The 60,948-nt window shown below is 46.1% G+C and overlaps 4 protein-coding genes across 16 annotated transcripts; 2 read left to right on the top strand and 2 right to left on the bottom strand.

Moving 5' to 3' along the window:
• Positions 1–9,550: 9,550 nt before the first annotated feature.
• Positions 9,551–28,731, bottom strand: LOC138225251 (maestro heat-like repeat-containing protein family member 1). Of its 3 annotated transcripts, XR_011183791.1 has the most exons (6): positions 26,352–26,384; positions 26,033–26,152; positions 25,445–25,567; positions 25,134–25,213; positions 23,418–23,519; positions 9,551–14,513 (listed from the first exon to the last, which is right to left on the bottom strand). XR_011183791.1 is itself a non-coding variant. In XM_069184786.1 (5 exons), exons 1-5 carry the CDS (start codon positions 26,370–26,372, stop codon positions 23,483–23,485), a joined length of 381 nt encoding a protein of 126 aa, XP_069040887.1. In that variant the 5' UTR covers positions 26,373–26,384; the 3' UTR covers positions 22,964–23,482. The 3 variants fall into 3 exon arrangements, 1 of the variants encoding a protein (XP_069040887.1); XM_069184786.1 differs by lacking the exon at positions 9,551–14,513 and having other exon boundaries at positions 22,964–23,519; XR_011183792.1 differs by lacking the exons at positions 9,551–14,513; positions 23,418–23,519; positions 25,134–25,213; positions 25,445–25,567; positions 26,352–26,384 and adding exons at positions 25,853–25,920; positions 27,802–27,909; positions 28,207–28,731.
• Positions 28,732–33,905: 5,174 nt separating this feature from the next.
• Positions 33,906–39,623, top strand: LOC138225235 (maestro heat-like repeat-containing protein family member 1). 6 transcript variants are annotated; one of them, XM_069184749.1, is made up of 11 exons: positions 33,906–34,462; positions 35,248–35,345; positions 36,264–36,406; positions 36,755–36,889; positions 37,103–37,265; positions 37,490–37,588; positions 37,752–37,879; positions 38,183–38,329; positions 38,739–38,831; positions 39,122–39,244; positions 39,356–39,623. In XM_069184749.1, exons 2-11 carry the CDS (start codon positions 35,255–35,257, stop codon positions 39,545–39,547), a joined length of 1,314 nt encoding a protein of 437 aa, XP_069040850.1. In that variant the 5' UTR covers positions 33,906–34,462; positions 35,248–35,254; the 3' UTR covers positions 39,548–39,623. The 6 variants fall into 6 exon arrangements, with proteins under 6 accessions (XP_069040850.1, XP_069040845.1, XP_069040849.1 ...); XM_069184744.1 differs by having other exon boundaries at positions 33,907–34,841; XM_069184748.1 differs by having other exon boundaries at positions 33,907–34,841; positions 35,112–35,345.
• A 169-nt stretch (positions 39,624–39,792) lies between these two features.
• LOC138225237 (maestro heat-like repeat-containing protein family member 1) lies at positions 39,793–44,660 on the top strand. Of its 6 annotated transcripts, none has more exons than XM_069184758.1 (9): positions 39,793–39,963; positions 40,319–40,467; positions 40,622–40,742; positions 41,414–41,602; positions 41,839–41,988; positions 42,294–42,365; positions 42,689–42,785; positions 43,290–43,355; positions 44,434–44,660. In XM_069184758.1, exons 1-9 carry the CDS (start codon positions 39,880–39,882, stop codon positions 44,514–44,516), a joined length of 1,011 nt encoding a protein of 336 aa, XP_069040859.1. In that variant the 5' UTR covers positions 39,793–39,879; the 3' UTR covers positions 44,517–44,660. The 6 variants fall into 6 exon arrangements, with proteins under 6 accessions (XP_069040859.1, XP_069040860.1, XP_069040861.1 ...); XM_069184759.1 differs by having other exon boundaries at positions 42,689–42,853; positions 44,434–44,523; XM_069184760.1 differs by lacking the exon at positions 44,434–44,660 and adding an exon at positions 44,231–44,423 and having other exon boundaries at positions 42,689–42,853.
• Positions 44,661–52,710: 8,050 nt separating this feature from the next.
• On the bottom strand, positions 52,711–53,842 carry LOC138225246 (fish-egg lectin-like). Its single transcript, XM_069184774.1, has 3 exons — positions 53,595–53,842; positions 53,076–53,418; positions 52,711–52,988 (listed from the first exon to the last, which is right to left on the bottom strand). Exons 1-3 carry the CDS (start codon positions 53,698–53,700, stop codon positions 52,847–52,849), a joined length of 591 nt encoding a protein of 196 aa, XP_069040875.1. The 5' UTR covers positions 53,701–53,842; the 3' UTR covers positions 52,711–52,846.
• Positions 53,843–60,948: the final 7,106 nt, after the last annotated feature.

The raw sequence follows: 60,948 nt of genomic DNA, 5'->3' as shown, positions 1-60,948 counted from the left end.
GAGAAAGTGTTCAAATGGCAGAGGAGTCTGGAAAAGGGTGGACTGAAAATGAATGCAGAAAAATCTGAAATAATGGTAATGGAGAGAAGAGGAGATACTATGACCAATGTTGAGGAGACAAATGGAGGAAAACTGAAACAAGTTGATGACTTTAAATACCTTGGATCAAAACTGGTAAAGGGAGGAGAAACACTGGAGGCAGTAAAACAAAGAGTGAAAGCTGGATGGAACAAGTGGAGAGAAATAACTGGAATAATCTGTGACAGGAAAATTCCCAGAAAGTTAAAGTGCAAAATGTACAAGACTGTGATTAGACCTGTACTACTATATGGAGCTGAATGCTTGGCAGTTGGAAAGAGGGAAGAGAACTTGATGAGAAGAACTGAAATGAGGATGTTGAGATGGATTCTGCAGATTTCAATGAAGGATAAGATCAGAAATGAAGAAATCCGTAGACGATGTAGGGTGGTGGATGTGGTTGAGAAGATGCGAGAGGCGAGGTTACGGTGGTATGGACATATCATGAGGAGGGACATTGAGGAAGTAACAAAGAGGGTAATGGAATTTGAGGTGGAAGGTAACAGAGGAAGAGGCAGGCCTAGAAAGAGATGGATAGATTGTGTGAGAAAAGATATGGAGGTATGTGAAGTGAGTGAGGAAGATGTGCTCGACAGAGACAAATGGAGAAGAGCAACCAAAGCAGCTGACCCCAGGACAGTCTGGGACTAAGGCTGTGAAAAAGAAGAAGAAGAAGAAGAAGGTGGAGGAAGGATGACGGGAGCGATTGCTTATTACCGACAGCTGAGTACGATTGAGCGTGGTTGTTGTCACCCCTCCCGAACTTTCGTTACAAACTCCATTCATGAAATTCAAGTATTTTAAAGGGTTAATTATAAAGTAAAAAACGTACAATGTACACAAACATTATAAGCTGATCACCCGTTTCTTAATGATCTAATCCCGTTTTTTATAGCGTTTAAAGTCATGCAATGTTCCAAGCTGGGACACTTCACTGTATCATATTGTAACGCCCTCGCCTGGTGATGAGGAGGAAGCGCCCCTAGGTGCTCTTAGTACCGCTGGGCATGCTGGGAGTGGCAGCCGGGGAGAGTCTGAGGGTCAGCACGATGATCAGCGGCTGACCCTACCTGTGTAAATAATGTCCTAGTAGTTCTAGTGCCCTGTGTAGTCTTATAAAAGTATAGCGTGTTGTTAAGTAATTACCACCCTAAAGATATGTACTGTACAGTACGTGTTCCGTCAGTCTCCTCATGTGCGTGTAGATCATGTGTTTGGTTTTGTGTGGTTGTTAATGAATAAAGCTAGCGCTTGGTTTGTTAATCGCGTCTCCACTGGTCCTTTGTTCTGAAAAGAACCTGTAAACGCTACATTGGTGTCAGAAGCGGGCAAGATGGACAAATCGTGGCAGACACTACCCGATTCTGTTAAGAAACAGAACCCATCGGCAGCGCACATAGGGAGCCTGAGCAACTCCTGGGTGCGACAGGTGGCCACAGCCCTTACCAGGGCTACCCAGTAGTGGTCCCGCCGGTAGAATTGGGGCGACTGGCCGCTACTCCTGGTCAGCGGGCACCCCAGAGAGAGGATACTCTCCCTGCCGGAGCCGATCAGTGATTCCCACACCCATCGGCGCGGGTGCGACCAGGTCGCTACGATGGTGAAGCACCTTGGGAAACCTACGAGGCGCAGTTCCGGCTCGCGGCCCGGACGAATGGCTGGAGCCGGGCGGAGATGGCCGGCCACCTGGCGGCGGCGCTGGAAGGAGCGGCCTGCCAGGTGCTCCTGGACGTCCCGGAGGAGGACAGAGGCGAATACACGGTGCTGGCAGCAGCTCTCCAGCTGCGCTTCGGTGTGGAGGAGGCGCCGGACTTGATGCTGGAGAGGCTGGCCCTGCGGCGGCGCCGACCAGGAGAGCGGCTGGGCCCGGTTGCTGCTGATGTCACGTTCCTCGCCCGCCGAGGATACTCAGCTTTTCCTCGGGAGGGGCAGCGGGAGATGGCTCTCCAGGCCTTTCTCAAGGCCCTCTCACCCGAGGAGCTGCGGCGCCACGTGCAGCTGGCCGCGCCAACATCACTGGAGCAGGCCTTGGCCCTTGCTACACGGGCTGAGGCCGTGTTCGGGGTGGCTGGAAGCGCCAGCAGACACAGTGCGCCCTGCTGGCTGACCGAGGCGGCGACGGAGGAATCCAGCGAGGGGGAAGAGGAGCCAGCCAGTGCAGCGACCCCCGCGGAACAGCCCCGCACGCTGATTTGCAACCGCTGCGGGAAGAGGGGACACCGAGCCCGGTTCTGCCGGGCACCCGAACCTCGCACTCCTCGATCGGTGTCGGGAAACGGGAAAGGGCCGCCCCTTGAACACCTCAACCCCCGCTCCGGGGAGCGCTGTTAAGACCGGCGCCCCTCACGCCACTGTGGGGCGAGTCGGCTCTAGCCGGGGCCTGTACCTCCACTGCCAAATCGAGGACCAACCCTGCCTGGCCCTACTCGACACCGGTTCATCGGTAACCCTACTCCGGCCGGACGTCCTCCCCGACGATGAGGGCACCAACCCAGCAGGATGGGAGGCCTCCAGCCTGCGGCTGAAGACCGTGACGGGACAGCTCGCTGCAGTCAGGGGGAAACAGGTGCTTGCCTTCCGTCTAGGTGCAGCGACGGTGCGCCACCCCTGGACCTACTGCAGCGAGTGGGGGCCAGTTTGGACTTGAGCCGGCAGGAGTTGGTGTGGCAGGGGGAGCGACTTCGCCTGGTGGAGGGCAGGCCCGGCGAAGGCCGAGGGACGCGGGCTTGCCGAAGCCGGGGGAAAAAGAGGCAGTGGCGGCGGCAGTCGCCGGGGCAGGCCAGACCTGCGAGCCGGGGAGCGAGCGTGCCAGATCCTGCCCCCGAGTCAGCCGGGGGGCCAGACAAGGCGGCGGCGGCGGGGGCTGAGTGTTGCGTGGAAGCGAGACGCACCGTTGAGGACCTCTACCAGCGGAGCTGCAAGGGCCTCGATCAGGACCAGCGGCAGCGGCTCCAGGAGCTACTCGCCCAGAACGAGGATCTCTTTGCGGCGAGAGATGAGGATTGCACCTGCACTGCCCTGGTCCAACACGAAATCAACACCGGCGACGCTCAACCCATCCGCATCCCACCGGGATGCATGGTTCACGCCAAGCGCAGCTTTCTGGGGTTGGCCTCGTACTACCGGAGGTTCATCCGGGACTTTGCCAGCATCGCTGCCCCGCTGCACCGCCTCTCCGACAAGGGCCGCCGTTTCGACTGGGACTCGGGCTGTGAGACGGCCTTTGGCCGGTTGCGTGAAGCTCTGGTGGGGGCGCCCGTGCTGGCCTACCCCGACCCGTGGTTACCATATGTTCTCGATACCGACGCAAGTAACTCGGGGGTGGGTGCGGTGTTGGCACCAGATGGGGAGCGCGTAGTGGCCTACTATAGTCGGGCTTTGACTAGGGCTGAACGGAACTACTGCGTGACCCGTCGCGAGCTGCTGGCGGTGATGGCGGCGGTCCACCACTTCAGGCCGTACCTGTTCGGGACCCGGTTCCGGCTGAGGACCGACCATGCGTCCCTCACCTGGCTGCTCCACTTTAAGGAGCCGGAGGGGCAGATGGCACGATGGATAGAGATCCTGCAGGAGTACGACTTCACTGTCGCGCACCGTGCGGGGTCTCGCCATCTCAATGCCGACGCTCTCTCGCGGCGCCCCTGCGAGGCCACGGACTGCCACCACTGTGCCTGGCGGGAGCAGTGTGAGGAGGCTGTCCGCACCATGGCAGAGGCGAGCACCGCGGCCACGGCCCGGGAGGGGCCGCTGGGGGTGGGCCTGTCAGAGTTGGCGCAGCGTCAGGCAGCTGATCCTGACGTGGGGCCGGTGCTCCGCTGGAGGGCAGCAGGAGTGCGGCCTACGCGAGAGGAGCTCGCCCCGCACCCGAAGTCCCTCAAGGCCCTCTGCGCCCTGTGGGAGGCCTTGGAGGTAAAGGACGGGGTGCTGCGCTGTGGGTGGCGGGTACCCTCCAGTGGCGAGGTACGGTGGCAGCTGGCGGTGCCACGGTCGCTCCGTGGGGCGGTGCTCCGAGCGGTGCACGGCCAGCCGGGCGTGGGGCACTTCGGCGGTAAAAAAACCCTGCAGCGTCTCCGAGGCCATTTTTATTGGGGTCTTTGCCACCGGGATGTGGAGTGGTATTGCCGAACGTGTGCGGTGTGTGTGGTGCAGAAGGGCCCCCCTGAGCGCTCTCGGGCCCCCCTCCAACAACACCAGGTGGGGGCTCCTATGGAGTGGGTGGGGGTGGACGCTTTAGGCCCGTTTCCACGCACCAAGTCCGGGAACCGCTACGTCGTGGTGGCCATGGACTATTTTACGAAGTGGCCGGAGGCCTACGCCCTCCCGGACCAGAGTGCCCCCACGGTGGCCGATGCACTGCTGGAGGGGATGTTTGCCAGGCTGGGGGTGCCGGAGGAGTTACACAGTGACCAGGGGCGTAACTTCGAATCCCAGGTCTTCGCCAGAGTGTGCCAGCGCCTGGGGATCACTAAGACGCGGACCACACCGCTGCATCCCCAGAGCGACGTGTTGGTGGAGCGGTTTAATCAGACGCTCGCCACCCAGCAGGCCACCCTGGTGTCCCAGCACCAACGGGACTTGGACCGCCACCTCCCCCTTGCGCTCTGGGTGTATAGGACCGCGGTCCAGGAATCCACCGGGTGCACCCCGGCCTCGCTCAATGCGAACCTCGGTGGACCTGGTCTTCAGCCCGCCGCCCGGAGACGGGTCGGAACCGCCGGCTGGACCGGACTACGAGTGGGACCTGCAGCAGCGGATGCGGCGGGTGCACAGCTTTGCACGGACCCACCTGACTCAGGCGGGAGTCCGGCAGAAGCGGCACTACGACCTGCGCTGCAGGGGGCCTGCCTTCCAGCCCGGGGACTAGGTTTGAGGGTACAGCCCGCGCCGCCGCAAAGGCCTCAGCCCTAAGCTGGCGCCGTCGTGGGAGGGGCCCGCTGAGGTACTCGGGGTGGTGGGCGAGGTCTGCTACCGTGTCCGGTTGCGAACACGGGGGAGAGTGGTGGTCCTGCACCGAGACCGCCTGGCCCCCTACCGGGCCCGGGAGGAGGAGCCGTGTGGGGAGCCTCTAGAGGAGCAGCCGGGGCTGGGCCGGCCGATAGTAGGGCGTCTGTGGGTCGCCAGCCGTCACTGCGGCGCAGCGGTCGCTCACGCAGAGTTCCACAGCAGTTAGCCGAGTACGAGTACAGCCTGAGGGGGGTGTTCGACGTCGGCGAGACGCCAGACGCTTCAGGTGGGGGCAGTGTAACGCCCTCGCCTGGTGGTGAGGAGGAAGCGCCCCTAGGCTCTCATAGTACCGCTGGGCAGGCTAGGAATTGTAGCCGGGGAGAGTCTGAGGGACCCTACCTGTACAAATAATGTCATAGTAGTTCTAGTGTCTTGTGTAGTCTTATAAGAGTATAGCGTGTTGTTAAGTAATTACCACCCCAAAGATGTGTTCCGTCAGTCTCCTCATGTGCGTGTATATTCTGTGTTTGTTTTTGTCCGGTTGTTAATGAATAAAGCAGCGCTTGCTTTGTTAATCACGTCTCCACTGGTCCTTTGTTCTGAAAAGAACCTGTAAACGCTACAATATTTTCAATTTCTTTTTTTAAAACTTAAAAAAATCGTTTGCCCAGCAAGATTTTAATTTTGCACAGTAACGATATATATCACGATATAGATTGTTTTCTCATAATTTCAATAGAACATGCTTTAAGTACAACTTTTTTATTGCCTGGAGTTAGCTATTACAGTAGGTTATTATTAACTGTTGGTTAGCTACCGTGTTGTTCCTTTAGTAGTTTTGAAATTTCACACTGAACTGAAGTGCATGTCGAACAGTTTAAGCACATTTTTATTTTGCAGAACTGAAACAATACAATAAACTTATGAACATGAATTAAATAAGTAAATATGTAATACTTCAAGTAAAATTCTTATCGACTTAAATTTGTAATACTTCTTAAAACAAAATAAAGTAAAAAAATAAGATAAAAACTCTTCAGGCATTAAAGTAATAACCCCTCCAGTATTCAAACGGCTGCTTCGCGTCCACATGGAAGCCCGCGTGGTGAATGACTCGGGCAGCAATGTCTTTTCACCCCGACACGAGAGCTGCTGGACTCGCACCCCTGTTCCGTCTTGAGCGGATGGAAGAGGGCGCTTGTACTACCGCCTCTGGCTAAAATCGCCGCCGACAGAATTGGCAGAAAACCGGTTTCTGCTCGCGGTCCGACTTTTTAAATCCGCGCCATTTCCAAACGACCGATGAAGCGCCCTCCTTCTCAACAATTCCGTATCTTGTGGCCGGCTCGCTAGCGCTGCCTTTCTGCATTTCTCCGCGTTTTCCGTTTGTTAGTGTTCGCAGACCGGCCCGGCGAACAGGTGTTTGTTTTCAGGGAAAGGGAAGAGGACGCCCGCGTGTTTATATTGGCCGCCATGACTTCAGACGCGTCATAAACCGGACGTCTGAACCACCGAAGATCAATCGTTCTAAACCTATCCGATTTCCAAATATCAGCAAGATGAACATTTTCAGAATTAGAGAATTGGAGCTAAAATATGGCAGAATTGTAAACTATGACGGTGCTGGTGGCCCAATCTGTGTAAACATCAAAATCCATTCTCTACCGGTATAAACGGTTTAGCCAAATCCATATCGGACACATGTTTCTACCGGTATACCGACTATACGGGTTATACTGCCCACCACTGTTTCAGTCCCCTCTCATCCAGCTCAAAATCTCTTTCAGCTTCTCCCCTCTGGAAAACATTTCAAATCCTTCCTCTCAAGGACTGCCCGTTTCAACCTCAGCTTCTATCCCACTGCCAGACGAACTGTGAATTCACGTTGAACTCTGACATTTAGTTGTATAATGATGCTGTTACATGGAAAGTTGTTTACATATGTGACAATGTTTGTCTTCTGTCCTATTTGAATTTGTACTGTATATGTTGTTTGTATGTCTCATCTGTGTTCTTTGCTGTACCGAAAGCCAATTCCACCAATTACTGTTGTGTGGCAATAAAGAATAATGAATGAATGAGTCCCTGAGGCGTACCGTCCAATATTTCGAAAGAGTGAAAAAACAAGCTTGCATGAGAGAAAAGGGCGCAGTGAACTGCGCAGAGTAGCTGACGTTGACCAACAGCTAAAGTTGCTTAAAGAATTTAAAATCCGTCTGACTACTGCAGATCTCAGGTAATTGAGCAGAAAGTCACCGTGCTCTTATAAGCGGTTCTGTTAGCAGAGTTTGAGTTAACACACTGCACCCCTTTGAATTGATTTTTATCACCTTTATTACCTTTGCCTGTCTGGGGTGTGGGGCTGTATCTCTTCCTCAGTTTAAAGTCTGATACGTCCGCAGTAAACCGAGAGACTAAAACCCACTATCGATAAAACATCTGCTTTGCGACACTTCTCAAACTGCTCCAAAGTCGGGCGCAGAGTATCATCCTCTAAACTGAAAACCACAATGGACTCCACAATCACCCGTAATATTCAATTCAATTCAATTTATTTTATATAGCGCCTTTCACAACAAGGTTGCCCCAAGGTGCTTAACAATGCAAGTAACCATGCATGTTGTAAATACAGAACAGAAGACCAGAAGACAACAGAGGAGAGGAACCCAAAACTCCTTAGTTAGGAAAAGAAAAACCTCTGGGGGTCCAAGGTCATCTGGCTGCCCAACCCCTCTGGGCATGCTAACATTTTACAATTCAAAAAGGAAATAAATAAATGAGGGTATTAATCCATCCATCATGTCTTCTGTATGTCAGTATTACAGACTGCAGTACCGTAATATCTGTAATACAAAGGACCACCACAAACTAAAACAAGCCCAAGAGCAGCACGTGAACCAAGGAAAAAATATCAGCTCCACAAAACAAGTCCCCAAACATGCTACATCCCCACTATATTAACGGCAAGGTGAAAATGGGGAGGTGATTTTTATATTTTTTTAAAGAAAATTAAAAATAAGAAACAATGACATGCCCCTGCCTAACTTTATTGCATGGCTTTAAAAGCTATAAAACATTTTTAGATAGTTAAACACCACTTATGCATGAAAAGCAGCTGATTTTTCTTCCTCGTGATCAGCTTAGAATCTTTGAGAGCTCTGTAAATTAAAATAAGACAGCCAATGCAACACGAAACGTATACACAAAAATCATTCTTCTCTAAAACCAGGAATGACTTGGCTAAAGCTGCGTCAGTGACAATCGGGAAGGTGTACTGATGGAGAGTGGAAGTACAGCCCGCTTCCCTCCCCCACTGCAAGGTGGTAATGCGCTGGCTGGCACGAAACAGCCCTGCTTTCCGGGTCTCCTGGTTCATTCATCAAGCTGTTACTTACAGACCTGCTGACCTGCTTCACACCACAAGAAGAGAGGACAATGTGATTCTTTCTGTAGAAAACACATTGTTATGTTTACAAAATTAAAGTGTTTTAAAAGTTTAATTAAAAAGTACAAAAACACTTAAGATCATAAGCTGATCATGAGAAAGAAAAATCACCTGTTTATCGCACATAAAAAGTTGTTTTAACTATCGTTTTTATAGCTTTTAAAGTCATGCAATGTCTGATTTAGGAAGGGACATGTTCTTGTTTCTTATTTTGGATTTTCTTTACAATGTTAAAAGAATCAGTTGCCCATTGTGCCATACATTGTGATGTTACATTTTTTATGTTTTTAAGACACTTAAGAACACTTAGACCGATGCATAAAAATGTAGCACAATGCATTCTCACGTTATGAACTCGTTTACACCTGGGGTCCACTTAATTCACACTAAGGTTTCTAAAAAAGCAACCTGGTACTAGATATTGTTTAAATAAAAGTTGTGAAAATCGCGATCTTTAAAATGCCTGTGCTTTGAAGGTTCTGTGTTACCGACATCAGAAACTTGTCTTATAAACAGGCATTTTAATTAGAAAGCAGAGGTAATGAAAAACGGAAAAAACTCTGAAAACTTAAAAAAATACAAGAAATTTGAAATGATCATTTATTATTAATAAATTAATATTGTTAATAATGATCAGATATATTATTATAGTTTCAGTGGCCTTTTTAATACCACTTTGTTAATCCCGATTATAATTACAAGGTATATGATTTCGTTTTAAGGCTTGTTGTAAAGGCTTGTGTTAAACTGCCCTACTGGGATGAATAAAGTATTTTGAATTGAACTTAATTAAACCGGTGGAACAGGTTTGTACTCCCACTGTTGACAGTATTCACATTTGCTCATTCATGTTTTTATTTTATTATTAATATCATTTAACACTGAATACACTGTGATATACAAAAAAATAATTTAAAATGTTAATATAGTCTCCATAATATTTATTGTTTTATTTTTTTTAAAGTGGACTACGGTAATACTACCTGATTTATATATCAGACTTAGATCTTTAAATTAATATCGTTATTAATTTCTTTAGTTACGCGATTCCATATTACATTCCCTATTAAACTGATTCTAAAAGGTAGACATTTTTTACTGTAATAATAACAGCAAGCATGCATAGAAAAGGTTAAAACATTATAGCTTTTACAAAGTATATAAACTTAATATAGCCAGAACGAGCACGTCAAAACTTTTCCAGAATATCCACCGTAAGTGACCGTATTAAAAACTTTAATGCATAAAATGTTTATGAAGAAAGTGGAATACTGTTGTGTACTTTTTATTTAAGCAACCATTACCAGCCATATACAGTATGTATAATATATTTATATTCTTAAATTAATATCGTTTATGATGATATGACGTTCAGAGACGTTATGTTCCTGTCATTTTTATACTCAGCTACCAAAATTTCCCTATAGATGTAAAATTCCATATTAATATTCCAGATTAAGAGGATTTAAACATGCACAGCAGAGAGATTGAATGAAGCAATCGTTTCACTAACATCTAATGCACCACAAGTGCCACCTGTCGATCATCTCTGCCCAGCGAATCACGTGCCGTGGCAACCTGCAGCCCCAATCCCACGTTACGGGGTTTTACTGCGCATTCTGAATGTCTACATCTGTAACAGGTCATTTAAATCTCACATAAAGGCACACTGACAACTAGATGAAACGTTGCATTTACATTTTTGAAACTATACATTTTTTATTCTACTCAGTGTTCCACAAATCAGCCCATCTGACAGATGATCCTTTCAGCTGATAATTCAATTACTAAAATAATAGTAAGAACATGACTGGAGTGTATCAAGTCAATTCCACACGGAGAGATTTAGCCCTCTGGCTTGAGTGCAATATAAATCCCGAAAGTGAATCCCAGCAGGACTGACCTCCCCATGGCCCCGCCCCCTCTTTAGATACTGTGCGCAGTCATGCCTCGACCAAGTCCCCACAGACACCAATGGAAACACAGAGCAAACCGCTCATCTCCACCTTCTTACAATATTTCACTGATCTGTCACAAATCCACGTTTGGATTAGGTGAGCTGTTGTTACTAGACTAATAGCTCATTGACACCCGTAGAAGGCTTCACAGCTTCAAAACGTTGTGTTTCTTTTCTTCTCTTTTCAGCCTGGAATAAACCTTTACTTGTTCCTAATATTTAAGCACCCGATTTTCAACAGGATTTTCTTACATTATTATGCCGAATGTTGCTTCTGATACAACAACTTCCAAAACAAGTTAATGTATCAAAGATGAGGGCACAGTCACTGCAGGAGTGTTAATGCAAAACTGTCCAGCGCAGCTCCCTAATTCAAAGTAAGTAAGGAAGAAGAGGCTAAAATTATTCCAAACTGGTGTAGAGAGTGATAATCAGCCATCTCCTCGATTGTCACTGTAGCTAATTGCATCAATGAATTAAAGACTTGGATATGTGAAAACCTTTTGTCACTCAACTCTGATAAAACTGAGCTTCTGCTGTTTGGAGGCAACAGTGCAGATACGACTGCTATAACCTCAGCACTCAACTCTGAGGGTTTAAAAGTTTGCCTAAAAGATTCGTCACATAACCTAGGCGTCATCTTAGACACGAGACTCTCATTTAACTCTCATGTCAATACAGTATCGAAGGCGTGCTTTCTACAGTTAAGAAACATTGCAAAACTAAGGCATTTTCTCTCCACTCAGAGAAACTAATACATGCTTTTGTATACAGAAGATCAGATTACTTTAATGCCCTGCTATCAGGGAGCACCTATCACACTTTCAACACCTTATAGCGAATTCAAAACGAGGCAGCTAGAATTGGTACTAGGAGCAGAAAGTACGACAACACCTATACTTAGCTCTCTCCATTGGCTTCCTGTCAGGTACAGGGCAGACTTCAAAATTCTTTTACTTTACTTATAAGGCTCTCAGAGGTCAGGTGCCTGTCTGATTAATGGAGCTGATTAATGTTAATGATTAATCCACATATTAATAAAATAACAGCTGGCGGTAAAGCCTTCAGCTACAGGGCCCCTAGTTTATGGAACAGTCTGCCAGCCTACGTACGGGATGCCAAGTCAATCTCAGGACTTAAATCCCGACTGAAAACCTATGACTTCAGCCCAGCCTACTCACACCTTACATCATAGCCCGCTGGAGCTATGGCTGCTGGTGCTGCTGTACATGCCATTGTGTGTCTCTGTGTTGGCCCACCAGGTAGATACATCTGTTCTGACCAAACTATCCTATTCTCCTCCCCACATGTCCGGACGGCGCCCAGGCTGGGGACCATCTGAGTCGGATGCTGCATCACTGCCATGGATCTAAGGGGGACATCGCGAGTATAGCTATCGTTTAAGGAGAATTTGCTGGACTACATGGATCAGCATGGAGTACAGTCACACAGAAGGACATGATGGAAGGTTTAATACTCCACACTTAGTACTTTTTTTTAATTGTATAATGTTAGCATGAACAGAGGGGTTGGGCAGCCAGTTGACCTTGGACCCCCAGAGGTTTTTCTTCTCCTTACTGAGGAGTTTTGGGTTCCTCTCCTCTGTTGTGTTTTGGCCTCTTCTCTTTCTGTACTGTAACACGAATTACGGGGGAGCTAGGGGGAGCTTAGCTTACCTGAATAAGGCACTAGCTTCCCTGAAGAGACCATTTGCGAAATTTTGGGGGTCTCTAAAATATGGAATCTATCAATTAAAAAAATGTCCTATTTATACAGTATGGGTCACTTTTTTCCGGCATAGACTACATTTGCATTTCTGTTCTGAGTGTGTTGCTGCCATAGAAATAGCTAAGTAATTTAATACAATACCGATCAAGTCATGGTGGTGCTGTTACAAAAGTAGGCAACGTTCCTTTACACGTGACAAATGGACAAGCTAAAACGATGAAAACTGAAAAACGTCGATAATGCCCAAGAGAAAACAGGGAACTTGACGGGCTAATTTTGGGTTCACAAAAAAACCCAAACTGCGCGATCTGACTGTTGCTGCTAGCGGTTGCTCGTCAGACAGTTTAGATGCTGACTTGCCTGCCTGGCCTGCCCCTCCGAATACGTCCACCAACAGCTCCAGCTCCCCAGAGGAAGAGGCTGATCCCTCTGTGACCCCAGTCGCCACCAATCTGCCAGCTAACTGGACCAGTCAGCAGTGGACAGAGTGGAAAAAACGCAACCCATGGCTTTTCGTTAAGAAAAGAAACTTGGGATGCACAGCATGCAGAGATGCAAAGAGTCTCCTGGTGTCAGAAAAAGCACTTGGCATGCATTTATCTGAGGAGTGGATTCATGGAGATGTAAGTAGGCCTTTGCAGAACCAGCTGCGGAAAAAAATATATAAACACGGTGATACTGTAGCTTATCACATAAAAGGGCCGTTGATATTGAAGAGACGAAGCAAAAAGAAATTCTCCCAAACAAGGTACTTGAAATTAAAGCAAATTTAATTCAAGAAACCGCAGTTTCATTCAGATCTGCCCATATGGTGTCCAAGGAAAGATTAACTTATAAAAAGTTCACTCCTTCAAAAATGTAACCCGAGCTTAATGGTGCCAAAATAGGCCCTGTACATAAGTCAGACCATTCCTGTGCTGAAATATGTCATATTGCAAAGCAAATGCAGAACAAGCTTGTGTCGAGTATAAAAGAACTTAAGTCACAAAATAGCCTCACTATTGATGAAAGCACAATGCACGGGCGTGCTCACCTCATCATATACATGAGATGCGATGAGAGTGGGAAAGGGGATGTGGACAATGTATTTTTAGACATCACAGAGTTGACGGATGGCACAGACACGGAATCAATCTACAGTTGCCTGAGAGGGAGCCTTAGTAACGTGGGTTTGGATGATGAGTTCTTGAAGAAATATCTCACCAGCATAGCCACTGACGGGGCTGCAGTGCTCACTGGCAAATCCTCTGGACTGACTGCTAGACTAAAGCTTGACTTTCCTAAAGTGCAGTCCATACACTGTCTGGCACATCGCCTTGAACTGGCAGTACAAGACGCTCTCAAAGAAGTGGCTGGGTGTAACCATTTCGAATTCTTTATTGCAAAACTATATTCACTTTATCACCAATCGACTAAGAACGCTCGGATACTCGATATAAATGTGCAGATTATGAAAACTGGCCAGATTTTGAATATTAGATGGGTGGCAAGCAGTTTTAATACTGTAAAAGCAGTATGGAAATATTTCCCTGCATTAGCACACCATTTTAAAACAGCAAGCAAGGGAGGATACATCACGCAGTGCCACTGAGAGACAGAAACACAAGGGACTACACAAACACCTCACTAACTCCTCATCTGTTGCTGATTTGGCATCTATGAAAGACGTTCTCCGTGAGCTGCTGGGCCTCTCCCTGAAACTCCAAAACACAGACACATCTCTGGTGGACTCCAGTTGCCACATTTAACAGACCTTCGATATCTTGACAGCCAGGAAAGACACCGGCGGTCAATCCGCAGTGAAGGCCGAGCAGCGCTCATCACTGGGCGTGTTTAAAGATGTTGACATCTCAGAGGGTACAGGAAAAATAAACTGGCTCCAGTTCTATCAGTCTGTGATCAGTAGCCTTACAAAGCGACTCTGATTCTGAATTAGTTCAGATGCTGAAACCGCTGGATAAGGGCTTCTGGCCACAGGATCGTGATGTCTTAATTCTTTACGGTGAAGTTGGCGCGCTTGCTAAAGCACTGGGCGCACCCATCAGAGAGGCAGTGGAGGAATTCCGAGACTGGAAATTACAAGGCAAAGCATCAGGACAGACGCTGGGAAAACTCCACAGCAGGCCGGACGTGCCTCACCACCTCAGCCGACTGCGAGCGGGGGTTCTCTGCCCTGAGTGACACTAAGAGAAAACAAAGCCTCTCCTCTCTTCTTTTTGTTGATCTGAATGGACCTCCTTTGGAGAGATTCGATCCCTGCCTCTTGTATCATCTTGGAGTAAAGCAGGCCACCGCTCGTCCACCTCATGGGCAACAGGACGGACACCACAGACAGCTGAGCCCAGACCTCTGTGGACACTTCTATTGTAAGGTAAGAGTAACTCCAGTTAAACTATAACTATATAATCCAGTGCTCACTTTGTATACGCTAGCTGACTGGCCTTTCACACGTGATGCGTCCCCCCCCAAACCAGGGGTGAGCTCCCCCTGATGCCAAGATATCATTCGCAACCCTGCTGCAACATCATGTGTTGTCACACAGCTTTGTTAAGTGCCTTGGGGCAACCTTGTTGTGAAAGGCACTATATAAAAATAAATTAAATTGAATTGAAATTGAATATAGGACAGCTTTTGTCTAAGTCATTTCTGTTTGAGGAGGTGCCAGTTACTGAAAGTAACGATTCACACACTTCAGACACCACTTTCCTTATTACAAGCACTCCGAGTAGCCTACACAGTACAAAACTGCTCCAGTCACAAGGAATCACAGCCCTACCTGTGAACAGACTGTAAGTTTCTTTTAACGCTGAGTTCCAGTATGATGAGCTGTATTAACAATGTGATTTGTGCCACAGAAAGTAGTGGTTGTGCTGCTTTTGTTCCTCAGATATATTGAACTGATGACTAAAGCTAGAATACAGCAATAGCTAGTCTGTATTTTTCTAATTTACTCATATTTTTAGCTGCGGCTAAATATATTTTCCCAGAAACTAGATTACTCAAATTATTACTAGCAAAAAAAAAATCTGGTTAATTATGACTGTTAGGTAGTATTATTTTTTCTAACATTTTTATAAACCTTATCTGGAGAATTCTGATCAGCTTGCCCAGCAGGATTGAGGTTTGACTGTAACTATAAATATCGTTTGCACCCTTTGTGTCATCAATGTGTCACTGTCAAGCTTAGTTTGGTTCTGTAATTCTGTTTTTATGCTTCCCTGCTTATCGCCATTGATGTTCTGCAATGAACTGTCGAATTTAAAAGACAAGACTGTTGTGAAGACTGTAGTGGAAATCTAATGAGTTAATTGATTCTTAAAAATGTAGAGAGCTTTACAAAAAATATATTGGTGCTTTTAGATAATATTTCAAGGATATAACTGCTATGCTACAGTACGTGCAGAATTTTAGAAAACAGTTCGTCAACAAAGTACACTGTTTAGGTTAGTTTAGAAGACAATGTACCAAAATAATATATGCTGTCTGGGTCATTAGAATTAGCTGAAAGTAACTGATAAGCTTTGAATAACAAATCTAGTTTTTCTTCTCTCGCTCTATGATGTAATCTGTTTTCTCTTAGAGAAAGGGGAAGTTTTAGAAGGGACCAAGTGCTGAACTTTTTTACAGCGCAACGTCTTATAAAAACTCTGTACTGCTTGTAACAAATTGAGTCTCTGGTTGCACTTGGCGAAGTGGCAGCAGGGCTCCCAATATTGCAATATTGAAATAAAGACCTTACTCAGGTGAGAACTCTCTCTTGTGGCTTCCTTGATAGTTATATTTCCATGACAGTTTGGGGGCTCGTCCGGGATCACAAACCTGAACGCGAACGGCTGCTGAAACTCCATCCGGACCCGGACAATTTTAGCAAATTGGACGAACCTCGGAGGATAAACTGTTTATCCTTCCAGAGACGCGTCTGGAGAATTGGCAGCTGTCTGACGTCAGTAAGTGATCCTTAAAAATTAATAGTTTGAGAAGCGAGCCACAGGGGTGTTCTCACGCGGGTTTGATGAGTCTGGGACTCATATAAAGAACTTATCTTAACACAGACGTGTGGTTTTTGCTCTGCGGAGTAGTTAATGTGATAAGGTTCTAAGTAAGGCACCGATCGGTAAAAATGGGAAATTAAAATTCAAAGACGAAAATGGGACCGAGCAGTCCAGCAAAAGTACATGTACGACAAATTCGGAGAAACAATTATAGCCTGGGTTAGGGAAAAAAATTATGTTCATGAACTGTAAAGCTAGGGTAATAGGTGTAAGGGAACTTGCACATAATTTATATATGATAATTAGGGGACCATAACTATGAAGGATCTTTGTAAGTGAATCAGAATGGACAGAGGAAAGTTGAATTAGGAAAAAGACGTTTCCTGAAGAAGGGGAAACTTAGAAGAGAAGGAGAAGAAATGAAAGAAAATGAATTGGAAAACTTATTAAATGGAAAGAGGAATCACAGAAATAATGGGAAGCTTAAAGAAAGACTAGTCTTGAAACTAAAGAACAGCAAACTGCAGCTAAAGTCATGGCCATGCGTACTAAAAAGAAAAAGTCTCCACCGAAATTAGAAAGCGGTCCGGAGCCACTTGTTTGTGAAATACCAATGTGCACTTTTTCAGGTCCAGAAGGAACTCCAGCATATGTACAGTACATTGACATTGGTCTCCTAGTGAATTATTTGCATTAGTTAAGTCTTTTCCTTAATTGCCTGATGATCGTAAAGAATTTAGAAGAAAGGCAAGCGCCTTGTTCTTGATTGTCTTAAGCCTAATTACAGTGACATAACCTTGTTGCTAGATCATATTGTTCCTAAAGGTTTATAACGTCCTCTAAAAAGGAGGAGGCAGATTGGCGGATACGTGACCCAAATGATGAAGAAGTATCCATCTAAATTAAACCACACGGACATGGAGAGGAAAAGTTAGGCGGCCGCTTCTAAAAAGAGGTAAGGACTCCTCTTTTCTAAAAAGTCCCTTGTCCTCTCCATGTTGCTGTGGTGGGTTCAGGGTTTTCCTGAAGCTGAAGCGAGTACAACAGAAAAATGAGTTAATGGTGTATGTGTTTTAGATGTCTGTTTTGTGAAGGTGGGGTAGAAAAGGAGGGATTGCTGAAGGAATAGCATCTCGCCCTGCCCGTGCGAAAAAATCCAGGTGTTGCATCCTGGTACACGACTGCAGTACGGCTGAAGGTAGTAACTAGAACTGTACTCGCAGAAGAGCCGAAAATGGTAACTCGATTCAACTGTGTGTTTAAAGCCAGGATTTGGAACCTGGTCCGTGTTCCCGAATTGTGATAGTTCGTCAGTTTGTCTCGACTGGGGGATTCCGCGGGGCGCGTGGGAGACGTGAAAATGGTTTGGTGTGAAGGGGAAAAAAAAAAGTTTGATTAATCCAAAGTGAAACTTAAAAGAAATATTGACTGTCAGACAGAATTTAGGCTGAACAGGAATGTAGAAAAGTGTATGAACCTTTGGATAAAAATATTTAGAGGAATATTTGAGAATTCAACAGAATATCATAGATAAAACGGAAAAATCCCTGATGGAAAAGCTAAAAGCAATGGCTGAACGAAACGAAGTTGTATATGTAGAAAAAGAGAAAGCAAAAGAAGAAATAGAACGCCTTGAGAGAGAATCTGGGAGAAGGGTGGGAACTAGTGTGGAGATTTTGGAAAGAGCATTTCCCACCGAAAACTGATTAGAGAAAAGTAACAGCATGTCAGCAGAAGGAAGTGAGGATGTTTTCAGATTTTACAGAAAGGTTTATAGCTTTATGGATAGTATACTCGGGGTTAGCTGATGAGAAGGAAGTGAATGAAGATACTTCCACAGTAATAAAACAAATTTACTTGAGTGGGTTAAAACCTGATGTTGCCAACTATAGTGCAACTATGCTTTCCTGATATTACGAACAGTGACAGATGTGATTTAATAACTCGCGAAGTATGCATGCAGAAGTGCGAGCGCTGCAAATGGGTGGTAAAAAGACTCCCAAGGAGGAGAAAAGGGAGCCGCCAGTTTGTCGAAATTATTGTGCGACTTTAATGTTATACCGAGATATAAAACCTCAAAGACAAAACTACTAATAAGCTGGTGTGCAGTTACTAAAAAAAATGTGTTTTTTGGAGAAATTGTAAGAAAGACGCTTGATTTCACAATTAAAGAACTTGTCAGAAGCTGAAACGAGAGCCGTGTGTGAACTAACAGTTTTAATCTAGTAAACTTCTCTGTAGCCTTCCTAAATTTATCTCAGGATTTAAATAAAAGTGAAATAATCTTACAGTGTGCAGTAACTGTGGGGCACAGGAGCACAGCTGTCCTGTTTTTAGACTAAAACAGCATAAAGATGTGATATAACGTTTTCTAACGGGTAACAGGAGGCTACAGGAGAAGGAGTGCAAGGGTTGTGTTTAAAGCAAATATAAGCTGTCACAGTCTGCTTGGGTAAAGATGTACAGTTTCAACTACTGATGTGGGTGGGGGACACCCCAGACCTATTTTAGGCCCAGACTGCAGCATTTTATAAGGAATTACTGCATGAAATAGGATTTATGTAAACTAACTCAATAGAGTTATGTGATATTGTGATTGTTTTACCTAATGAGGGAATCCATAAGGCCGGGCTACTCCAAGTATTGGATCTTGAGAGGAAAAAAAAGGAGTATAAAACCAATTACATGATAAAGCCAGGGTGAATGCCTTCTCAGAACGAGCTTGTCTAGTGACGTATTGGTTTAAGGGGGGTAGTGCAGTCTAAAGACAAAATTGCCTTGACCCCTGCAGCAGAAACCGTTTTTGATGTTTTGAAACAAGCTTTCTTGCAGGCACTGGCCCTGGACAGGATTCCCTCAGACGGATCATCTGTATGTAATCTGTGTGTAAGTGAAAGAAATGGATCGTGAGCTGTTGTGCTGGTGCAGGAGGCATGGAGATAGGCATCGTCTGGTGGGTTATTATTATTCAGGACCCCTTGATGCGGTGGCCAAGGGGCCGTGTTTATGTGTTGTGCAGGCTACCTGCCTGGCTGTATAAACTGTGAATAATCTGGTGTAGAACTAGCAGACCGAATGAAAAGATTTAATTGAAACTTGTAAATATGCTAAATGGAAAATTGTAGCAATTTATATAGACTGTATATATACATTTGGTGTATGCCACAATTTTGGATGGCAGTGAAGGAATAGGGATTTCCCCAACATGGCAGGGACTCCAGTTAAGAATGCTGGGTTTGTCTCTGAACTGTTAGAAGCTTTGCAGCTGCTGACTGAAGTAGCTGTGGTAAAGTGTAAATCACATAATAAAGAAATGTTTCCAGTAACTCGAGGGAACAACTTTGCAGATGTAGCTGTAAGGTGAGCAGTACTTGTAGAACAGGAGTCTGAGACCCCTGTGAGACCTCTATTGGTAAAAAGGGGACAGCTGCAGGATATTCAGGCTGAGGCCTCTAAGGCAGAGAAAAGGACATGGTTAGAAAAGAGTGTGGTGCTGCCAACATACTGGACGCTCTGCAGGCCCTTACAGCCTAATGCTCTTTATAGCTCGACAAATGCACTCTGTCGGACACCTGGGTGGGGACCGTGTTTGAAGCAGTAGCCACTTATGTGGTATCTCAATGTGATGCTTATCAAAGGAACTCAACTACAGTTCAGGTGCAGGTGCTACAGCTCAAAAGGCCTGGTCCTGAGAAACCTTTCATGCAGTAGCAAATGTTTACAATTTACATTTGTAAAGGGAAACCTTGGCTCTTATAATCTGTTTTCCCAGTGGGTTGCTGTCACTGCCTCTGTGTCTACCAAACACTTGATGATGGAGATAAGCCCTCGGTGGGCACTGACCTACCGCTTGTATTATGATCAAGGGACAGGCTGTGGCTGGATTATTCGGGGTGAGATGGACTGAGATCACCCTCAGTCTGCTGGAACAGTGGAATGAAGGAACAGAACTCTAAAAGATCGACTAGACATCAGACTGAAGGAACGCCATGGAATGCGGGCTGGATCAAACAGAACTGTGTAATAGAGCCTGTTTGATATTATCACAAGCCAATCAACAAACCTTCCTAGAGGGATGAATTTGGCTAATGGATTGTTGAATTTGCTAATTCGCTATTGTAGTATTGTAGGTTGTTAATTGAAGTGGTGCATGGGACTGGTGAATAGGTGCTGGACGCTTGGAGACCTCCAGTAGAGGGAAGACACGACCTGATACCTGGCGAGTGGGTGTGGTGAGGAAGATATACCCTGCCAGATGTTGCAACCCTGCTGGGAAGGACCATATCAAGTGCAACTGACTATCGACTCTGAGTGACAGGACGAGATCGCTGGATCTACGCATTGCGCCGACACCGAACCACTGCACCAGAGACTGAGTGAACATTAATTATTATATTGTCAGTGTTTCTGTGTTTGTTGAGCTTCCTGAGGGGGGGCGACAGTGTACCTGTTAAGTGTAATGAGTTTTACTTTGATAAAATGGGGATATGGAATCAATACTTTATCAGTCAGCCACAAATAATAATCAGAGCTCATGTTGGGATTGTATTGCTATAAAAGATGCTCATGGGAGTAATCCCCTTTGATAGAGGTGATTATTTAGGTTTATTGGCATGGGTAAATAGCCCTGCTTTTAGTCTGAGTGTAACTCAGATCTATTAAAATGGAAATAACTGTATGCTCCTCGCTATAATCACAGTTTTAGGCCATTCTCTATTAGGGTGATAGACAGCTGTTTAGGTGAGCAAAGACTAAACAGTACTTGTATTCTAGACAATTATTAGCAAATGAATGACTTAGCAAAGCACATCTATGATGAAGAAAAATATATATCACAATTATAATCCAGATGATTGGGGCATTGGTGCATGGCTACAGTCTGTGCTAGGAACCTGGAGAGGGTCTCTGGTTCAATACATATTTGTGTGTCTGGTATTATTCGTTATGATCATACTGTTAATATCCTGCTTGAAAAACATGTGGACTAAAGCTGCTGCTTCTGTGCTAATTGTACGCCCTGAAGGGATCATGAAGGTAAAAAAAAAATGTAGAGAAAGGTTCTCCTATCTAGTGGCAGAACCTGATGGGTAGAACAATATAGTTTTAAGGGGAGTTACCCTTGGGAGTGATTCCCATAGATGCACATTATTATTATGGTTTGTTTGTTTATAATAAGATGTTTTGCAGGAACGGACCAAAGAGAAATTTTACAACTTCAGCTAGAATTGTTCTGCAAAACGGCACAGCTGAGGCAGTGGAACAATGTGTAGATTTTTCTAAGAGTTATTACCCAGCTGTTGACCAATCTTGTAAAAAACCCCTAAGAAAAATGCTGGGCTCCAGCCCACAGGGATTTACCTGTGCTGTAAGAACTAATGCGTGAATAAGTAGACTGGATTCTGGTGAAAGACAGGAAAAAGAGGTGGTGTTCGCTCAGGTGGAGGGGGCCGTGCCAGGTGCCCTGAATTCATGCTTCCCACTGTAAAAAGGTCACAAACGAACTGAGCAAAGAGCAGGAGTGATGTCTCCACAGGGATAGATGGGGATCACATGCTTGGGACTGATGTGCCCAGCCTTTTTCCTTTTTATGTGGAAGCCTGTCACCCAGAAGCCCAGAAAGAGGAAGAATCTAAACGCGAAGCCTCTTTGTATACAAACTGGCTGAATGAAACTGATAATGAGGGGGATATGAGTAATTTGTGGTACAAATTTATAAATCATACTGTAAAGTTAAAGAAATTTAATGCATCTTGTTATGTATGTGCTTTAATGCCTCATTCTACAGCCTCACCCATTTCTCTCCTGGTTAGAATCACATCACTGTTTGGGCCAGGGGGAATGTTTTTCTTTAAGTAACTAACACCGATTATAGTAGCTGTGATACTTGTCTTCCTGTTTTTGTGTTGCTGTTCGACTTGTATTATTCCAATGCTTCAAAATATGGTAATGAATATGTTTGCGCATCAGTATGTTCTGGTAAGAACGCAAGAACCCGAAGTATGGGAGCCTCCTGGGAGTCCATATGAAGAATCAAACTTTTAATCATTTTCAAGAATAAAAAGGAGGGAATTGTAGTGGAAATCTAATGAGTTAATTGATTCTTAAAAATGTAGAGAGCTTTACAAAAAATATATTGGTGCTTTTAGATAATATTTCAAGGATATAACTGCTATGCTACAGTACGTGCAGAATTTTAGAAAACAGTTCGTCAACAAAGTACACTGTTTAGGTTAGTTTAGAAGACAATGTACCAAAATAATATATGCTGTCTGGGTCATTAGAATTAGCTGAAAGTAACTGATAAGCTTTGAATAACAAATCTAGTTTTTCTTCTCTCGCTCTATGATGTAATCTGTTTTCTCTTAGAGAAAGGGGAAGTTTTAGAAGGGACCAAGTGCTGAACTTTTTTACAGCGCAACGTCTTATAAAAACTCTGTACTGCTTGTAACAAATTGAGTCTCTGGTTGCACTTGGCGAAGTGGCAGCAGGGCTCCCAATATTGCAATATTGAAATAAAGACCTTACTCAGGTGAGAACTCTCTCTTGTGGCTTCCTTGATAGTTATATTTCCATGACAAGACTTATTGTTCATGAGTCCAAATCACGTCCATATTAGCTCAACCCAACAGACAACACTGAGGACTGGATGGAAATATTACACCATCATGAGAGCTCTCCCCTGCTGACAGTCTCATCACACTCTGTTTGTGAAGGTGAGCTGCAGGGACCAGTCGACTGTGTTCACGTGTGTGTGATCAGGCACAAATGGCAAATCTTTAATCAATCATTTAAATATTACATACACATGAACCGCAATGTAACTGAAATCACTGAAATCTGTTATCTTGACACAGGTAGATTTCAGCTTGACTGGCTGAGCCACTTTCTGACACCCAGCCAACTGCTGTCTCAGACCAACATGAGTAACAACCAGGCGTTTTTCAGGAGGATGATTTCGGAAACACAGAGGAGATCAGCACCAGTGTATTTCTGTTTAACACCAATACATTTGTGTGCAGTGAACTTCACTGGGTCAGTATTATTCTGATACTAAGATTTCCATATGTTGTCCAAATTAATGTCTCCTTTTCCAAACCTTGGAAATCAGTCATTTTTAAGAAAAGGATACAGCACACGTGTCAGGGATTGTGCTCTGCCAAAGGATGTACAGCCATTGTGAATTTTCACAGGTTCCACAATGCAAGAGCAGCTATTCTTAAGACACCGTCTGCCGCCTGTACCCAACACCAGCGGCTGAGTCTAGCAGTCCTACCTGGAGCTCAGGGCCTCTGGGATCCTGCAGAGGCAGTGGCAGCACATCTTTCACAAGCATACGAGTCAGGTGCTCTGCACTGCAGGGAGCTCTGGGCTGCAGCTACAGTAGGACAAGGAACAACAGGACACTGTTAGAAGCTCTTCCTCAAGACTCATCATGATGTAAACAGATGGAACTATACAACCTGTCACTATAACTCTTTTAGAAAAAGCATGACCACAGGCCTGTCCTATAGAAGCCATTATAAAGGTCTGAAAATACATCACATCATATATTTTGAATGTATTGTTTTAGACTTAGGAGTACTGCAGTTGATGCACCACATATTGATGTTAGGAAATGGCACTTATTGAAGTGGAGAAGACGGGGAGCTTTGTGAGAGTTATATTCTTTGACTTCTCCAGTGCCTTTAACACCATCCATCCACCTTTACTGAGAGACAAGCTAAGGGCGGCGCAGGTGGACACTCCCCTGGTGTCCTGGATTATAGACTATCTGACCTGCAGGCCACAGTATGTACGGCTACAGAGCTGTGTGTCCGAACAGATTGTTAGCAGTACTGGGGCTCCACAAGGGACTGTCCTAGCTCCATTCCTGTTCACCTTTTACACCTCTGACTTCAGGTACAACTCTGAGGCATGTCATCTGTAGACGTTTTCAGATGACTCTGCAATTGTGGGGTGTATTAGAGAGGGGAGGGAGGAGGAATATAGGAGCTTGATTACCAACATTTTGGAGTGGTGTCATCTTAACCATCTCCAGCTAAACACCAGCAAGACCAAAGAAATGGTCCTGGACTTTCGAGGAATAAGTCTCTGCTGAACCCTGTTTCCATCCAGGGTGAGGCCATAGAAGGGGTGCAGTCCTACAAGTACATAGGGGTACACCTGGATAATAACCTGGAGTAGTCTGGTAACACTGACGCCCTGTACAAGAAAGGCCATAGCCGACTCTCAGGTCCTTTGGTGTGTGTGGAACACTGTTACACGTTTTTTATGAATCAGTGGTGGCAGCGGCCATCTTCTACACTGTTGTATGGTGGGGTAGCAGCATCATGACAAGAGATGCAAATAGGCTCAATAAACTCATCAAGAAGGCTGTTGGGGCTCTGTGTTGGGGCTGAGCCTTGACCCCCTGGAGCTGGTGGCTGAGAGGAGAATGCTGACCAAGCTCACAGCCATCATGAACAACGCCTCTCATCCGCTTCATGGGACTGTTACTGGGCAGCGGAGCACTTTTAGCAACAGACTGCTCCAGCTACAGTGTTCAAGGGAACATTTCCGCAGGTCTTTCCTCTCGGCATCTGTCAGGGTGTATAACGCTGCCCTAGGCTGGGACTGTTAGCCCTTCATTTGCTCGTCTATGGACAGCATGTTGCTCCATTGTACTTTTTGGACACTCAATCTGTATATACCTATGCACATTTTGCACATATTTTATTGTTTTTACAGTGACTATAATCATATTTTGCACACACCTATGTATTTATTTTTATTTATTTTATATTTATTTATAACTAATTTCTCGTCCACCTAATGTCTGTTTTTGTTTTGCTTCTCTTGCTCTGCTGTAACACATCAATTTCCATTCAGGATCAATAAAGTCTTATCTATCTATCTTATCAAACATAATGCCCATCTGCCTCAAACACACTTAAAAATGTAATTGTGAAGAAATGGAAGCAGTGAAGGCAGTTTCATCAGGAAACAGTACCTCAGTGTGGAACAGGCGCGCAGGGCCTGCAGACAGACAGCTCGGCTCAGGGCATCACTGGGCTGCTCTTTAACAAACACCTGTGAAGAGATGGGAGAGAAATGTAAACCCCACGTCCCTCCATCAAAAGACACAAGGACAGGGCCTGTGCTCATCTACAGGCACAGCTGAGAGTCCCGAGACTGTGTGCAGCTGCAGCGAGGAAGAGAGCGAGGGCACCTCTCTCCCCTCTGATTTCTACTGACAGTAAGGACTGTCAGAGCATCCGTGTGGGAAAACAGCAGACAGGCGGCTGCGTCAGACACACTGACCATCATTGTCGCCAGGAGCTCGGCCTTGGCAGGGAAGCTGGGAGCTCCGGAGGGACTGGCGCTGCGCACTGCCTGTGCCATCATGCCCACACTGCGGCACAGGCTCAGTCTGACACTGGGCTCCTGCAGGGGGACACACAGCAGCTCACTCACTGACAGCCCAGGTAGGCCTTGCAAGGAGTGAAAAACTCACTGAAATAAATCCTGGCTGCACACACCTTACAGAATGTACCAGCAGGTTAGTCAAGTCTGCAGAAAGCAGTTGTGAGGCTCACACTATGAGCTCTTCTGTTCTTAATAACAAATTAAAACATAAAACCATAACTGAGATCTTTAAATTTCCTTCCTCTCTGGTGGTCAAATGACCAGTAAAACTAGTTTTAGCTCCAGTCCTGGGTTGATTGCTGTGTAGAGTTTGCGTGTTTTCCCTGGGTTTCCTCCAGGTGCTCCAGTTTACTGCTCCAGATGCTCCCCGTCTGTCCATTAAGTCATGTAGAAAGGATACGCTGATATTACAGTTTTCATGGCTGTCGTCAACAGCAGTAGAAGCCCTGAGTCTGTGTGAGGAGTGGGAACAGATCACCTCACCTCTCTCTGCACAGGATTCTCAAACCCTGCTTCTTTCACACTGTCCTGAAGCGCTTGTTTCACAGTCTCCTGCTGAGAGAGGTGCTGGGCAGCCGCACCGACACACTGGTACAGGAAGGCCTGTGACACCGGAGAAGAGGACAGTGAGCACTGAGCTCAGGAGGCTGCTCTGTACAGCTGCACTGAGAGGACATGTTAGCCGTGGATAGGGATGCTCCGATCGATCGGCCGCCGATCGATATCAGCCAATTTTCACACAAAATAACTCGATCAGTGGTATCAAAAACCAATTTTGCAATGACTACATTTCCGACATTACCTGAACATACAGTAGCAACATGTCCTCCCTGGTCTGGCAACTTTTGTAGAAGTTTTTCCACACTTCTACAAAAGACGAAAAATTTGCAGTTTGCAATACATGTGCAAAAGAAGTCACTCGTGGGGGATCCTGGCTAGAACGTTCAACACCATGAACCTCATCAGAGATTTGAGAACTCAACACCAAAAAGAATACGCAGAGTGTGAACAATTAGCAAGTCCAAGAGCTGCAGCGACTCGCAAACCGACTCTCGCTCAGCCATCAATAACGGCAACACTTAACACACTGGAGCCTTACAGTAGGCATAGCAAGACAGCCGAAAGAACTACGGGCAGGATCTCTGCAGGCGACGTATGAGGAGATTCTGAATGAAGATAAAACCGATGGTCGGGACAGGAATGACTCAACAGCATCAGAGATTAATCTCCACCTCAGTCAGCAACTCATCCCAAGAAGCGCAGAGCCAATGGCTTTCTGGAAGAGCAATCCAAGCCGTTTCCCTGCCTTGGCAGAAGCAGCTCAGGTCTGCCTTGGTGCTCCTTGTACAAGTGTGGACAGCGAGCGTCTATTCAGTACAGCAGCTCACATTTTGCATGAGAAGAGGAACATATTGTCTTCAACACACGCACAGCTGCTCCTATTCATAAACAAGAATCTGCCCTCGATGATTAGTAAACAAGTAGCTAAAGAGACAAATTATTCTGACTTGTTTTCTTTTGGTCATAGTCGGCTTGTTAAACATCCTATTGAACATTTTATTTATTTTATTTTATTAAAATTGTGGATTGTGATTAAGACAAGCCTTTAATTTTATTTTAGCTGTTTTTTTTGCTATATATGTGCCAAATGTATATGTAATATTTTTAAAGGTTTTGTGTGCATGTTTGATGAGTAAAAAGTTTTTATTTTATTTTAAGTGATTATTTTATTTCTTTTAGTCAGGAGTTTTATTTTATTTAACAATAAGCCCACTACATATCACTGTGTTAATAAAAATAAACAAATTATACCGGTGGTCTAGTTTATTTTAATTGGAAAAAATAACCAGGGTAACACTTAGCCATGGGACATGAGGCGTGTACAGGGCTTATTGTAATGATTTTAACAGAAAAAAGCGTCCGATTCTAATGACAGGAAATCAGCCCTCAACAGCCTGATGGGAGCATCCCTAGCTGTGGAGACGACACACTGAAGCAGAGCACAGAGCACAGAACCCTGAAGGGGCTCTCCCCTCTACTGCACAATCAAACACTGCTCACAGCTCACATCAACACAACAGCACACACGTATGAACCTAGCCTGAACAGACACACACCTTACAACATCTAATACACAGCCCATTACAGACACACCTGCTATGTCACTACGTCACAACACTAGGTGAGGAATAAGACTTTTAGTGAGTAAAAGTCCCAGATTCTCACGTAGCTCAGCCTTCTGTGAGACTCACCTTCTCCTCAGAGGTGGAGCTGAGAGGGCAGAGCACTCTGACTGTGTCCTGAGTGAGCCTACAGGCCCACACCTCATCCGCCACTGCGCTCAGTGTGTTGGAGAGCAGCTGCAGACACACAGGGAAGGCAATCAGGTCCACAGCAGAATGAGCAAACACACCCACACACCACTCTTGGCAGCTGAAATTACTGCACAGCTATGAGGACTGACAACGATTCTCTCTCGCTGCAGCACATTTCTGTGCTTTGTAAAGACAAAATATAAATCCTAAATGGGAAACACTGAACTAGAAAAGGCTACCGATGAAAAAGACTTGTGTGTTAAAGTTCCCACTTTGTGTGTGGAAAGTTCAGGAGAGGAAGCACAAGACAGCTGTTACTGCATCTGAATGATATGACATTACCTAGGAGAGGAAGAAGATCACTTTCCCTGTCTATACCCCCTCCTGCTCCCTGTGTGTGTTATCAATCCCCACTCCACAAGCTTCAGGAGAGCCAGCACACCCTCTCAGGAGCAGACACGCCGGAACGCTCCTTCCTCCGTGACGTCACTGCTGCGGGCCGGAGCAAACTCTCCCAGAGTGCTTTGCGGGAACTGAAGCCCATCGCCGCTGCAACCCGGACTCGCTGAGTCTGAAGGCAAAACCTCTCTTGAGAGCTTCGCTGTCAGTGTGTGAGACTGACACACTGCTGCTGGAAATACCTGCGGCCGGGAGCAGCAGAGACCCGTCGCGGAGCGGGGCTGCAGGTCTGCCCTCGGCTCTTCTCCGCAGTGACAGGAGGCAGAGAGAGCCGCGCCTCAGGAGCCCCACACGCCTCCACAGGGATCAGCCGCAGGGAGACGATCGCTCCTCCGACACACAGCCGCTCACAAATAACGGCTGCGCTCCTCTCGCGCCCTCAGCGGAGCGGGCAGCCGCGAGCCGGAGGAGGCGGAGACGCCGAGCGCGCGGAGCTGCGACTCAGCCAATCAGAAGCCGCGATCAGCAGGGGGCGGGGCCTGAATGATACACAGTAGTACAGTAGGAATATTTTAGATTAATTATTCACACAGTAATAACACAGGCGCCAGTGAAAATGCTTGTCAGATACACCTCAGTCCAGTATCCTTCCTTTCCTTAAAAGAGGTTTCAGTAACATGGCTGGGTAGCTTGTCCCACACTCCTACAATACTTGTGTAAAGAACTCACTCCTGTCCTGACTGGTGAGTCATGTCCAGCTGTTTCCTGAAAGACGCCACTGTTGGGCAGCTTGTTCCACACTCCAACAATAACATTTCCATGTACTGGGACAGTTTCTTGAGAGACTCCTGTATCTTCCTTTCCAGTTTTAACACGCCGGCAATTCATGTTTGTAGTGAAAGGCTCGTCCCATTCAGGGAGATTTGAGTTGTATTTGTTTCTCCTGGGAGCACTGTTCAGGATCCTATTTGAAATCTTCTTGCCTCATCTCTATTGATTTTAACACTTCATAAACTTTGTTAAATCGGACATGATTATGCTGAATCAGATGTTTTGTTCATTGATTGTTTTTTTGGTTTTATTGGAAAACGAGCACCATAATTAAAATAAATGGTAGGCAGTTTATTACCCCGTGTGCAATCAATACCTGTGATTTGAAATCAGGTATAGAATCAGGTCATTATGAGAAGGCTGTGGAGAAGGCTAACTCTGCATTGAGGAAGAATTTTAGCATTTACCTTTTCTAAAGTTTAAAAGATAGTGACTAGTTGGCTTTGAAAAATGCCATATTTTTTTACTTTTTGATATTGATGCTACAATAGCAGAATGTCTAGCTCATTTCACACCTTTTATTTATATACTTCCTTTTGTCTGTATATAAGGTAAAAGTGCTCCTTAAGAAGAATGTGAATGTTTGTAGAGATAAAACAACTCCTAATATGGAAACTTAGAATGCGCTTTCCTGTGTGAATCTGCTGGATAAAACTCATTGCATTTATCATCTTGGTGGAGAGGTTACTCACAGATCTGTATGAGAGGCTGCTCTCAGATCTGCATGGTTATATTCTCCCCATGCACATGAATAAAGGACTCTGCTTGACCACACCTAACCTGTGTGAAGACATTTCTTCTACAATTTCTAAACTTTTCTTCAACAGTGTTCAACACAAAATGAAGCCCCTGAGCTGTCAACCTCTGAGAGAATCCAGAAGGATCCAGAGTGCTTTCTGATATGTACAGCAGCTCAGAAAGGTTCCATTCACTGCAAGGTGGCTCAGTTGTTTTTCACTTCATCTAGAAAGCTGATTTGAAGTCTTATGTCTCCAGTCATATCAAAGCAGGTCTTTCATGGTCAGCCCACACTGGAACAGACGTTCCACCACCACAAGCTTGAAGGTCTTTGCCTGAACCCCTACAGCACTGAGCCGAAACTCACAAGTGAGGCCAGATCAGTAAATCGAGATCTGTGAGATCTACTCAGATCAGTAAATCCTGGCACAGTCCTGTATCAGCTCCAGATTGAACCTCAGGCACTCGTCTCTTAAATCTGGACTGGCACGCTAACGTTGAGAGAATCACTGGGATGTCTTGCTTAAGATGGACCTGATGCATGAGGTGATGGAGGGGTTCTCACCTGCAAGAACATGCCTGTAAACTACATTGACATTGTTAGGACCCCCAGCCCCAGTGGAACAGTGTCAGGCAGCGTGTGGGTGAGCAGTCCCCAGGAGTAGATCCTGGTGAGAATGACGGAACTAGCAGGGCGAGCAGTTCAGTCCCTCTGACCTGTACAATACCTTGGCTGAGTGTTTTCCTCCTGGAAGAATCTGGTGCAGCACAGCTCCTGTCCCTCTGTGTGTTATTGGTGCACAAATGATAAGAATCGTGTGAATGGGAAGAGCTCTTTTCAGCTGCCTCACATTTTCAGCAAGCGCTTCACAGGAAGGGTGAGGCCCAGTGCTGCCACCAGGGACTGGAGACCAGCCTGAGAGACACACAGCAGCCAAACGGGCACCAAGGGGAACGCGCCCACTCTTGCGATCAGTACCAGTGAGAGTTTCCACACCCACACAGCCAGTGTCTCAGCTTGATGTCTCAGCTGAGGATGTTCATTATATCTGGAGGTGAGGACAGCTTCTCCACCAGAGTGTTTCCTCTCTCGGACCCGTGTCAAACAGCCCTGGAATTTGAGCTGTTAATTCATTGATTAGGTCAGTTTGGTTGTATAAAACACATTGGATTGCTCAGATAGCTCAGATTGATGTTTCAAGAGCTCATTTTTGACATGAATCTGTTTCTTGCATGTGCACTAAACATTAATGTGTCTCATGTCTCGTTAGCTGTGAGGAAAGACTGTAAATACTGTCTGCAGCACAGCTCCCTGGATACAGATACAAGTGAGTACTGTGTGCGTGGGTGTGGATGTATATTCACCTTTACTGTTCAAAATGCTGAAATGATTTTAAATTAAATACAGCTTTGTTGCCTCACAGTGCTGGGGCCCTGGGTTCTGTGTGGAGTTTGCATGTTCTCCCGGTGTTTGTGTGGGTTTCCTCAAGGTGCTCCATTCCCACCCCCCACCCCCCCACAGTCCTAAAATGTACAGGTAGGGTAACTGGCTTCTGGGAATATTCTCTGTGACATGTTTGAGTGTGTGCGTGTCTCTGTGTGTCTGTGAGTGTGTGTGTGAGAGTGTGTGTGTCTGTGATTGTGTGTTTGAGCGTGTGCGTGTCTGTGAGTGTGTGTTTGAGTGTGTGTGTGTCCGTGTCTGTGTTTGTGTGTGTCTGTGAGTGTGTTTGAGTGTGTGTGTCTGTGAGTGTGTTTTAGCGTGTGATTGATAGATACTTTATTGATCCCATGAGGGAAATTGCAGTGCAACAGCAGCTTTACACAGCCACAGTGTAACGAATGATACAATAATAATAATACAATACGTACAATACAATCAGTACAGGGAAGGTGCACTAAAAGAGTTACTCACAGTGCAGACACACAAAGAACAAACTAGAACAGAACAGGACCCAGACAAATCATATAAAACATATATGAACACATATATGAATATAATTATAGATGTAAATATAGATATTAACATAAATGTATTGCACGGGTACCTGGCATATATTGCACAAAAAATGGTACATTGAAGGACCTGAGCCTCCTCAAGAAGTAAAGTCGGCTCTGGCCCTTCTTATAGAGGGCCTGGATGTTTTTAGACCATTCCAGTCTATCGTCCCAGGTACTTGTACGAGTCCACCATCTCCACGCCACTCCCATGGATGTAGACAGGAGTAGGTTTGACCTTGTTCCTCCTGAAATCTACCACAAGTGTGCGTGTCTGTGTTTGTGTTTGTGTGAGTCTGCCCTGCAGTGGACTAGTGTCCTGTCCAGGGTGTATCCTGACAAGCGTCTTGCTTGCTGGGACAGGTTCAAGCTCCCTGTGACCCTAATTTGGATGAAGTGAAAATGGACAGATGTTTCCATAATCAGAGTTTCCTAAAATAACGGAACTGCAAGCTCTCTTACAACATTGATATAACAAACGATCAAGTTTCTCAGCCAGAATCTGGTCCCCAAAACTGATCAGGACAAAATCCACCTCCCTTTCGCTGCTTCTCTCTGTCTGTCTTTGTTCTTCCGTTTGGTGTTTTACTCCCCTTTTCAGGTGCTTAAAGGGCTGTAGATGTTCGATCGAAGAGCTAACTTGGAGTCTCAGCTGATCAGCTCAGCAAACGGCTCCATCGATACACTAAGAGCTCAGCAGGAATGAAAACCTGTGACCAGGGTCCCCAGTCCTGTGTGTCTGCAGGATTTCAGTCCAGCTGGACTTTCAGTGACCTCAATTAGCTCATTATTGGCTTAATTGGACCAGTTTTACAGCTTCTTCCAGCTCTTCAGGAGCTGCTGCTTCGAAGACCCCTGGAAACCTCACCGACGCCCTGGGTATCCAGGAGCAGGACTGGGGCTGAGCTACAGTAGGGCTCACCAGAAGCAGGCCTGGAGAGCCTCACCTGCAGCTCACAGTGTGAGGCTGGCCTCAGCTTCACTCACGGTCTCCTTCGCTTTGTCTCCAGATGCTTTTGCAGGGAGTGGATATCGGTCTGATAGTGTTTGCGGATCTCCAGCTGCGTGTGACCATCAGTGTGTCTGTTCTGGGCTTGAGGGCTCTGAGCCAGACCGAGGCCAAGGTAAGGAATCAGCCCAGCACACGGCTGCTCTGCTGCCAAACTCGAGTCACCACCTGTCCCACAGGAGACTCAGATCAGGACAGTCTGGGGGTGTCTCACAGAAACTGGGACCTAAACTGGCCACAATCTGGTTTCACCCCTGGGTTCTGGTAGGAGGTATTGCAGTGTCAGAACACTGACCAATAGATTCAAAAACAATTTCTTCCCCAGGGCAGTCCGCATCATAAACAGCTCAAATTAGCACCTGCACTTTAAGGTACTGCACTGTTTGCACTATGTCCTGTCTTGGGTGTGTTATAATGTCTATTGTCTAAATGTATTGTCCATGTCTGTTTGTTATTTCTTTTTCCTCCACTGTTACTGGGTACAGCTGAACGAGTAGGCATTCCAACACACTTGTTGTATATGGCCAATAAAACATCTTGAATCTTGAAAGTGACTGCCTGCAGGAAAGCTTACTTTGCCTGTTCAGCAGTAGATGAAACTGACGAGTTCTGACAGAAGTGCTTATTTTATGTGCAGCTGCTTTTTGATACTACTCTTCTGGTGAAATGAATGTACTTAAAATAAAAATTATCAGAGTTCAGTTGGTTTTAGAAGCAGAAGGAAAATGACCACTTGGAAGAAACACATGTTGCATATCCTGCTGTTAAACCTCCAGCCATTTGGGTTTCAGTCAAATGAGGAAAAAAACGATTCAACTTCAGTTCTTTTTCATTTCATCCAGAATGTCGTGGACAAGTTGTCATGAAGACAGGAAACAAGCTGTTTCACACAGAAATGGCTCCAGCTCATGGTGTATCTGACACGTATTTTCATATCCATCTGTTTTATTATTATATTAATAATATAAAATATTTCTACTGTATTCTTGTTCTTCATTCAAGCCCCGCCCCCTGCTGATAGCGGCTTCTGATTGGCTGAGTCGCAGGTCCGCGCGCTCGGCGTCTCCGCCTCCTCCGGCTCCGGCTCGCGGCTGCCCGCTCCGCTGAGGGCGCGAGAGGAGCGCAGCCGTTATTTGTGAGCGGCTGTGTGTCGGAGGAGCGATCGTCTCCCTGCGGCTGATCCCTGTGGAGGCGTGTGGGGCTCCTGAGGCGCGGCTCTCTCTGCCTCCTGTCACTGCGGAGAAGAGCCGAGGGCAGACCTGCAGCCCCGCTCCGCCGCTATGAGAACCAGCGGGTCTGCAGGACCGTCAGTCTCGGACCTCCTGCGGCCCAGCGACGGGTCTCTGCTGCTCCCGGCCGCAGGGCTTCACACACCGTGGCGCTGCTGCAGGGCGCTGCAAGACGAGCTGCTTCAAGACCAGATGTGTCGCTGCGGACTGGTTAGAGCACAAGGTCTGTGCGTGAGCGAGCGGAGTGACCATGAGGAGGAGCCGGAGAGCAGATCTGCAGGGCGAGTCTGGGTCACAGGAGGACTAATGAGCAGGCTGTGTCTGGGAGAGGTCTGGCAGGAGACTGGAGTGACAGTAGAAGCCCTGATGAGCGAGTCGTGTGAGAGAGGAGGGAGAGGCGAGTCTGGATGGAGGGAGGAAGGGGTGTCTGACGTCATATCGTGAGCAAGACGCTCCGCTCCGTGTTTTCTGAAACTTTCCGGCTGACACTTTGGAAATCAGACAATTAGTGCTTCTGTTGGTAGAGTTGGGAAAAATCAGAAAGCATATAAAATTGTAATTTTATAATTAAATATAGTGATTATAATGACTTATTAAACGTGAGCATGACGTCGACACATCGGGATTGTGACGCAACAGTTGCGGTCCGGGAAAGCGCTCCGGTGCTGCTGAGTCGCTCAGCGCTGATGCTCGTAGCGAAGAAAACACTTCAGCTCGACACGGCTTGTCAATATTCTCTGTCTTTTCACTGAAGATCCTGGTGGTTTACGGACGAGGTAGGGACCTGCCGAGGCTCCGTATCGCGGATCCGATTGTTCTTGTTTCTCCTGGGCAGATCGAGCGGTTATTGTGTTAACACGGTGTTCAGTGAGAGGGGGTTAAAAGCTCTTAACCTGCTGGAGTTTTATTAAATCCCAGAGTGCAGATCTGAACAGGAATTCATTGCTGCTTCTGTTCCTGTCTCTGCTTTCACTGATGTGAAGAATTTGCTTGTGTTCTCAATATCCCGTGTCTGCCCTTCAGCCTGTTGGGTTGTATTCCAGTAGGACCAGCTGGTTAGAGAGAGTTCTGTGGTGTCTAGTGGGTCTGCACTGGCCTGTCAGCAGTACCTTGACTCCCAGTGTGTGAGAAGCGCCGCCCAGCTCCCTGCTTCACTGTGCTGTTCTACTGGCTGACTGACAGGTCCAAGATGAGCCCGAAGGAGTGCAGCTGTGAGCCCAGCAGGGTGAAGTGGCTCTCCTCCTGTGTGCAGCGCACAGGCTGCCAGTGCCCCGGGCCAGGTATGACACAGCTGGATCTAGACCAGTGCCCCCTGAAGCCAGTCCCCCCACACACTGACTCCTGGCTTCCCTTTCCACTGGGACTCCATCCCTGGGCTGACTGACCTGAGGGGCTCTTCGATGTCACCCTGCAGGTCTCCTCAGCTCGAGGCAGGGAAAGCAACAGCAGTCTCCTCATCTTTTCAACTAATAATGATTTGAGCAAAAATAAACAAGATATAAGCTAAAATAATAAGATATAAAATAATTTAGTATGAGAGTATTTTTAAGAAGACTAACATCCATGTAAGGTATGAAACCATTGAAAGTGTTGAAAATGAGTAACTCACAGTGGTTATGAAATGAGCTGTGTCTGAGTGATGTACTGCAATTATTCTTTCATTTACATTTAATTGTAACTTTGGGAAAAGCAAATGTATATTGATGAAGATCTGTCCAAGTCCTTTTGACTGGGTGTGAGAGACGCTGAATTAGAGGCTCTAATCCCCTTAGAGCAGCAGAAGGAGGTTCTCCACCTGGGAGCAGAGCTGCTGCCTGATTCTTCTTCAACACTGAGATCCTCTGTTTGCGGAGGAGCAGCTGCTAACAGGACTGATGTGACCCACAGAGCAGCTCTGTTTGTGGGCTCTTCAGGGTTCAGAAGTGTCAGTGGCTGCAGCTGTTATTCAGGACCACGAAAACAAAACCCTGCACTCTGAAGCCTCCTGCCCTTAGAGCAGATCTGTATTCCTCTCTGGGGTGAAAGAGTCCCAGCTTTTACGGGCTGTGCATCAAAAATCATTTTGATCTCTATAATTCTCAGACATGTGTCAGCAGGGTTTTAGGTCCCTCAGACAACAGGTCAGTTTAAGAGTTTTCTCCCTAGAAGTCTGTGCTGCGGCGACACCAGTGTTTCCCCTGTCTGTGTGTTTGCTGTAGATGAGGTCCTGGCTGTTCTGGAGGGAATGAGCAGCTCTGATGAGGAATCTGGGAAGCTCCTGATAGAAGAGCTGCTCTCCCTCCTGCAGAGGAACACCAAGGGGACACTGCCAGTTATCCTGGGATTCCTCGAGAGCCCCCAGGTAACATGAAGGAGCTCCCTACACACCTCCTGACATAGTCGTTGCAAACGCACTAATCAGGAGCCCAGTGTGCTCCAAGATACTGTCTCTGCTTTTTCTTACAACTATAAGTCAGAATGTAAGCCCTAACGTGTTGTCATCTTGACAGATGTGCTTGAGTGGAAGGCTGGGGTTTCTCTGTGTGTTTCCACTCCCTCGTGTGGTGAGCTGGGGTGGTTCTGCTGTTTCACCCTCAGTGCCCGTTGGCCAGGCTGACTGGCCCTGAAGGAGAAGCCTTTGAACAGACACTCTTGGTGCTGTGATGAGAGCAGCAGTCTCACCCCTGGCTTTGGTTCTTCCCTGCTCTAGGTGACAACTGCCCATCGCTCTGCTGTCCTCCAGGCAGTGGAGAAGCTGCTGCGCAAAACATCTGCGCAGCATCTGGATGAGTCCTTGGCCAAGAGCACCGTCTCGATGGCCTTGAATGAGATGACGATGTCACCGGTATGTAAATCCCTTTAATTTCAATCTATCGAACTGTTGTCTTGCTGCAGTGCTGTGGTCTGTTTCCTTGCCTGTAGCACACATTGTTACATCTAATGGTAACAAATCGTTGTATGTTAACTTGTGTGCTCATTGGCTTGATCCAAGCTGCAGCTTCAACTCCAATACTATCGACTCCCAAGTCACTCTGATCTCTTTTTACTGTTGTTTCAGAAATGGCTGCCTGACTGGCAACAGCCAGCCAGCAACATAGTCATTTGTGTGGTGAGAGACCACTACGACAGTACCATGGATATGGTACTGTCCTTCTTCCAGCCCGGAGTGCTCCCTCACCACACGCTGCTGAATGCTGTAGGAGATATCTCCCGCAACTGCAGTAAGTTCTGTGCTGCTAATGGGGTGTGATCTGCACAGATATATTCCAGATTTTTTACTGTGTTGTATTTCAAACTTCATGATACTGCTCGTATCTGTCCATTCAAGCCCTGATACATGAGCTTATTATGAAGGCTCAGTGTTTGTTACTCATGCCGCTTCTGACTCTCTAGTGTTATCATGAGCCTTGGTCCCTACCCAGTGTGAAATGTGTTTTCTTTGAAGGTCGTGACATAGCAAGGGATATAGTGAGACTGCTGGACCTGCTGGTGCCTGTTCTTCCCCTTGCTGTGACTAATAAAATGAAGGCAATGATGGCTTTTGGTAAGTGTGCAAGCTGTCTCATTTAGGGGGACAGTTGTTATCAATGCTTGGTTCCACTGGCAATCCACTGATAAGGCCTGTTCAGACCGCTTCCCACTGAGCTACAGGACTGCTTTGATGTAGCTGAGGAGTGTAGCAGGCTGTTCCTCTCTTGTGTTGTCAGCATTGGAAGGCCTGTATGAGAGCTGGGCAAAATTCCAGGGTCCCGGGCAGTGTGTTCAGGGCTGTTCAAGCCAGGTCATCATAAGTTTTGATGTAGTGCACAGATGGCTGCCATCTTCTGAGCCAAAGGTATGGGATCTTTAATCCAGTGTAGGTTATTTGACATCTTATTAATCATCCTGAATTCTCAGATGTTCTGGAGGAAAGAATGGACTTGAATGCCAAGAAAAGATGTGTCCATGCAGGTATTAGGGAAGGGTATCAGGGTCTAGGGTTCAGATCACAGTAAGCAAAGTTGAATAGGGTGTACTTATGAAGCAGGTTTTATTCATTGCTTAAAGCTGTTCTAACTGTCTGCGGTTTTAGACAAGTTTGCTTTCCTGTGACTGTATCCTTTCCTTGAGGATGATGGTGTTTGTGTTTTGTCTGAAGGTGACGGAGGCCATTGTCTTGGCCCTGGCAGCTATGTGCTGCCTGCTCCCTGAGGAGAAGTTTCAGAGTGAGCTGCCAGCAGTTTTACAGGCCTTCCAGCCACTGTATGCAGCTGAGCTGGACATCAGCTACTCCAGAATCAACAAGGTAGGCCTGTGACCGACAATGGGCCTTTAGGTGTACAGGTTGTGGATTGCGAGGTCCGTTTCTTTTAGAAAATGGATTTTGATTCCTTAAATTGTAGATCGAAACAATCACTAGTAGCACTTTCCCAGTGTCCCTTTGTCCACAAGCTCCAGTGATGTGCTGGTGAGGCCCAGTGCAGAAGAGGATTATGGTCTGTGGTGCCCCATGTGATTGTGGAAGGGTGTGAACAAGATGGATCTGCCAGGGGTAGAGTCCAGGGGAGGCGTTATCCTGCTCTGTCAGATTTTTGTGTGTGATCAAACTACCAAAATCCTAATGCTAATGTGTTATTGCATACACTGAGAGAGTGAGGCCTCTTGATGAAGCAGCAGTGCCTCTCCAGATTGACTCCAACGTGCTCTTCTTTCAGAGTCTGAGTGTGCTTGTGGGGGCAGCAGTGCCGAAGGCCAGACCAGTGCTGGAATCCCAGCTGGAGCAGCTGCTGACCATGGTCCACGCCCAGGTAATGGGGACAGCAGCCCGCTCACCTGCACAGAGAGACGTTACAGTAGTGAAGCCCTCAGGAGCCTCATCAATGACAGCAGCTCAGTGCTGTGATCTACCCCTCTCCACAGCTCATGGCAACACAGAAGTGCCGTGTATCTGACTGCTGAAGCCATTATTCATTCAGTTGAAAGATATTGATGACTCGGCTCATTTTATCATGGCATTAGAACAGCAGTCCATGAGAGAGTGTGCATGATGCCCTTGTGGGTGTTGTAAGAGTGCTCTGATGCCTGTCTGGTGTCCCAGGATCTGGCAGTGCTGATGGGGCTGTGTGCCAGTGTGCACCTGGATGTGGTGCTGTCTGTGCTGAAGAGACTGGAGACCCAGCTGACTGACCCAGCCTTCCCCTGCAATGAGCAGGGCTCTAGGGTAGGTGTACTGCATCAGAGTCCTGACAGACAAACAGAAGCTGCTCTTAATGTCAGGTTCTACCTACAAGTTTCAGCACCTTGATCTGGATTGTCATGCTTGTTACTGCAGAGTGATTTCACCTGTGCCCTGATTCTGTGCTATGGGCACGTTGCACTTAAAGCACCTGCAGAGGATCTACTGCAGAGAATGGACACTGACTTTATGGAGAGACTGAGACACCATGTCATCACGAAGGTAGGCAACATGTCCTCCTTTAAGAACAAGAGACCTGACAGAGTGAACCTCACAGCTCCTGTCTGAAGAGTGTATTCAACCACTGATACATTCTTTAATGTGCTTCTCTAACGCAGGGAGGTATTCGTATCAACTCTCAGGCAAAAGTTCTTCCTTATTTGTTCTGCTACTTTCCTGCAGTGTCTGGGTAGACATTGTTAATTATACTTCAACCTGATTGGATTGTTCTGGGGAGGAGGACACAGGGATACAGTGTCCAAGGCTGTCCAGGCTGTGAGTGTCCATCAGAGTCCAGGGCTGGTGGAGGTGAGGTGGCGTCTGGGCTGTCAGTGAGTGAGCTGCTGTGTGTCCCCCTGCAGGAGCCCAATGTCAGACTGAGCCTGTGCCGCAGTGTGGGCATGATGGCACAGGCAGTGCGCAGCGCCAGTCCTTCCGGAGCTCCCAGCTTCCCTGCCAAGGCCGAGCTCCTGGCGACAATGATGGTCAGTGTGTCTGACGCAGTCGCCTGTCTGCTGTTTTCCCACACGGATGCTCTGGACAAGCTGTATCCTGTCACTGTGAATCGGAGAACAGATAGTTTTTGAGAAGTGATTGGACGGGAAACTGTTTTGCTATTGATCAATACAGTTGTGTTTTTAGCTTTTTGGAAACACTGCTCCAGAAGTATTCAGAAAAATGACTCCTTTGTTCACACCTAGTGACATGATCCTGTGTCCTGTCTCTGAAGACAGCACTGAGAACTGCAACAAAGGGGCAGTAGTGGACAACTTCAACAGTCAGTGTAACAGAGCTCATGTGATCTGTCTGAGATTGACCTGCTGTTCTTGTTCCCTGTAGGCTCTTGACCTGCTGCAATTCTTCGGCAGTAGTTATACTCTGGATGACAGCTTGGAAGAGAGTTTGAGGGAGGGGATATTATATCTGGCTGCACAGGACCTCAGACAGACCATCCAGTCCCTAGTGACCCTCATTTCTCCCTCTGAGAGGTAGAGCACAATTCTAACAGTGAGAAGCTCTTTGCAATGATAAAAGCATCACAACAACAGCACTGTGTTGTGGCGTCAGTGTTTGTGTATTTTAGCTCTGAGAATGAGTTTGAATGCAGAGCCCTGCACTGACAGCTGGGGATGTATTTTACAGCTCACTCTCGGAGGTGTGGCAGGTCCTCAGTACCAGCCAGGTGGTCTCGGAGACCGTGAAGGACCTGGCTGATCATCTCGGCCTGATGAGGGACATGAAGGTGGATGATCCAGAACTGGATGTAAGTGACTATAGAGCCAATCTGCTGGTGTTTCTAACTGAGCAGAGGACAGATAGTCAGACAGCTGACAGCTACAGCACGGAGGTACTGTCTCCCTGTAATATGTCGCTGCCCAAGAGCAGGCAGAGAGACACCAGCAAACAGGCAAGCGGCTGTGTGAACAAACAGCTCCCTGTTTGCAGCACAGGGACAGGCTGGCGAGCACAGAAAAGCGTGGTGCAGACCAGCAGCCCAAAGCCACGTCCAGAACAGGCCAGATCAAAGCTGGGTGAACACAGAGGCTCAGCACACAGCAAACTCCAAACTCAGAGCTGATGGTAATAAGCACAGTCTGTAAACAGACAGACACAGCACACAAGCACAAGAGGGTAATCTAGACAACAAAGGCAGGGTGAAGCTAGGGGCCAGTATCCGAGGAGCAAAGTCGGAAGACAGGGAGAAGCTTGAGACTTTTGGCCGAGTTCCTGAGCGCTGCCAGACCAAGGGCTTGTGTAGCTTGAACCACCTGAGTCAGGCGTGGTGGACAATTATCTTCAGATGTGGCTGGCTAGCACGTCAATTTTAGCTGTCCCTTCTGCTGACCAGCAGCGACCAGCATGACCCTCCCTCAGTGTAACCCTTGTCCCAGCAGTACTGGGAATGAAGGCCGACTGGTGTCCTCCTGTCTTCAGATCCACAGACACACAGAGGAGCAGCTGGCAGCTCAGAGCTCAGCCCTGACAGAGCAGGAGACCCCAGCTGAGCCAGTTGTTCTGCGGGCTCTACTGGGCTTGATCACTGTCCTGTCCATCGCGGACGAGAGTCAAGCCAAAGCACTGGTGCCCTTTGTGTACTGTAGAGCCAGGCCCTGCTTGGAAAGTGTAAGTTTTTTAAGATGTTCTTTATTCAAATATTGTGTCATTTGTTTTTGTCTATTAAATTTAAATATAACGTTTGTAATTGTAATCAATTGGATATCCATGATTACAGTGTTTGTTCTTTGAGCTACTGAGCTACAGTGGGGTCAGACTCCAGCCCTGAGAGGAGAAAATAAGTGGTGACAGTTTGTGCGTGTCTGTGTGTAAAGTTTCCCTCTTGTCCTGTGTCTGTGTTACAGGAGAGCCCGGAGGTCCGCAGAGTCACAGTGGTTCTGCTGGGGCAGCTGGTCAGGCTGGGCTCTGAGAAAGCCCGGCTCAACAAAGAGGTCCACAGCTCCCTGGTCAGCGTGCTGCTGAACCTGACTGACCCCAGCCCAGAGATCATCCAGGTAAAGACACAGAGCTGCCGCTGGCTGGGCTGAGCCTGTGGGACTATGGGTCTTCTCACGTCCTTCTTTGATATTGATACTTGTCACCTATCCAGTGTTTGACCAGCTTTGCAATTGGTGAAGAAAAAAAACCCTACAGTCAGTACGAACTTGTAGACTGGAAATCTAAACATTCAGAGGGTTACTATCAAGGATGTGTCAAAGGGTTTCAGGGCTGGCTTCTATTTTGTGACATTTGTGTAGTTTCTGTTTAATTTGGGCTCTGTTTCAAGATAAACTGGTTTTGACAATGTGGATTTCCCCAGGCCTGCTGGACAGTCCTACAGCACTTCACCCTGGAATGTGTGCTGTCCATGAAGGAGATGTGCAGGATCCTGGTGAGTGAGGTTCTCCTGGGGCTGGCTTCTGGGCTGCTGGTGAGAGAGGGGAGCACACCCTGCTTTTGGGACACAAACACACGAAGACTTGTGTCAGATTTAGGAAATATATTTGTGCTAAACCAGGCTTACACTGAGCATTAATTACAGTGAGTAGCAGTTTATATCCAGATTATAATCACAGTAGTGCTGATGAGTTCATACACTCTCATTAGATGGATTAGAGGTGTTTATGTGTAATGGAGGGCTGTCTCTCACATGGGGGCTCCTGTACAGTAGTAGCGTGCTGTCTCACACTGCCCTGCAATATTCCCTGTGTCCAGATAACGAGTGGGCAGTTCAGCCTGGCCCAGAGGCTTGCACTCCAGGGTGCACAGAGCAGAAGGGCCTGGGTTCGGGAAAGTGCTGCCATCTTCATTGGTAAGAGCTCAGTGACAATGAGAAGAGTGATTGAGGCTCAGTGTAGAGATGATGCTCCACTGGTAAAAGTGAGTTGTGCTGTGGTTAGTGATGAGGGTATTGCCGGGATGGGAATTCAAGCATTAAAACGCTACTCTGTAGGTTTCCCTTGAAACAGGTTTGAGTCTGAAGGTGTTTGATCACTGGGGTTTTCTCAAAGGACTCAGGCTCTGATATGTCACACTAGTAAAAGGCCTCTAGTAAGAAGGCTCTAGTATGTCTAGCTACAGTAGTCTCATTTCGGCAGCAGGACACTGGGCACCACTTTCAGCCTCGTCTGTCTAGTGTTTGAAATGCATTTTTCTGTCAGTAATGAGGCAGGTTAATCAGACTTACCAATGTCACCAGGAAACACATTTCCATGAGCTGCTCTCCATTCAGAGTGTTGGCAGTGTGCGCTGGTGCAGTATCCTGTGTGGTGCTGTGTGTGCAGGAGCTCTGTTGTTCAACCCCTCTGTGTTTCAGGCCTCCAAGTGCAGCAGCTGCAGAGGAGACTCTGCTCTTGTTTCGCTCTGAGAAGAGCTCAGCGAGGTAACGATGCTTGTGTTTTGTGTCCAGTATGTTGACCAGTTGTTCTTGTACAGTATATAATAATTAATAATAATACTTGCTTACACTTATATAGCACTTTTCTGGACACTCCACTGAAAGCGCTTTACAGGTAATGGGGATCCCCTCCACCACCACCAATGTGCAGCCCCACCTGGATGATGCGACGGCAGCCATAGTGCGCCAGAACGCTCACCACACATCAGCTATCAGTGGGGAGGAGAGCAGGGTGATAAAGCCAATTCATAGATGGGGATTATTAGGAGGCCACGATTGGTAAGGGCCAATGGGAAATTTGGCCAGGGCGCTGGGGTTACACCCCTACTCTTTTCGAGAAACACCCTGGTTTTTTTATGACCACAGAGAGTCAGGAGCTCGGTTTGACGTCTCATCTTAAGGACGGCACCTGTTTACAGTATAGTGTCCCCGTCACTATACTGGGGCATTAGGACCTACATGGACCTCAGGGTGAGCGCCCCCTGCTGGCCCCACTAACACCTCTTCCAGCAGCAACCTTAGTTTTTCCCAGGAGGTCTCCCATCCAGTTACTGGCCAGGCTCACACCTGCTTAGCTTCAGTGGGTTAGTATTTAGTATTTTAGAGTCTGTTTAACCAGAAATTCTGGCTGTAGCCTCTCACACCATAGATACCCAGTGTACAAAGTTTTGAGAAGTTCAGAGCATGGAGATGAAAAATGTATAGTTGGCCTGTTTAGCAGGTTTTTGTGGAATTGCACATCTGTAGTAGCTCTGCTTTATTTTATTCTTTTTAGAGACTTGTGCGGTCTGTGAATTACAGTGTGGCCGTTTCTTCCAGCTTCATAGTTTGACATTTTTGACTACTGTTCCTTCTGACAGTGAAGAGAACACAGATGTCACACAGAAAGGATCTCACACTCCTTCTTTAACCCCACTGCATGAGGTCCAGACCTGCTGCTCTGCACAGTGTCTCCTAACTCACACCTGCTGGGCAAGAGCTGGATCAGCACTGCAGCTGTGTGTCAGGAGCTGAGCAGGGCTGCAGGACCCCGAGTAACAGCCTCGTCTCTTTCCTCCCGCAGATCTGAGGGTCCTGCTGAAGGACCCAGAGCCGCAGGTGCGGGAGAGGGCTGCTGAAGCCATGGGGCTCTTCACCCGGCCCTGAGCAGCACTCTGGAGTCGGGGCGCCCCTCCCCAGCCACTGCAGAGACACCTGGGTGCCCCAGCTCATTCTGGACCAGACAGCACACCTCTCTCTCTCCTCCACACACAACTTTGTGTTTAAATAAATTACACAACGTGTACAGAAGCTGGTTTTCATTCCAGAATGTATGAATGGTGCTGAACCAACACTGAAGTGTATGAAGCGCTTTTCTGTCTTCAGTCTGCAAGTGTTCAGACAGGAGAAGCTGGAAACAAGCTGTTTCACACAGAAGTACAGAATACAGAGCAGTGAAGTGCAGGAGAGAGACAGAGGGGCGCAGGAGAGCTCAGGTGATTCAGCTTCAGCCCAAACTGGCGAGTCTGTCCACCTATCAGTCCGCTGACCTCCTGTGGCACAGCGGCAGGTCTCTGGCTCTCCTGGCCCACAGGGATTTCTCACACCGCCGCCCTGCTGCAGTGTGCTGGGAGTCGAGCTGCTCTGAAAGTGTGATGTGCTTTTACAGATTGTTGAGAGCACGAGGTCTGTGTGTGAGGGAATCAAGTAGGAACATTATAATGCACTGTATAGCAGACAGATCTGTCTGTTGCAAATCTAGATCATTCTTTCATACAATCGGTGCAGCAAATGAACATGAATTGTCTTGGTTTGGTTTGGTTGGAGATTTTTATGATCAGGAAAAGCCACGGTGATGGTGTAGCGTGAAAGACAAAGCAGCAGGTCTGTGGAAAGTGGGAGGAAGCCGCACTCTGAAGTGATCGTGGGGAGACGCATGTCTGAGGTCATGTCATAAAGAAGAAGCGCTGCTCTGTGTCTTCACACACTTTCCAACTGACACTGGAAATAAGAGAACCATTTGCTTGTGGGGAGAGCAGGAAGAATACTAAGTTGTATAATAACTTTCAATCAATTAATAATATTAATGATTGTAATCACTGATTATGCGCATGTGTCACGTAGTGGCACCAGGATTGTGACGTAACATTCGGCAGTCAGGAGCGCGTTCCAATTTTACTGACTTAAAGAGCTCAAGTACGAAGCGAAGAAAAAATCTCACCTTCTGAGCTTCTTTTTCCACTGCGGATTCAAGAGTCATAGCTGTTTACTGGACTAGGCAGGGACGTGCTGAGGCTCGGTCACACAGATCGGATTGTTCTAGTGTTGTTTCTCCTGGGCAGATCGAGTTATTACTGTGTGAACATGACTCTGAGCAGGAAGGAGTTCAAGCCTCTTAACTTATGGGTGTTTTGTATTCACTAGAAGACTATGTACAGAGTGCAGATCTCAGGAGAAATGAATTGTCGCTTCTGTTAATGAAGTGCAGGACTTCCTTGCGTCTTTCATTTCCCCATTCTGCCAGTTAGCAGAGGTGGATTGTATTCCAGTACAAGAAGTTGGTAAAAGAGAGTTCTGTGGTACCTAGTGAGTGTTGCTGCTGGCCTGTGAGCAATACGTTGACTTGTCACGAGCGTGAAGCCATGTCCAGCTCACGTCTTCACTGTGTTGATAATTTTAAATGCCAGAAACGTTTAGTTATAGTAGAGTTGTAGGACAGAATTCCGTTTTGGAGGGGTGCATTAGCACACTATTAGATATTAACCAGGTTGAGGGATGGATAGATTCAGCTCAGTCAGAACACTCAGTCATTTCAGAAGTGGCTGCAGTCCCTCCTGGCCCAGCTGTCTCCAGGTCAGCGCCGGCACCAGCAGCAACCACACGTGAGCCCTGGGTCGCAGACAGGGGTCTAAGAGCTCAAGGACTAGACCCCCTGCACACCAGTCACCAGTCAGACTCAACAATAGGTTCTCTGCTTTAGGCAGTGCGTCTGTTGATGCAGAAAAGGTGCTCATAATTGGCGACTTGATAATCAGGAATGTTAGAAATCCTAACCATCACAAAGCAGTGGTCTCTGTAAAATGCCTTCCTGGGGCCTGAGTTTCTGACATTGAGGCGAAACTAGACACATTTTCCAGTAATGAATCTTCCACCTTGGTTGTTCACGCTGGAACAAATGATATAAATGTGCAAAAGAGCACAAAGAAACATTTCGGAATTTAGTTGTGTCTGGTCCCTTACCAATCTTATACAGAGGGGACATACCCTATAGTAGGCTATACTCCCTAAATCGCTGGTTGCATACAATAGAATAACCTTTATTAATAATTGGGACATTTTTTGGGAATGGCTTTTATAAATGGGACGGTCTCCACCTTAACCAGAGGGGATCATTAATTCTATCCCAAAATATAACAGAGAAGCTGCTTGCTTGACTACTAAGAGCACCAACCAGGCCTCAGCCATGTGATCTTAAATCGCGTGCTGTCTGTACTCCCAGCTCTAGTTCACCTCCTGTACCGACCCAGGTTCTCTACCACACGGCATCCCATCAATCACATTACTATCCAGAACCAGCTATGAGTGTGAATAGACAGAGTATTGCAACTATCACTAGACCTAGATTAGAATTCAGACGTTTCTTTAGGGGCTCCTGTGTTGACAATTTAATTTCCATTCCACTGGAAATTAAACCTAAAGGAAGGTAAACCTAAATCAGTTAAAACATGAAACTACCATAAAATGCTCACTGTTAAATGTTGGCTCACTAGGCAACAAATCAGTTCTGGTTAATGATATGGTTCTTGACACCAACTCTGACCTCTGCCTACTAACAGAAACCTGGTTTCGACCCACTGACACTATTCCTTTAGTTGAAGTCTCACCTAATGGCGAAACTTTTTTACAGAAAGCTCTTTGCTCAGGGCATGGAGGTGGCCTAGCAGCCATCTTCAGTGAGTCTCTGAGAATTGAATTAAAAACTATTAATGACTTTCACACATTTGAAGCAATGCTCCTTAAAATAGCTCCCGAATCATCTACATACATTCTTTTAGTGTACAGACCCCCCGGTAGATCCCATCCCCACTCAGCTAGTCAAAGATTCCCTCGAAGTACTGGCAGGACCTATAATTAGTATGATGAACACGTCCCTTGCATCAGGTGTTGTACCTGATCAATTTAAGGTAGCGGTTGTTAGATCAATATTGTTCTCTCTTTACATGCTGCCGCGAGAGAAGGAAAACATGAAAACATAATATTAACTTTCATTCATATTCTGGTGACACTCAAATATACATTTTGTTTACACCAAATGACAACTCTTCTCTTATCACTTTAGTTAATTGCATTAATGAAGTAAAGATTAGGATGTGTGAAAACGTGTTACTCAACTGACGTTCTATTGTTTGGAGGCAAAAATACTGACAGGACTACTATAACTTCAGCACTTAACTCAGAGGATTTAAAAATTTGCCTCAAAGACTCTGCACGTAACCTAGGCGTCATATTAGACACGAGGCTCTCATTTAACTCTCATGTTAAAACAGTATCTAAAACATGCTTACTATAGTTAAGAAATATCACAAAACTAAGGCAGTTCCTCTCCACTCAAGACAGAGAGAAATTCATACATGCTCTTGTAACAGCAGGTTAGACTACTGCAATGCCCTACTATCAGGGAGCACATATCGCACTTTCAACACCTTACAGCGAATTCAGAATGCAGGAGCTAGAATCGTTACTAGGAGCTGAAAGTACAACCATATAACCCCCATACTTAGCTCTCTTCATTGGCTTCCTGTCAGGTACAGGGCGGACTTCAAAATCCTTCTACACAGTACTTACTTACAAGGCTCTCAGAGGTCAGACACCTGTCTTTCTAATGGCACTTATTAATGTATACCACCCAAGTCGCCTGCTTAGTTCACAGAATGCAGGTCATCTTCATATTCTATGAATTAATAAAATAACAGTTGGCTGTAAAGCCTTTGGTTACAGGACCCCTATCTTATGGAACAGTCTCTCACCCTATATTCAGGATGCCGAGTCAATCTCAGTATTCAAATCCTAGCCTATTTGCTTACACTTATAAATAAAAAAATATATTTCTGGACACTTCACTCAAAGTGCTTTACAAGTAATGGGGATCCCCTACACAACCACCAGTGTACAGCCCCACCTAGATGATGCACCAGTACACTCCTCACATACCAGGTCTCAGTTGGGAGGAGAGCAGAGTGATAAAGCCAGTTCTAAGATGGGAATTATTAGAAGACCATGATTGGTAAGGGCCAGGGGGAAATTTGGTCAGGACACTGGGGTAACACCTCTACTCTTTTCAAGAAATGCCCTGGGATTTATAATGACCACAGAGTGTCAGGATCTCACTTTACGTCTCATCCAAAGGACGGCGCCTTTTTACAGTATTTACAGTAGGAGGAAGTTTGACTGAAGAGAAAGCGACTGCTTTATTCTGCTATCGAAACCACACAAAATATATGCACACATGAGGAGACCGACGGAAAACGTACACAGTTTAGGGTGGTAACTCGTTAACTACAGGCTATAGACTTATAAAGCTACACAGGACACTAAAGCTACTATAACACTATTTACATCAGCAGGGTCAGCTGCTGGTCATTGTGCTGACCCTCAGACTCCCCCCGGCTACAACTCTCAGCCTGCTTCGCGGTACCCTGAGTGCCTAGGTGTGCTTCATCCTCACCACCGGGCGAGGGCCCTACAATATATTTTAGATTACAAAATATAAACGCGGGAGCTGAAAAAGAATCTTGCAACCGATCTTTTCCGCAATTCGAAAAAAACTACACCAGAAATCCTAAATCAAAGCCGGGATCCAGGAGCCGTCGTTCAAAGCAGAAAGCCAGGAGTCTGAAACCGAGGAGTGTACTTTCCGCAATCCAGAGACCGCAGGTCCAACAGGGACAAGCAGTTCCAAGCCAAAGAGGTGTAAACGAGAACAAGCGAAAAGCAATAATAAAGCTCACATGGACTCCGAGCGAGGAGGTCAGGGAAGACTGTGCTTCAGTGTATAATGAGATGGTGGTGTGGTGGTGAATTAGTGATCCGGTAGGTTGCCTAATTCAGCGTGGTCTTCGCAACAGGGAAGCGGGGATCATAACAAGTAGCAAAGGAGCATTTTTTTCAAACATCAGCTGCATAGAGCCCTGTTACTCAGGAGTTAGTCAACGAGGCTCCCAAGTAGAGCTGGGTGTTGTAGCTTGGGCATTTCTATCCACCTCCTCCATCTGAGGGTTTATGGCAGAAACTAAACTACACTTTGCCCAATACACAGCTCATCTGTGCTTCAGAATGGAATGTGTTCAACAACTGTACAGAATAGTATGTCTTCCAGGGCGCCTTCTTGGTGGAAGGAAAAGAACTCCCTCTTGCAAACAGGTTTCCTTTTCCTGCAGGTGTCACTCATCTAACATGCTTTATGCTCAGCTGCTGAATGATACACATCTGCTGTAGTCTTACCTGGCTGCTGCTTGAACTCAGTGTCTTACTGATACATACTCCAGAGAGGCTCTTTCCATTCAGACTGATATAACCTCTGACACCACCTTTTGTTTGTGTAACCATGGAGAGTATCAATATCAATTAATTCTTTCGCACAATGTGTTTTACAAGAGTCTTGTACATACATTGTTGGATAAATATACTGTAGGACAAGTTATTTTATAGGCTACAATACCATATAATAATCCAATTTAAAGTATTGCAAAAGAAAAAGTCAACATACAGAGACACTGTCTATACTTTACACATGCAAAAGCTTTTAACATTGCACTCTTTCAGTAAGAGTGTTCTCACAAAGGACACAGAGATTTGCCACTCTTCACAAAGCGCTGTCCATTGTTCTTGAAAAGCTTGAAATTCCCCCTGATCTGCATTTTTTTTCCGTTGCAGTAACATTTTCACATATTGTTGTCTGTTAACATGGAACAAGAAAGCAAAATATTTATTAAAACATAAATATTGTAGTATTATTTACTGAAGATATTTCCTTTCAGTAACTTGGTCAGTGACTTGTACAGCTGTTCAGCTCATTGTAAGCCACCATTAGTTCTATATGCAGTTCAAAGCCACAGTCAAGTCTATATTTGTGAGCTTATTTGGGGAGCTGCTGGGATGAGACAAGACCTTTTCTACTGACATCAGTCCAGCAGAACTGTGGACCAGCTCTCACATGGGATCAACAGAGACTTCACTAACTCACTGCTGAGGTTCAGGCAGAATATGCCACAGTGTTGACCTCTCACAAACATGCGTTTTTATTTACAGGTCAGACACATTGTTAAGCAAGATGTTCTCAATTTGAAAATTTGAGCTGTTCTATGTTCAATTTACAAGAGTTGATCTGTTTTACAATCTTGTGCAATGACCTCACATCTCTAGACAACTAATATCAAAGTTTGTTTCCTACTTTTCTAGGCACACAGAGCTGTCTGTTAATCACATGAAGGACACCTGATGTCAGGAACTAACGAGGATTAGAACAATATCCACTGGTGCTCTAATAATGTTAGACACCAGATATTGCAATAGAAGATCGTAGGTCGACTGCATTATTTTAAAACTAATTTGACTAAAATCTCAAATTAAATTGAAGATATATGTGTTTCTCCTTTATGTGACAGGTGCAGATCTTCTGAAGGCTGTGCCCCAAGTTATATAAACTTTGGGTAGAAATATTTCAGTGGTACTCAAAGGTGTTTGGGAAGAATATACCCCAGACCCTGAATTAGCACTCTCTGATTGTTCAGCGACAATGTTCACATTAACCATCAGCACTGGCGTTTGGAATAATTGTGGCTGAACAAAATTGCTTCTATAGCACAAGCAATCTGGAGCCATGCCATGAGATCTGGGGCCCTTTTCCTCAATATATTTAAAAACATAGAGCTTTGTTGTTGTTGTGTGATTATGGCTGTTGCAAATTTTGACTTAACAAGAAAACTGTTAAAAAGGCAGCAGCAAATTTGAGGATTTTTAATCTATTGTCTGTTTTTCATGTTTCTCATTAAAAATATCAAAGCTTTTTTGAAGATCCCAGAGAAGTCTATCCAGAGGCCAGTCAGCCAAGCAGCAGTGCCACCTAGTGGTCAGAAAGCTGAGCACAGACGGGTAGGACTATAACGAGATGAGGGATAATGTGGGAAAAATTATAAAGCAAATATTGTTAGGATACATAGTTAAGTGTAACATTTAAATAAGGAGATGCTATACAAAAACTGTACCACTAGTAATGCTTCATTTCAAATTTGCTGTCTGTTGCATCAAAGTTTTTGTTCTGGAATCAGCCCAAACTGTGAAGAGTGACCAGATACATTCTCAGGTTCACGTGATTGTCCTGCACTGTTCAGGGGCCCAATTTATGTATTGAAAATCCTGAAGGGCAACAACAACTCTACTGTATGACCTTCACCTTCCTGTCTGGAAACAGGAGTCACTTCACAAAGTGTGGTCAAAAGTACGGTGTGGAACCATATTGTTGCAGTTGGTAAATCTCAATGACATTGTATCAGCAATTGTTACATACTCAGCCTACTTTAAAAGTTTAAATTAACATTTTGAAAGATAAATGGAAAAACCAATTACAAGTAAGGAAGTAAAAATGTAAACAATCGCCTGAAAAAAGTCACAGTTGAGTGGACTGTACACAATACTGCTTCACTTGATTACAAATGCACACACACAACTTGGTAAAGTACTAATAGGTGTTATTTTTGTAATGTGTTGTAGGTATTCATATGGCAACTGCATCTTCAATTGTACAGGTTCACCAAGCCCCATCCCACTCACCTAGTTACAGCAATGAAGTATCACACCTAAACCTGAGTTAAACCTCAGGTGAGTATTCAACCATGAATACGAACTATTGTATAAAAAAAAAAAAAGCACCCAGTCAACATAGTCAGGGATGTAATAGAAAGTTAAGACCAAGTGCTTTGAACTGACACATTATGGGAACAAGTGTTACACTGAAGTGGTTTAGGGTTAAGAGAGTGGAAGGCATTGAGGACCCCAGTCACAGCCTCAACTTACATCCCTGTTTAGGGCCACTGGAAAAGACCGATCAGTGATGCTCCCAAAGAAACATGGGGGCACTCTAGCTAATCCAGTCATGCACAAAACTGGGACTAAGCCACTGTGGAAAGAGACTAGGTGTTTCATTATCTTATTACAGCCAAAGAGCCATGTGAGTAGAGGGCTTTCAGGTCTGGATATTAATGCCTAATGGGACATGCCAGGTAGTCTTCCTCATTAAATCAGGAAGACTGGTTTTAAGATCATTAACCAATTTGAAGCTACAGAATTAGACACCACAGAAGAACAGGGTTTTTCAGGCATTTTTATTGCAGCACAGAGAAAACCCAAGACGGGCATTAATGCCTCATTCCACTCGGAACCCTTCATGCAGCCCACTCATGCCCGTCACTTTCCACTCAGGACCAGACCACACAGGCTGCTCAGACCTGGCACCTCTGGACTCGGCCATCTTTGCACACAACCCAGAGGATTCCTCGGTCATAGGACACATGCCTGGCCACACCAGCTGCCCTTAGAGCCCACCAGCTCCTGCCAAAGGGGTTACAGGCATCAACACCAAGCCTGCAGGAAAAGGAACAGGGTTAGAGCAGCCTAGAATTAGGACAGTCATTCATGCAACCATGTGCATTAAACCCTCCCCCAGCTCACCTCTTGAAGACCACTCCATTCCTGTTCACCCCATACACACTGCCATCTGAGCCCACCTCCACCAGGGACAGGGAGCCCTGAATGGGGTACCACCTGTCAGAGCCTCTGCAGGAATCCCCACTCACATCCAGCTTGACAAAGATCTGGTCCAGCCTGTTCACTCCCCAGCAGCCAAAAGGCCCACAGGAATAGTACTTGAGGGAGCCCACAACAGGAATCCAGGGGATGTTGCCCTGGCCAGCATACTGCAGCACAGGCCCGCTGTTCAGGCAGAAGATGGAATTGGCAGCATTGACACCAACCACGAACTTGTCTCCACCAGCATCAATCTGGATGAGGGAGCCTGCAGAGGAGAGCAAGAAACAGCTGTTCTCAGCAGGGGTAGTGCAGTGCTCATTTCTCAGTATTAAGTCATGAACACTTGAGGAATGAAAGATGTTCTGGCTGAAAGCAGCCACTAACCATGGATAAACTTGAAAGCCATCATTTCTAACCCATATAGATCAGCTGCAGCCTCACCTGGCTGTACTTGGATCCACTTTCCCCGAAGCCACTTGAACACAAGGCTGGCGACACTCACACTCCAGAGCCCTGCTGGCCCCACACTCACATGTTTCCCCTTCATGGCCAGAGAGACCCAGCTGTTGCCCTGGTAGCTGACCAGGTTGTCTGCATTGTCGACTCCACACACCCTTCCAGCACCAGCATCTATCTGCTTCAGACTGCCAGGCACAGCCCGACACTGCAGGGCTTCAGCCACAGACACTGGGAAGGAGAGGACACCACTGGGTCAATGATCACTTAAAAGCAGCCTGAGCTGAGGGCAACATAGGATCATGAGCATCCGACAGAGGGACTAAGTCAGTATACAAGGACAGAAGAAACAAGCCAATAGGGCATTAATGAATCAGCAACAACCACAAGTGAACAGAGCTCCATACACAGAATCAAAGGTTTGCAGAACTTCAAGAGCACACAAACATCCATGTCATGGACTTAACACTCAGCACAGTGGTGTGGATTAAGAACTGCAGCCTCACAGTTCCTGGGGTTGATGTCCAACTGAATTTCCTGCTGTGTGGAGCTTGCATGTCTTCCATGTGGATTTTCTCTATGGGATGTAATGGAAAGTTACTGAAAAAAAGTGTTTTATCCTAAATATGTCTTTTTACGGGCAGAGCTGTGTTGTAAAAGCAGCTGGATTCTTAGAACAAAGTGTGATTGTACACAGCGAGTCAAGGCCATGGGATGTTCTAAGAATATGTTGATCTCCGTCCCAGCAAAAAGGCGATGGGTAACTGCACGTAGCTGTCTTCTCTGTCCTAAGCCTAAGACCTATAAGGACTGGAAAATTACAGTCTCGCCTGTCTTTGTTTTACCAACCTACCATAATGAAGTAAACAAGTTGAGGTGTTGCATCAGCTAAGTGTATAAAATAAGGGACCTTTTCCTATTTTACTTTGAAAATCAGCTCTCACTTGCTGCACAGACTGGTGGTTGCTGTTTTTCCCTATTGCGCAATATGAATAAATGCCTTACTGAGTGAATGAGAACACCTCTCCTGGCTCGTCTTTGAAAAAATTCCAAGACAGGGACCAGTTTGCTGCCAATTTAGAAAGGCATCCTGGCTTTTCAAAATAGTTTACAGGTATGTAAAAGGTTATGTCCATGATTAAAAAATTGCAGCTTAACACAGACAACACAGCAACAGTGTAACGAATGATACAATAATAATAATACTATACATACAGTACAATCAGTACAGTGAGAAGTGCACTACGAAGAGTTACTCACAGTCCATAACACACAAAGAACAGAACAGTACACAAATTGCACAATATAAATATGAATATAAATGTATTGCACTGGTCCCTGGCATATATTGCCCAAAAACGTCTTTAAACGGGAAAAAGAAAAAGAACAGCTGGATCAGTTTACTGTTCAGTCCAGAAACAGGTCCCTGTCAATGTTGCCTCTGCCCAGACACACAGTGGATGCGTTGTACAGTCTTATGGCAGAAGGCAAGAATGACCTCCTGTAGCGCTCCCTGTCGCACCGTGGTTCGATCAGTCTATTGCTGAACGTGCTCTTCAATCTCACAAGCATGTCATAGAGGGGATGGGAGACGTTGTCCATGATGGCCTCTACCACTGCGTAGAAAATGGCACTCGCCACCACCAACTGATAGAACATATGTAGCATCTTACTACATACATTGAAGGACCTGAGCCTCCTCAAGAAGTAAAGTCGGCTCTGACCCTTCTTGTAGATGGCCTCGATGTTCTTAGACCATTCCATCGTCAATGTGCACTCCCAGGTACTTGTACGAGTCCACCATCTCCACGCCACTCCCATGGATATAGACAGGAGTATGTTTGACGCTTTTCCTCCTGAAATCTAACACCAGTTCCTTCATCTTTGTTACATTCAATTGCAGGTGGTTCTCCCCACACCACTCCACAAAGCTGCTGACCTCTTCCTCTGCACTCTTCCTCCTGCCCATTCTTGATACATCCCACTGTAGCGGCAAGGCTTATTAAAATACAAATATAAATATTAAAAGCTGAGATTCTCCAGCAACCCTAATAAATGGCCATCTCTTGCGCCTTACTGTCTGGGAGAGTCTTATTCAAAGTTGTTTACAACCCTAAGGTCAGAGTGCATTGTTAACCATCCTCAGCCAATCAGGAACTGGTAGGGCAGGTTAACCCCACGTGGGTCTCGAATGCCCACAGAACTTTCAACCAACGAACGACCGTAGTTCCTCCAAGTAAAATAGGCAGCACAGGGCTTCCTCGGGGCGCCTCCCGGATATTCTCAGACTCAGGTCCTCCTGGACATCCTCAGACTTAGGTCGGACCACCACGTAACGGCCAGTGTGTCCGAGAGTCAGAACTTCACTTCAACAAGTGAACTACGGTCAGAACTGTGGACAGCTGAATCTGTGGATTCAGGACTTGCGCTACATCAGGAACGAACCGGTCTTCTTCCTGTCTAAAGAGTGTGACCTGCTTGGACCCACAGTCACTTTTCTCCTGTGGACAAACTCTGCTAGTTTCAGCCAACACTAACTAGCCAGTCTTCAGAGAACATCAGCAGAACACCGCAGCAGAAATCTCTCCCACTTTTCTCTCGCTGAACCAGCACTGCCTGGCACCGAGCCAGAGAACGCCGATTGGACACAGCAACAAGCCTGCAGCTGTTTGTGTCCGCGGGAGATCTGAATCCACACAGATTGGATGAGTATTCAACATTCTGCATTACAGCTCGAGAATTCAATTGTTACCTCAACCTGAGATTATATCAATTTAATTCCTATGAGTGATGTACTTGCTTTTGAGTATCTAGTGTAGAAGTTGTAATCCAAGTTTATTTACATAACGGTCTAAATGAATGATATACTGAACGTATGTCCCTCTTGGTTTGTAACTCTTCATGACTGAATATATACCTTTTGTATTCTGCTAACCCTCACAATAAGATCTGTTATGTTTATATGCACATTTTATGTATTAATAAATGTATTGTGGTGTATTAGTATCCGTGTGTGCGTTGCTGAGTATCCCTCTGGGTCGGTCTTATAATAGCCATCAAAGAATCATTTTGTGACTTAATGCTACAATTAATAATTGTCCCAGTAAATGCACAAAACCCCTACATTTATTGGTGTCTCATGAGAGGATGCCTACCCCACAATTGCACAATTGCAGCACATCTGAGAACATCTGCAGGTGGCATGACTCTGAGTTGTATTTAAAGTCCAAAGTATAGAGGGTGAAGCGGAACGGAGAAAGAACTGTCTCTGAGGAGCCCCTGTGTTACTTACTACCTGTTCAGACACACAGTTCTGAAGTCTCACAGACTGTGGTCTGCCTGTCAGATAGTCAGTGATCCACAAGATCATGGAGGCACAGACTTGTATCTCCTCCAGCTTCCTCCTTAGAAGTAAGGGCTGGATAGTATTGAAGGCACTGGAGTCAAAAAACATAATCCTTACAGTGCTGCCAGTCTTGTCCAGGTGTGAGTAAGCCCTTAGCAGCATGTAGATGATTGCAACCTCCACACCAAAACTGGGCTGGTAGGCGAACTGTAGGGTGTCCAGTGATAAACTATCTAGAGATCTCAGGTGGGATAAGACCAGCCTCTCCAGTGCCTTCATGACATGAGAAGTCAGCTCTACTGGTCTGTAGTCATTGAGGACAGAGGGGCACCCTTTCTTTGGTACCGGGACCAGGCATGATGTCTTCCAGAGCACAGGGACTCTCTCCAAGCGCAGTCTCAGGTTGAACAGTTGCTGGAGCACTCCACTCAGCTGATCCGCACAAGCCCTCAAAACTCTGGGACAGACGTCATCTGGACCTGTGGCCTTACCCTGGTGAAGCCTCTTCAGCTCCCTGTTCACCTGGTCAGCCGTGATGGTCAGCCTGGCCTGGGGGATGGTGCTCATAGCGCTGTAGGTGCTGCAGGTGTTAATGGCGGAGGTGTTGGAGAGTGGCAGCTGTGGGGGATGGGGGGGTGAGTAGCTGTCAGGGGTTGTAGCTGTAGGCGGCCATGATTGTGGGGGATGGAGGAGGTGTTGGGCAGTCGCAGCTGTGAAGGCTTAGGGAGCATGTGGCTGTGAGGGGATGGGTGTTGAGCCACAGAGGACCCTGAATCAAACCTGTTAAAAACTGGTTCAACTTGTTGGGCATCTCCAGGTTCCCCTCTGTTGCACCCCCAGCCTGTTTGAAGCCAGTGACCTCTCACATGCTCCTCCATACGTCCCTCACCCTATTCCTTTACAGCTTGTCCTCTACCTTCCTCCTGTAGGCGTCCTTGTTCTCTCTAAACTTCTGCTTTAGCTCCCTCTGTACACCCTTTTCCTTATCCCCCCTCCTAAAGGCTCTCTTCTTATCATTCAGAAGAGCCTTCAGGTTGCTGGTGATCCAGGGTTTGTTATTGGAAAAGCAGTGTACGTCTTTGGTGGGGATGGTGTTGTGTACGCAGAAGTTAATGTAGTCAGTGACACAGTCCACCATGTTGTCTATGTCGTCCCCATGTGGGTCGCACAGCACATCCCAGTTGGTAGCCTCCAGACCACCACATAGATCCTCCATAGCCTCTTAAGACCATCTCCTCACAGTCCTAATGCCCGAGGTTGGCGCTGGACAATAGGCGTGTATAGTGGTGTAAGCAAGACAAGGTTGTGATCTGATCTGCCAAGGGGGGGAAGGGCTGTGGAACTATATGCATCCTTAGCGTTGGCATAAAATAAGTCCAGTGTTTTCTTTTCTCTGGTCGGGCACTTAACAAACTGGGGGAAAGTAGGCAAAGTGATGGAAATAGAGACGTGGTTTAAGTCCCCTGAAATAGCTATAAAAGCGCTAGGGTGCTTTGTTTGTAGCCTGGCTGTGACTGTGTGTTTGATGTCTCACGTTGCCTCTGCGTTCGCCGTGGGTGGAATGTAAACAACAACAAAGATGGTGCATGTAAACTCCCGCGGCAGATAGTATGGATGCAGTCCTATGGCAACCAGTTCAATGTCCGGGTTACAGAAGCGCTCCTTACATGAATATGTCCAGGATTCCACCATCTGTTGTTGACAAGCAGAGCGAGCCCCCTCCTTTCCTCTTACAGCTCACGGTGCTTCTGTCCGCCCGCACCGGCTGAAAGCCGCCGATGGTAACATTTGAGCCACGTCTCGGTGAAACACATGATACTGTATTCTCTATACTCCCTCTGGCTCCTCACCAGTTCGTCCATCTTGTTCACTAAGGACCTCGCATTTCCCATGATGATCGAAGGAAGATAGGGTTTAAATCTCCCTCTCTTTGCCTTTTGCGTCACACCAGCCCTACAGCCTCGGCTTCTCCTCCTCAGCTACTCTGGAACTGATGGCTTCTCTCCAGTGAGTAGAGCCGGACGCGTTAGCGCGATCAGCTGGTCCCGCGTGTAGACAATGCCTCTGTAGCTATCGCCATTGCAACCCAATAGAAACAGAGGTCCGAGTATCAGAAAAAACAAGAAAAGGTATCTCAGCTTTCCTAGCATCCATCATATTGTGATCGCAAATCTAGTTGCTGGCAAGGGTATGAAGAAAAAACACTAACACACTACCGTTAACTAACTGAAAGAAACAGGCTGCCATTAACACAGTGCCATCTTCTTAGATGCGTTGTTGTAGCTGCTTGTTGCCCTGTTTAAGGTAGAAGGTCAGTCCAGATTGAAAAGAGATGAGCACGTCGGGTGCAGTCTGGAGCTCATACAGGACTGTGCCACAGTCATGGGATTCACAGTCTGTCTTGGATCTCCATTAACTCACTTGTGAGTTTCGGTTCAGTGCTGCAGGGGTTCAGGCAAAGACCTTCAAGCTTGTGGTGGTGGAACACCTGTTCCAGTGTGGGCTGCCCACGAAAGACCTGCTTTGATATGATTGGAGACATAAGACTTCAAATCAGCTTTCTAGATGAAGTGAAAAACAACTGAGCCGCCCTGCAGTGAATGGAACCTTTCTGAGCTGCTGTACATATCAGAAAGCACTCTGGCTCCTTCTGGATTCTCTCAGAGGTTGACAGCTCAGGGGATTCATTTTGTGTTGAATGTGGAGTTAGTCTTCTCCACAGCCTTCTCATAATGACCTTATTCTATACCTGATTTAAAATCACAGCTATTGATTTCACATGGGGTCATAAACTGCATACAGTACCATTTATTTTAATGATGGTGCTTGTTTAACAATAAAACTGAAAAAAAAATACAATTAACAAAACATTTGATTCAGCATAATCATGTCCAATATAATAAAGTTTATAAAGTGTCAACATCATTAGAGATGTGGCAAGAAGATTTCAAATAGGATCATAACAGTGGTCCCAGGAGAAACAAATACAACTCAACTTGAACTTGAACTTTATTGCCATATGTAACTTATACTCATTTTTCTATACTTTCTATACTCATTTTTGATGTACTGGCAGTAAATAGGATTTTCTTTTAATTCACAGTTTCCATATTTTAGAGACCCCCCAAAATTTCACAAATGGTCTCTTCAGGGGAGCTTGTGCCTTATTCAGGGGAGCTAAGCTCCCCCAAGCTCCCCCGTAATTCGCACTACGTGTTACAGTACAGAAAGAGAAGAGGCCAAAACACAACAGAGGAAAGGAACCCAAAACTCCTCAGTAAGGAGAAGAAAAACCTCTGGGGGTCCAAGGTCAACTAGGTGCCCAACCCCTCTGGGCATGCTAACATTATACAATTAAAAAAAAGTACTAAGTGTGGAGTATTAAACCTTCCATCATGTCCTTCTGTGTGACAGTACTGTAAAACCCTGGGTTCGGTAAAATGTTTCAGGCATTCATGTAAAGGACAACAGAGCTTTCACTGGCCGATTATCAAACTTTGTTGATAAAACAAAAAAAAACTAGCCGACCAAGCCAGAAGAAGACAAAGAATCAAAATAATGGACACAATGAGAGCCTGCATTCTCTCCTCAACCGTCCACACCACACTTTTCCTTGGGTCAGAGATTAAATACAACTTCACTCACACCAAACAAATTACCACACACTGAACACTGAACATGTTAAACCAAATATGTCTCACATTAGACCCACCGTGGAAAAAGAAATGTCCACGTTTCTAGGTAACATTCCTATAAGTAAATAAAAACATAACTAAACTTTATAACAAGTAACAAATACTAGAACAAACAAGTATTAGATGTAAGATCATTAAACAATATGAAACCACTGAAACACTTTGTGTACATTTTTGTTTAACTTTGTTTTACAATATAATCCCTGAAACGGGCTGGCAACTTAACAGGCCTGCGACCTGGCAGTCGTGATGACTGCTCGGGGTTATCAGGGGAGCAGGAGGTACTGTCCACTTGAGA

This window comes from Lepisosteus oculatus, chromosome 27 (genome assembly GCF_040954835.1).
Source record: "Lepisosteus oculatus isolate fLepOcu1 chromosome 27, fLepOcu1.hap2, whole genome shotgun sequence".
NCBI lineage: Eukaryota > Metazoa > Chordata > Actinopteri > Semionotiformes > Lepisosteidae > Lepisosteus > Lepisosteus oculatus.
This window is presented reverse-complemented; position numbering and strand designations above follow the sequence as displayed.

Coding starts and splice junctions, on each gene's coding strand:
- LOC138225237 (XM_069184757.1), top strand. CDS start 39,880: ATGATGGCACAGGCAGTGCGCAGCGCCAGTCCTTCCGGAGCTCCCAGC. Junction 40,468..40,621: donor CTCATTTCTCCCTCTGAGAG/GTAGAGCACAAT, acceptor TGTATTTTACAG/CTCACTCTCGGAGGTGTGGC. Junction 40,743..41,413: donor TGGATGATCCAGAACTGGAT/GTAAGTGACTAT, acceptor TCCTGTCTTCAG/ATCCACAGACACACAGAGGA.
- LOC138225235 (XM_069184749.1), top strand. CDS start 35,255: ATGAGCCCGAAGGAGTGCAGCTGTGAGCCCAGCAGGGTGAAGTGGCTC. Junction 35,346..36,263: donor CTGCCAGTGCCCCGGGCCAG/GTATGACACAGC, acceptor TGTTTGCTGTAG/ATGAGGTCCTGGCTGTTCTG. Junction 37,266..37,489: donor AGATATCTCCCGCAACTGCA/GTAAGTTCTGTG, acceptor TTTTCTTTGAAG/GTCGTGACATAGCAAGGGAT.
- LOC138225251 (XM_069184786.1), bottom strand. CDS start 26,372: ATGTTGCTACTGTATGTTCAG. Junction 25,568..26,032: donor AGAATCCTGTGCAGAGAGAG/GTGAGGTGATCT, acceptor GTCCCCCTGCAG/GAGCCCAGTGTCAGACTGAG. Junction 23,520..25,133: donor CGCGCCTGTTCCACACTGAG/GTACTGTTTCCT, acceptor GTCCTACTGTAG/CTGCAGCCCAGAGCTCCCTG.
- LOC138225246 (XM_069184774.1), bottom strand. CDS start 53,700: ATGAAGGGGAAACATGTGAGTGTGGGGCCAGCAGGGCTCTGGAGTGTG. Junction 53,419..53,594: donor GTGGATCCAAGTACAGCCAG/GTGAGGCTGCAG, acceptor TCTCCTCTGCAG/GCTCCCTCATCCAGATTGAT. Junction 52,989..53,075: donor AATGGAGTGGTCTTCAAGAG/GTGAGCTGGGGG, acceptor CTTTTCCTGCAG/GCTTGGTGTTGATGCCTGTA.